At 35.8% G+C, this 72,089-nt stretch overlaps 3 protein-coding genes and 2 long non-coding RNA genes across 5 annotated transcripts; 2 read left to right on the top strand and 3 right to left on the bottom strand.

Annotated features, from left to right (window-relative positions):
• Window positions 1-1,794: 1,794 nt before the first annotated feature.
• On the top strand, window positions 1,795-6,030 carry LOC131012883 (receptor kinase-like protein Xa21). The gene is made up of 3 exons (XM_057940869.1): window positions 1,795-2,728; window positions 2,801-3,019; window positions 3,078-6,030. Exons 1-3 carry the CDS (start codon window positions 1,822-1,824, stop codon window positions 5,507-5,509), a joined length of 3,558 nt encoding a protein of 1,185 aa, XP_057796852.1. The 5' UTR covers window positions 1,795-1,821; the 3' UTR covers window positions 5,510-6,030.
• Window positions 6,031-22,249: 16,219 nt separating this feature from the next.
• LOC131012882 (uncharacterized) lies at window positions 22,250-22,527 on the bottom strand. The gene is made up of 2 exons (XR_009097497.1): window positions 22,479-22,527; window positions 22,250-22,340 (listed from the first exon to the last, which is right to left on the bottom strand). It is a non-coding gene; the product is annotated as an uncharacterized LOC131012882 (long non-coding RNA).
• Window positions 22,528-27,991: 5,464 nt separating this feature from the next.
• On the bottom strand, window positions 27,992-29,255 carry LOC131012881 (pectin acetylesterase 8-like). The gene is made up of 6 exons (XM_057940868.1): window positions 29,040-29,255; window positions 28,855-28,937; window positions 28,599-28,761; window positions 28,440-28,522; window positions 28,273-28,359; window positions 27,992-28,174 (listed from the first exon to the last, which is right to left on the bottom strand). The coding sequence occupies exons 1-6, from the start codon at window positions 29,122-29,124 to the stop codon at window positions 28,046-28,048; spliced, it is 630 nt and encodes a 209-aa protein (XP_057796851.1). The 5' UTR covers window positions 29,125-29,255; the 3' UTR covers window positions 27,992-28,045.
• A 15,222-nt stretch (window positions 29,256-44,477) lies between these two features.
• LOC131012879 (uncharacterized) lies at window positions 44,478-45,307 on the top strand. Its single transcript, XR_009097496.1, has 2 exons — window positions 44,478-44,551; window positions 45,120-45,307. It is a non-coding gene; the product is annotated as an uncharacterized LOC131012879 (long non-coding RNA).
• A 908-nt stretch (window positions 45,308-46,215) lies between these two features.
• LOC131007925 (receptor kinase-like protein Xa21) lies at window positions 46,216-50,583 on the bottom strand. Its single transcript, XM_057934837.1, has 3 exons — window positions 49,416-50,583; window positions 48,648-49,103; window positions 46,216-46,367 (listed from the first exon to the last, which is right to left on the bottom strand). The coding sequence occupies exons 1-3, from the start codon at window positions 50,581-50,583 to the stop codon at window positions 46,216-46,218; spliced, it is 1,776 nt and encodes a 591-aa protein (XP_057790820.1).
• Window positions 50,584-72,089: the final 21,506 nt, after the last annotated feature.

The raw sequence follows: 72,089 nt of genomic DNA, 5'->3' as shown, positions 1-72,089 counted from the left end.
CCAATACTAATTATAACACTTTTTCACCTTTTCACCACTCCCAATACTAATTATAATATATTTTTATCCACTATCAATACACTTTACCATTTTCCTAAAAACCCTTGCCGTCCCCAAAGAGGAACTTATTTTAGGGACGGAGGGAGTATATATGATGGTTATTGGATGTACTTATTAGCTACTTAATTATCATAATACAATCATAATTTGCAGCCATGGAGAAAAAGCTTTATTGCATTTTGCAGTATGCATTCCTAATCACCATAACCTTCCCAATGCTTTCTTCTAAATCCAAACAGCCTATGAGCCTTGCAACTGATCAAACTGCCCTTCTTTCACTCAAACAACATTCTCTTTTACTTGCAACTAATTGGACCAACTCGACCTCCGTCTGCAGCTGGATTGGCGTCACTTGCAGCTTCCGCCACCACAGAGTAGCTAGAATATAGTGGTTTCAATTCTTAGGGAGCACAAATAGCAGTCGGATTTTTCATAGCTGTAAATGAAGAGAGCTACTCGCAAGCTATTCGATATTCAGCTCGAAAAAAGTTCATTTGGAGCTCGATTCGATAGTAAACAAGCCGAGCTCAAGCCTAATTTTGAGCTCGAGATTTTTATTGAGTCGAGCTCGAGCCTGACAGTACTCGGCTCAACGAGCTCGCGAACATGTTCGGACTCGATTGTTCACGAATATGTTTGCGAGCCTGTTCACGAACCTTCAGTCGAGCCTTCAATCGAGCTAATGTACGAGCCTTAAACGAGTCAAACTCAAGCTCGAGTAATATTAATTAAGAAGCTTTTCCTAAATTTATAACGAATTCGATCTCGAACATCACTTATATGAATATCTAACGAGCCGAGCTCAAGCTCAAGCTCGAATTCGACATTATCGAGCATTACTCGAGCCGAGTTCGAACCGAGCTCGAGCTTGGTACGTGGATGACGAGCCGAGCTCGATCAACAAGATCAAAGCTCAAATCGAGCTCGAACACCCGAATATTTAAACGAGCCGAGCTCGAGCCTGCAGCTAGTATTCGGCTCTGCTCGTTTACAGCAACAATATATCCAGGCTCGTTTTAAGAAATCGAGCTCGAGCCTGCTAGTATTATGCTTTTTCATTGTTTTTGTTTTATTTTTGCTTTTTTTATCTTTGTTGAAAGCAACAATATATCCATATATACCCCAAGCCCAAGGTATGAGTTTTGGCAGTGGATAATCTCACCTTCTTCTCCCAAGGAAGCTGCTTTGAATATCTAATTTTAAGTCCATCCATAGCACTCAGCTACTAATTTCCAGTAAAAATTGAAAAGCTAAAAAACAAGTAGTTAGTTAATTTAGTTGCAAGTAGCTCTCAAAAAAGAAAGAAATTAAAGATTAGTTGCTGGTTCAATGAAAAGCTAAAAAACAAGTAGTTAATTAAAGATGTTTTTCAAGGTAATAATATGTAAGTGAATCAACTTAAAGTAAGTCTGCTGCAACCATGAAGGAGGCAACTGCCTCTCAGTTCATGCTGTAGTACACAATTTTTAAGTCTTCGTCTCCGTCTCCGTCTGTGTGGCCAACAATTGTAGTCCACAACCTCAAGTCTTCGTCTTCATCTTCGTCTTCGTCTTAAAAGTGATTGGGGCCGACATTTGTATGGACCACGAGAGAGTAGGGATGGAAATAATTGACTCAAACGGAAAAAGCAAAAAGCAAAAAAGACATCAAAAGCCACACCCATCAAGACTCTCAAGTCTTGTAATATTTGTGTATATATGATGATTATTGTATACAGTTATTATCAACTTAATTATCATAATACAATCACAATTTGCAGCCATGGAGAAAAAGCTTTATTACATTTTGCTGTATTCATTCCTAATTACCATAACCTTCCCAATGCTTTCTTCTGAAGCCAAACAACCTTTGAGCCTTGCAACTGATCAAACTTCCCTTCTTTCACTCAAACATACATCTCTTTTACTTGCAACTAATTGGACCAACTCCACCTCCGGCTGCACCTGGATTGGCGTCACTTGCAGCTTGCGCCACCAACGAGTAGCTGCGTTGAATCTCTCCAACATGGCTCTCTCCGCCACCATTCCACCACAGCTCGGACACCTCTCCTTCCTCGTCTCCCTCGACCTCTCCAACAACCTTTTCCATGGAGATTTGCCTCAAGAGCTTTCTCTCCTTCGCCGTTTGAAGTTCATATCTTTCCGACTCAACAACTTCACCGGAGACATCCCTCCGATGTTGGGTCAGTTACCAAAATTAGAGTACTTGTCTTTACGCAACAACAGCTTCATAGGTTCCATCCCAAAATCGCTCTCAAACCTCACAAACCTACAATTTCTTGACTTATCTTCCAATTCTCTAAGTGGAGAAATTCCAAAAGAGTTTGGGAGACTTCAAAGTCTACAAACTCTGTATGTTCAATTCAATCATCTCTCCGGTGCAATACCATCAGCCATATTCAACATATCGACCCTTGTAGCTATAGGATTGGGAGACAATGAACTGAGTGGAAGTCTTCCAACAGACATGTGCAATAATCTTCCATTTCTTGGTGGGATTTATCTTTCTTTCAATCAGCTGAGTGGCCCGATTCCCACAAATCTATCCCAATGTTCACGGCTTGAGGAGTTGAGCCTCTCTGGAAACTCTTTTAGTGGGGAGATACCTTCAGAAATCGGCTACTTAACATCTCTTCAGGGTTTAGCTCTTGGTTTTAACAATTTGAATGGTATGGCTCTTCATATCACATAAATTTGTGTAAATGAGATTTTATTAGTTTCATGACACTTTTTTTTGCCAGGAATACTACCACATGAGATTGGCCATCTTCAGAGTCTGGTTGCTTTTGGTGCTGAACAGAATGAGATTGGGGGCTCAATTGATTTCAATATTTTCATGAATATGTCTTCTCTGCAAAACATATATCTATGGCGCAACAAATTCACGGGGAACCTTTCAAGGGATGTCGGGAATATTACCATGCTAACAAATTTATTCCTCTCGGAAAACCATTTTACAGGTACAACAGAGTAATTTTCATGTAAATTGGTTTGTTTTTGAAATCTCATGTTTTGCAGGGCTTATTCCCACTGAATTTGGCCAACTTTACCATTTGGAGACATTATCATTAGATTCGAACAGCTTGAGTGGTTCGATTCCACATGAGCTCTTTAACATTTCAACTCTTCGGATTCTTGGACTTGACGACAATGCTCTATCAGGGGTTCTTCCAACCCATTTATGCCATGCCTCTCCCTTTCTTAAAAAACTTTATCTTGGCCCAAATTCTATCACTGGAGCAATACCCAACTCCATCTCTAACTGTTCTCAACTCACAACTCTCTCACTTGGTGAAAACAAATTCAGTGGTTATATACCTACTCATCTCGGCAACCTAAGACTTCTCCAAGTTCTTTCTCTGTCCGGCAACAATCTTACCCAGTCACCATCTTCTTCCTTCATTACTTCATTGACAAATTGCAGGTCTCTAACTGATTTGGAATTTGATAATAATCCTCTAAATGGTGTCATTCCAGCTTCTGTCGGGAACTTATCTTCCTCACTCGAAGCATTCTATGCCTCCAACTGCAAATTCAGTGGCAGCATTCCTGTTGAAATAGGCAATTTAAGCAATTTGATGACATTGGAGTTGTCAGTGAATGAGTTATCTGGTAATATTCCACTAACTATAAGCCATTTGCATGAACTTCAAGGATTATATCTGTCTCATAACATGTTGGGAGGTTCAATACCATATGCTATATGTGATCTATTCCGCCTCGACACTTTAGTTATGAGCCAGAATCAATTTTCAGGCCCAATTCCTAAATGTTTGGAAAATGTCTCTTCTGTAAGAATCCTTCATCTACACTCCAACATGTTGAATTCAAGCATACCTTCAAGCTTATGGGGCCTAAAAGATTTGAACTCTCTAGACTTGTCCTCAAATTCATTAAATGGGTTCTTACCACAAGAGATAAGTAACTTAGGAGCAGCAATACATATAAACCTATCGATGAATCAATTGTCAAAGTCTATTCCTAGCACTATTGGAAAGTTGCAGAATTTGATTAATCTGTCTTTGGCAAATAATAGACTAGAAGGTTCTATTCCTGTGTCTATGGGAAGAATGATCAGTTTGGCAAATCTCGACTTGTCGTACAACAACCTCTCTGGCTCAATTCCAAAGTCTTTAGAAACACTTCAACACCTCGACTACTTTAATGTCTCTTTTAATAGTTTAAGTGGAGAAATTCCTAATGGAGGTTCTTTTAGAAACTTCACTATGGATTGTTTTAAGGGTAATGAGGCATTGTGTGGAATCCCCAAGTTCCATGTCCAAATTTGCTCTTCAATTTCTAATCACAGATCAAAGAGAAAGAAGGTGGAACGAGCTTCATTTATTGTTTTCGGGGTTGTGGCTTTCATCTCAGTTGTTTCTTTGGCCTTTATAATTGTCAAAAACAAAAGGAAAGATAAGACGACTAGCAGAGAAGTTGATAAGTTGATATTCATTGTGCCGGAAAGAATCTCTTATTATGAACTGTTGCAAGCAACGGAAAGATTCGATGAAAGCAATTTACTTGGCACTGGGAGTTCTTGCTCTGTTTATAAAGGAATTCTTAACAATGGGAAGGATATCGTTGTCAAGGTGTTTAATGTGCAGCTAGAAGGTATTTCAAGAATATTTGATGTCGAATGTGAGATACTACGTAGCATTCGACACAGGAATCTGACAAGCGTCATAAGCAGTTGCTCTAATGATGAGTTCAAGGCATTAGTACTTGAATATATGCCAAAGGGAAACCTTGAAAAATGGTTATATTCCCACAACTATTGCTTGAATATGATGGAAAGATTGAATATAATGATTGATGTTGCATCTGCTTTGGAGTATCTTCACCACGGTTATTCAATGCCCATTGTCCACAGCGACTTGAAGCCTAGTAATGTGTTGTTAGATGAAGACATGGTTGCCCATGTAAGCGACTTTGGGATAGCAAAGTTGTTATGCGATGGAGATAGCTTTGTGTTAACCAACACGCTAGCAACATTCGGTTACATCGCTCCAGGTGAAGTTTCTCTAAATATATCGATTGCACTTCACTTTCAATCAATTAATTGTGTCTTCCTTACTGCACATATCATGATTTTTGTTGTTCCAGAGTATGGCTTGGAAGGGCTGGTTTCAACAAGGTGTGATGTGTATAGCTACGGGGTGATGTTGATTGAAACTTTTACGAGAAAAAGGCCTAGTGATGATATGTTTTGCGGAAATATGAGCTTAAAGAGATGGGTAGAACTCTCACTTTCGAAGATCCCAGATGAAGTGATAGATGCCAACTTAGTCATGAATTTGGAGGAAGAAATGATTGACAAGAATATCCAGTGTGTATCATCTATACTTGAATTGGCTCTGAAATGCTCTGCTGACTCTCCCGGGGATAGAATCAACATGAAACAAGCACATGCAAAGTTGCAGAAAATTAAACATCGATTTTCCCAATGAGATTCAAGTAAGCTCTTTCAAAGTTCTAAGATAATATTGTTCTATTACCATTTTATTGATGCTCAAGGTTTTTCTATCCAATTTTCCTCCATTTTTTATGTTCTTGAGTTTACATATTTTATTGTGTCTCTGTTTGTTCCTATGCTTTATCCAGTAGTATTCTATCTTTTCAAGAGCTTTTTTCTTGTGTTTTACTTTCTAGTTATTCCAGAGGCATGTGCAGGTCATATGCTCACTTCATCCGTACTCTTATTAATGATTAATGATAATTTAATTATGTACTCTTATTATTAATTATGTTCATCTTTTTCAAACACTTCGAGTTGATGATTCAACACTTGCTTCAGCAAATAAAAAAACCGATTTTTGCGACAATAATAAAATAGAATCAGTATCTTGTTGTCAAACGATTCTTAAAGGCATATGCAATGAACCTGTTTCAATTTCAGATGATTGTTGTATTTCATATAATGCTCTTGATTATTCAAATGGTTTTTCTGCATTTATTGATGCAGCCAAGGCAGAATATCAATCTTGTGACCTTGACCATGGGAAATTCTTTTTATCGATAACTTGCAATCCTTGAGAATTACTAAACATGTAACAACGGTTGTCACTACCGGATAAGGTGGCAAAGTATTACTCACATATTATTGAGGTCTCAGGTTCAAATCCCGCAAACATGCCTGTTCTCTTTTTCCTCTATTGAGGTTTTAATGAGGATCGGCCCTTATTGAGGTCTCAGGTTCAAATCCCGCAAACATGCCTTTTCTCTTTTTCCTCTATTGAGGTTTTAATGAGGGTCGGCCCTTAGCTTGCTCTTCTGTGCTCCCAAGGGTTTTAGGTTTCCTTTTTTAATAAAATTTAATTTAATTACTAAACATGTAACATCACAATAATAGTTAATAAAATTTCTTTTTCTTCTTTATTTTGTATTTTCAAGCATTATCTTTTTCTTTCATTTTAATGTAATTAATAAAGGAGGTTTTGATGTATCGGAAAATAAGAAACTCATGATTGAATTATGAGAAATTGTCTATAGCATTTTAATAAATGCATAATGAAACATATGTGTTCTAACGTTCATTGGTTTTGACTATGCAACCAACTGTTATATAATTTTATTTTAATGGAATTGCAATATATATGTTGATTAATTATAATTTAATTATGTATCTTATTTATTTGTTGTCTTAATGCGAAAGTGGAATGTAATATAGTAGTACTAAATAATATGGGTTGGACTTGGGCTGTTTCCTGGGTTGGATTTTGAACATGTCGTATATGGGCTGGATTTTATTTGTTGATAATTTGGTAGAATATTAATACAAAGTTTGAATCAAATTTCAAAAAAAAAAAAAAAAAGATAATAATAATAAAAATACTAGTTTGAATTGAATATATATTTTTTTGGGCAAGTTTGAATCGAATAATTGGAACTGCTTGTCGTCAATTTAACTTTTCATCACATATTGTGTTTTTAACGGATAATTATAAATTATTTTTTCTATTCTAATTTATGCTTTTGTTACATGTCATCGACAAGATATAACATGTTGAGTTTTAATACACTATTTAGCAAGTGAATACAAGTATAAAATTTATTTTTTTTGAAAAATATAATTATTTTCGTTTCTGACACTTAATAATTTAAGAGCTTATAGTTGTGAATTTTTTTATAACCGTAACAAACGTTATGCATAATAAATATAGATAACAGTATTTTTTGCTATGTATTCTAAACATCTTAGTGCTTTATTTCGTTCTATAGTTCAAAGACCAAGTGCAGTCATTTTCTTTGCTTGTAATTCATGCTTGTTTTGATAAGTGCAAAACCGAAATCAAATATACGAAGTGAGGCGAGAATGCATCTTGTGATCTCCCATAGAGGCTTGCCGTGCCAAAAATGGAGGGATAATAGTATTTATCCTTGAAGTGAAAATAAGAAAGGAAAAATGATTTTGTGTAAAATGTGGGAAAATGAATGAGACATTTAAAGGCATAAATTTTTATCAGATTGTGATTTCGTATATAAAGTAGAAATTTTGCATATGCGACGGCAAGATGGTATGCTATCAATGCCTCTCTACTAGTGATCTCTAGGGTCAGGGACGGATTCGGAAATTTTTTATTGTGGTGGAACAAAATATAAGCATACTATAAATATAAAATATATTAAAAAAAATTATACTACATAATAATTCAAGTCTATTAAAATTTATAAAAGTTACGAATTTTCATTGGCTGAAATATTTGCATGATTGATCAACAAAAATATCTTTCTCATCCATTTATATATACATTTAAATATACAATCAATCTATCAATTATCCATTTATTTTCTGCAAAATCCTTTCAAACTAAGTATTTGGGGATTGAAGATTTTAAGTTTTTCTTATTTATTATACACTTTTATTAAATATACATACATATATACTATATATATATATAGGGGAAGGCTAAAATAAGAACGCTTATTAAAATATAAATTAAGAACCATTTTCAGCCCTTAGATCATCAAGATCTACGGTTGATTCATCACCTTGTTGGATATATTCATGGTCATGAGTTCGAATCCCAAAGGTAGCAAAAAATTATTTTTTCGATATTCATACCTTTATACAGTTTATTCATGCGTGTTATACATAAAATTCATGCATTTTTGCTGGTTCATAATTCTTAAAATAAGGGTGGTTTATTGAATAACCGCCCCCTATATATATATATATATATATATATATATATATATATATAGGGTGTGGTTATAATGAGAACCACACTTATCGTGAGAACATAAGAACCATTAAAATCAACGCATCTGCTATATAAATTAATGCATTCGCTATTAAATTTAATGCATCCGAAAATAATAAAAATTTTGCTCCCTTCAGGATTCGAACCCAGGATCTGCATTCATCCACCAAGATGATGCATCCACCGTAGATCTTGATGATCGAATGGCTTAAAATGGTTCTCCGTTCTAATTTTATTTAGTGGTTCTTATTTGAACCTCTCCCTATATATATATATATATATATAGGGGCGCGCTCCAGTGAGACCCCCTATTTTTCGTGTAACATGAGTACAATGAATAAGACATATAATACTAATGAACAAGACGTATATCTAACGAACAAGATGTATATACTGATGAAAAATAAAATTTAAAAAATTGGTAATGAATAAGACATATATACTGATGAACAAGGCAGTATATACTGATGAACAATGCAGTATATACTGATGAATAATAAAATTTAAAATATTCTGCTCCCTCCAGGATTCGAACCCTGCGAAAAAAAAATCACCCTCCAGATACAATATCAGCCATAGGATTGATGAAATAAACGCACCAAATCGTGCCTTAGATCTCACTAAAATTAGGAGGTCTCATTGGAGCGGCCCCCTATATATATATATATATATATAATTATTAAAAAATGTGGGGGCACGTGTCCCCATGGAAGGTAGTGTAGATCTGTCTCTATCTAGGGAGTCTTTGCCTCAGCTTTCTAAACAGTTATATAAATTTATAATGGAAATTTTTATTTTAATTTGGAAATAGCACAACAATTTCCTACAACTTCAAATCTCCTTTGGTTGCATATATCATATAAATATCCTCCTTAGTGTCACATTAAAATCCAGTGTTTTATAACAAAGGTGAAGCTATAAATATAATTAATTACACAGAGAAATTTTCTTCATCTACAATACAATATAATTAATTACACAGAGAAAGACATCGTGACAAACATGGTTTTCGTACCTCAATTCCACATGTTTTGTTGTCATTTCCCTTCATGTTTTGCTTGTGAATGCTTGTTTGTGCCCGAATATTTAGTTTTATGAAGATTTGATATCTTGGTGTAGTTTTGGAGTAATTTCAGGAACCATCAATGATTAATTAGAGGATTTTGAAGATATGAGATTGAAGTACGTCTCGAGAGGAATCCGTGAGCGCAAACGGCGACCAAATCCGAGTCCGGACGAGGGAGAACGGAGCAAAACGAGCGGCCTGCGCAATACGCCCAGTACCCCGCGGTCACCACCCGCGGCCGCGGGGTGGGACCGCGGGTCAGCTGCCCCGACTCCAGTAGACACCCGCGGTCACCACCCGCGGCCGCGGGGCGGGACCGCGGGTCCCCTGACTCTCCCCCACGTTTGCCGGCCGCGGGCGCGGGCCAGGACCGCGGGAAAAGGGCGGAGCCTCCCCAAGTGGGCCCCAGTCGGGTTTTTCACCCCTTAAACCCCTTTCTCCCCCTTTTCCTCACATTATTCATCATCCCCTACATTCAATACTCATTTCCTACCTCCATATCCAAGCCCTAACCCCCATTAATACTCATTCCTACCCATTTGAAGAAGGATTGAAGATGAGAGAGGATTGAAGCAAGCTTCTCAATAGGATTTGTTCATTCTTTCTCTCTCTTTCATTTATGTTTCTCTTTTCATTGGGTATGTTATTGTTGAACATGATAGGCTAAATTTCTCTTTGATTTGGGGATTAGGCTAGATGATTATTGTAATGGATTGATTATTTGTGCTCAATATAAATCTTGTTTGTTCCTTTGCACATTATCTTTTCAAACCCTTGCTTTATTCTTGTATGGTTTGTTGGCCACATTCTATACATTTCTAATTTGCACTTTGAATCGGGAGAGGATAATTGCAATAGATAAGGTGTTTGAAACATATCAATTCGATAACCGGGAGGTTGAGAGTTGGGTGAGAGTATGTCGATCTTTGTGTGCTTTTGGGAGTTATAGGTTAGAAGTTGACCGGGGACGGCAACTATGACCCGTAATCTACCGTTTTAGTCGTCCGGGAGGGGGCTAGAACTAGTGGGGAGATCACTCTAGATAAATAGGAATATCAAGACTAATATTGAGCTAATTTGAAGTCCATTGCTAATCCATCGATGCCTAATCCCTAAACCACCTTCATCACTTAATTAATCCACTTTGTTTGATTGTTCTTATTTTGTCTTTGAATTTGTTAGTTAATCAAACCACTCACCTCCTTGTTTAGTCTAAATAGCTCTAGCATAATGAATTAGGATAATCACTAGATTAAACTACTAATCCTTGTGGGATACGACCTTGCTTCCATATATTACAACTACCCGTATACTTGCGGCGTGGTGAAAATATTAGCGAACAAGTTTTTGGCGCCGTTGCCGGGGATTAGTTTAGTTTGATTGTTTGTGATATTTTGAATCATTGTGCTTAACTACTTTAGACATTTTACTTGATTTATTTTTGTTTTCTATCTTAAGATGTTTGTTTTGACTCGTTGTTTTGTTGGTTGGTAGGGTGATGAAAAAGAAAATTGTTACACAACACCAAAAATATTAAATGGATGATGGAAGGAATGAGTTGGTTGAGCAACTCGAACTACAATTGGCGATGATGCAACTTAAGTTGCGAGTTTTAGAAGCAAAAAGAAATTGTAGGCAACCATTTATTCAAGAAGCCTTCCAACCCACACCTTCTTATGGCGAGTATTATGACATGGGGTGCAATGCCATGGAGTGGCAATCACCATTGGAGTATGAGGACCATTTCAATAGTTGGAATTATGAAAATTCTTATTCCACTCAAGAAGGCTTTCAAGGGGGAAATCGGTACTATCAAGAGGAGAAACCGAATGTTAGAGACGATCTTCTACAATGCTTCATAGCTACACAAGCTTGGATAGAAAAAAGTATAGCAAACTCGGATGTTATGCTAGAAGAGCAAAGAAAGTCTTTGGCTACCACTATGGAAAATCAAAAGCGAATTGATGATGTGTGCATGGCCATTAGCCTACAAAATGGAACCTTGTATGAGGAACCAATGCCAATGCTAAGTGAAGAGCCTCAAGAAGTTGAAGAAGATGAGGATCAATTCTCCAAATCCCTTGAAGTCGAGAGCCCAACTTTTCCAATGCAACCTCTACAATTCCAAAAAGATGAAGACTGCACAAGCTTCAAAGAATGCAAAGTCATAAATTTTGTCGATCCTTACCTCGACACGGGCGATTCTACGAAGGCTTGCTTCTTTCACTTTTATTTATGTTCATCTTTTGATTTTTATTTTGATTTGCCTAATAAGGAATTGTTTGAGTGTGGTGATACTCTAGATGGTGAACGAGATTACCATGACGCCCGGGATGTCTCAAGAATTGCAAAGCCACCATATTTTTGGATCGCGGCGGATGGAGCTTGCAAATTTGATGAGAAATGGCCACCGCCTAAGCCTCCACCTCGCTTGTGAGTACGAGACAAGTGACCATTTTCTCCTTCATCCAGACTTATTTCTCCTTTGTGTGAAATAAGTTTGGGGGGAGGGTGAAGATGGGTTACTTATCTCATTTATTCCGTTGTTTATTTATTTAGTTAGTTTAGTTTTCGAATAATGAGATTTTGTCTATTTTCTTGAGCTTTTCCATGTCTCTTGAGTTTGAGCTTGATTGTTGAAAAACATGAGTTGGATGAAATGTGTGTTGGGCTTATGATATGAATTTTGGTTTTGGAAAAATTGTGTATATCACTTGTGGATTATGCATGAAAAGTTTGAACTTGTGACAAGTGAGCTAAATGTTGTACCTCCAAGAACTTGAAAAAGAAAATGAGCTTGTGAGAATTGAGCCTTTGATTGTCATACATTTACAATCTCATTTTGTTCTTGAGTGTAAATCATTTGAGCATGTGTGTTGATCTCTAGAACTTGCCATGAGTCCTCTCTTGAAAATAAAAGTAGATGTGTTGTTAATATTGAAGTGATTTAAGGCCATCCTTGTTAGCCACTTGACTTAAATTGTGTCCAAATTCTCATGCGATCCTAGTTTACCATCTTTGTGCCTTATAGCCTTTCTTTGAATTAACCAATGATGGGTAGAACTTAGATTGTTAGTGGTTACTTTGATGAAAATGTATGAGAAATGATTGAAATTACTTGTCTAACTTTGATTGAGTGAAAATCACTAGTCCCCTATGAGCTCCAAAAGAAAAGAAAAGAAAAAGAAAAGCAAAAAGAAATGTTGAATAAAAGAGCATAAATGGGAGTGATTTGCCTTTTGAATCATATCATGATAAGTATCACTAAGAGTGAAAAGAAGAAATGTGGGGATTTTGGTTTTTGATTGATAAGAACAATGGTGAATATGACATATTCAATTTGGGAATTGTATGGGATATGAGTCACTTTGCCTATAAACACCTCACCTCACCAAAGAGCTCTCATTGCAACCTAAATAGAAGCCCTTTTTGATCTTTATTTGTAACACATTGAAGTATAGAGAGTTAGGACAAATGGCAAGCTTATGGTAGATTGCATATTTGTTTCAATTTGAGTGCAAACACGTCCATTCTAAACACTTGAGAGTTGAGTGCGTCATTGAAACATCCACTTTGTTAGGATTCAAGCTTGGAGGTTATAATATTGAACTCATTATCACTTGTGACTTCTTGGAATGCATTTCTACTTGTGATGCACTTTTGAAAGATTTTTTGTAAAATTTGAAGCCCTTGAAATGACACCAATTCATGCTCACATGTTTGTTTACTTTTATTTCTCTTCTCTTCGTCGTTTGGGGACAAACAACACTTTAAGTTTGGGGGGTTGACAAACATGGTTTTCGTACCTCAATTCCACATGTTTTGTTGTCATTTCCCTTCATGTTTTGCTTGTGAATGCTTGTTTGTGCCCGAATATTTAGTTTTATGAAGATTTGATATCTTGGTGTAGTTTTGGAGTAATTTCAGGAACCATCAATGATTAATTGGAGGATTTTGAAGATATGAGATTGAAGTACGTCTCGAGAGGAATCCGTGAGCGCAAACGGCGACCAAATCCGAGTCCGGACGAGGGAGAACGGAGCAAAACGAGCGGCCTGCGCAATACGCCCAGTACCCCGCGGTCACCACCCGCGGCCGCGGGGTGGGACCGCGGGTCAGCTGCCCCGACTCCAGTAGACACCCGCGGTCACCACCCGCGGCCGCGTGGCGGGACCGCGGGTCCCCTGACTCTCCCCCACGTTTGCCGGCCGCGGGCGCGGGCCAGGACCGCGGGAAAAGGGCGGAGCCTCCCCAAGTGGGCCCCAGTCGGGTTTTTCACCCCTTAAACCCCTTTCTCCCCCTTTTCCTCACATTATTCATCATCCCCTACATTCAATACTCATTTCCTACCTCCATATCCAAGCCCTAACCCCCATTAATACTCATTCCTACCCATTTGAAGAAGGATTGAAGATGAGAGAGGATTGAAGCAAGCTTCTCAATAGGATTTGTTCATTCTTTCTCTCTCTTTCATTTATGTTTCTCTTTTCATTGGGTATGTTATTGTTGAACATGATAGGCTAAATTTCTCTTTGATTTGGGGATTAGGCTAGATGATTATTGTAATGGATTGATTATTTGTGCTCAATATAAATCTTGTTTGTTCCTTTGCACATTATCTTTTCAAACCCTTGCTTTATTCTTGTATGGTTTGTTGGCCACATTCTATACATTTCTAATTTGCACTTTGAATCGGGAGAGGATAATTGCAATAGATAAGGTGTTTGAAACATATCAATTCGATAACCGGGAGGTTGAGAGTTGGGTGAGAGTATGTCGATCTTTGTGTGCTTTTGGGAGTTATAGGTTAGAAGTTGACCGGGGACGGCAACTATGACCCGTAATCTACCGTTTTAGTCGTCCGGGAGGGGGCTAGAACTAGTGGGGAGATCACTCTAGATAAATAGGAATATCAAGACTAATATTGAGCTAATTTGAAGTCCATTGCTAATCCATCGATGCCTAATCCCTAAACCACCTTCATCACTTAATTAATCCACTTTGTTTGATTGTTCTTATTTTGTCTTTGAATTTGTTAGTTAATCAAACCACTCACCTCCTTGTTTAGTCTAAATAGCTCTAGCATAATGAATTAGGATAATCACTAGATTAAACTACTAATCCTTGTGGGATACGACCTTGCTTCCATATATTACAACTACCCGTATACTTGCGGCGTGGTGAAAATATTAGCGAACACATCGTCTATCTTAGATCATTTTAGTCCACATTCATTGGTGTTCGATTCATTTTTTCGGTCATATATCAAAATACAAATTTCAAATATTAATTGGTATTTATTACAAACGTTCGAAAGTGGTGTCAATTAATATTACAAGATGGAGATTTATTTTTGCAATTAGCCAAAAATTTACTAATTATAAACAATAAATGTGATAAGCTACCAACGTTTATATATCAACTCTTATTTCAACCACTTCCATCTCAGCCCTAAATGTTGAGGTAGGGTTTGGGAGGAGTACTCGTGGAAGTACTGCAAGAGATGTTAAACGATTTCACGAGAGAGCAGCCCGACCCGATTCCAAAATGGATATGGAATCAGTACGTTTCCACATCAAGAGAGCAGGCCGACCCAACTCCAAATGGATATGGAATCACTATTATAGTCCTCATCTTGATGTGTTAAATAGGAGTGTAAATGTAAAAAATGAAAGCTTAAATAACATATAGTCCTCATTTTTTGGCGGTCTCACATTTTGGTATCCATTTCTATTCTTAGCATTTTCCCATTTTTAGAAAGCCTTTATGGATGGGTTAAATTAAATACTTAATGAGACATCTAACCAACCCATACGATCAAACATTCAAATCAATTTATTTCTGCTTTCTAGTTATGGGATTTTTTTGGTTAAGTGATTTAAAGAAATAATAATTAGTATATAGTTTGGAAATTCCCTCCACAAACCAAATTTATAACTCAAAGACAGCTAGCAAGCAACTATTGCATGTATACAAAATGCATAAAATCGGGATATTATCCAATTTCGTAACATATAGTTCTCATTTTGATGTGTAAAATAAGAGTGTAAATGTAAAAAATGAAAGCTTTAGCAACATATAGTCCTTATTTTTTGGTTGTCTCACATTTTGGTATCAATTTCTATTTTTAGTAAAAGTAGGTAGAATCCTTGCTCCACTTTAATTATTTTAACACTCACATAAAAGATGATACCCTTATTCACCTCACAATACACCCAACCACGTTACTAAAATCTGTGCCACTCTCAAATAGATACTAAAGTTGGGGCGGACGGAGTAGATTTCGTTTTCAAAAACACTATAAAGTACCGTACTGTTTTAACAATTAATTAGCTCGCCAAATTGCAATAAACTATATCAAACACTACTACACCATAATACATTACGAAACTTTAATCGAATTCTAATATTGCACACCACAAAAGGATTTTACATGAAAATTACTATAATTTTAATTTATTCTAATTTTGTTTTACCACCAAATAAGGGTTTTAGGGTTTTTATGGTTCATGATTTTAAGTTAGTTCGCCGGAATATTGACACGTAGATTAAGTTAGTCCGCCAGAATATGCACGTATTTTGCTTTCATATTGACTAAAAATATGCACGTATTTTGCACGTGCATATTGCTAGTTCCGAAAAAATCAAATAATGCTATTGTGATAGTAATATTTTAAAAGTAATTGACGCAAAGAAAATTGTTTAAACCATAGTAACTTTTGATCAAAAGTTAATTTTTTCTTTTACAATATATGAGAAAACTTGTCTTTTTCTAATTAAATGAATTTAGTTAATAATTAAAATATTGTCTTTTTGTTGTCACCATATGATTGCACGTTTGTTATTTGAATAGAAAATGAACTGAAAATTTATTTGTAACATATCTCATATATATTTATCAAATTTAACCCAAAACATAGAAATATGCACGTATTTTGCACGTGCATATTTCTATTTCTAACAAAATCAAACAATACTATTGTGATCTCAAGTTGAATTGGACTACTTAAAGAAAGTTGTTTTCTATGGGAATTAGGATTTGACTGTTTAATTTAACTTTATTGGATTCGAATTCTTCGATGTCAAAATTCGGTAGTCTTAAGCTTGTTCATTGTTTGCAGATAAAACACAATAAATGAGATTTCTAAATTTAACGGCAACAGCCTATCAGTATAACTTAAGCTACGTGTTAGCGTTTACCTTGACTAAATGTCTACTCTTTGAATCAATAATTTCATATATGTTTGTGAAACAATGAAAGCATGTTTTTCTAGGTTATAAATATTAGAATTTGAGGCTCACACATGTTTCATTGTACATTTATTAAAAAATGTTATAGACAGTTTTTCATAATTCAGTCATGATTTTCTTATTTTCCGATATATCAAAATCCCCCATTTTTAATGAAAGCCGCATTTGTGGACGAGGAGGCCAAGGCGTAGTGTACAAAGGTATGTTATCCGATGGCACAATTGTGGCAATAAAGAAACTAAAGAAGGTTGATGAAAATCAAGTTGAGCAGTTCATAAACGAGGTTGTGATATTATCACAAATCAATCATAAGAATGTGGTGAGATTATTAGGATGTTGTTTGGCCACTGAGAGTCCTCAACTTGTTTACGAGTTTTTACCAAATGGAACCCTCTTTGATTTCATTCATGATCCAAAAATTGAATTTTCATTTACATAGAACATGCGTCTAAAACTAGCTGCAGACGTAGCAGGGGCATTGACTTACTTACACTTTGCGTCTTCAATACCCATCTATCATAGAGACATCAAAACCATATCATATTTCAAAATTTCGGTTTAGATCAGTTTGGTTATTCGGTTTCGATTATTTTGCTCACCCCTACCATGGACCCTAACTATCTCATCTTCACCATCGGAACAACTCAATTCATCTTCAAGGAAATCTTCAGTCAAAGAATTCCCCTCAATCCCATGAACCCTAACTCTCTCATTATTGTTATTGTCATATTTTGAGTGTTGTATACCATTTGGGCCAAGTTGTGGATCCAAATTGGAGTATTAATTTATAGTTATTTGGACTGCTTGGGAGCTTATGAAAAGAGTATCTACATTCTCTCTCTATCTTTTTCTTTTCTTCTCTCTATCTTATTCTCCACGAAATATAATATTGATTGTGAAAAATATTGATTTCTAGTAGTGGCTGGCTACACATGATGCTAGAAAAAGGTTAAGACTAAAATATAGACTACAATAATTATTAACATCTGGTCCATTACTTAATTAACCATATTAGCTATTAAGTGCATGATACTATATCTAGTACTATACCTTTATTTATGTAACTATACTTTATTATGCACTTTTGCTTTCATATTGACTAGAAATATGCACGTATTTTGCACGTGCATATTGCTAGTTCCGAAAAAAAAAATCAAATATTGCTATTGTGATAGTAATATTTTAAAAGTAATTGACGCAAAGAAAATTGTTCAAACCATAGTAACTTTTGATCAAACGTTAATTTTTTCTTTTTCAATATATGAGAAAACTTGTCTTTTTCTAATTAAATGAATTTAGTTTATAATTAAAATATTGTCTTTTTGTTGTCACCATATGATAGCACGTTTGTTATTTGAATAGAAAATGAATTGAAAATTTATTTGTAACATATCTCATATATATTTATCAAATTTAACCCAAAACATAGAAATATGCACGTATTTTGCACGTGCATATTTCTAGTTCTGACAAAATCAAACAATGCTATTGTGATCTCAAGTTGAATTGGACTACTTAAAGAAAGTTGTTTTCTATGGGAATTAGGATTTAACTGTTTTAACTTTATTGGATTCGAATTCTTCGATGTCAAAATTCGGTAGTCTTAAGCTTGTTCATTGTTTGCAGATAAAACACAATAAATGAGATTTCTAAATTTAACGGCAACAACCTATCAGTATAATTTAAGCTACGTGTTAGCGTTTACCTTGACTAAATGTCTACTCTTTGAATCAATAATTTCATATATGTTTGTGAAACAATGAAAGCATGTTTTTCTAGGTTATAAATATTAGAATTTGAGGCTCTGGATTCAACAAGGTCTTAAAGCCAATTTATTATTGTGTTATAGAACTTGATTTTGACATATTCAAGTGCTAAGCAATTTCCCAGAAGAAGAAGGGATAGAATTAAATGGTCATGATCATTATTTAGTTATAAAAATCCAATTAGGGGCATTTAATTTGCATAATTGATTATATGCATGATTGAGTATTTTTATCCTCAAAAATAGGATATCTTCGATCTTTATATCGGATAAAAATCAAGTAAAATTAACTTGAATGATATAAATAATCAATGATCTTTGGATATTCCAAGATTTCAATCCATCAAAGTTAAAAATAACATAAAATTACTATATTTTGTAGACATTTTTAAATAAAAAAATTATTTTTTGTAAACGGACGAAATATTACTCAAAACATGAATGTAACAATGATTTTTAGTCTTTCAATTATTAAAATTTATAGTCTGCAACACATCAATTCAAATTCATCAAAGTCAGAAATTATTTATCTCTCATTTTTTTGGGTGCAATTAATGTCACGAGGAATAAAGTAATTTTATATGTTTAATGCATGATAACCAACTCCTCCGGCAGAGATGTCGTTGACATCTCATATTCAAACCCATTTTCACTAGTAGCTATTTTTAAATAGGAATGCTAATTGGCAATTCATCGAATTTTTATTAGCTTGCGGGCTATTCAGATTAATAATAATTAACAAAATAAGGCTATAAATTCTCAATCCTAACTCTAAACTTCTCAACTCATCGGGCTAATCGGACTCGAAAAAATTTATAAAAATAACTAATATATTTCTTTTGATATTTTATATTTATAACAAATAATACACGCATAAATAGTTGATATTTCAATATCGACTTACTCCCTCCGTCCCACTGACCTTGAGACGTTTCTTTTGAGCACGGGAATTAAGGATTTATTATTTAGTTATTTTAAGTATGTTTGTATATTGTATAGTTAAGTAGTTATAGTATATAATTAGTGATTTTAAATTATTTTTAAATATGGAAAAATACATTGGGCTGCAAACTTGCACATGAGATGCATCACCAAGCACATTACATGGTGGTCATATTAGGTGTAAAAGGAATATATTCATTATTCAAGTACATTAATGGCCATGCTAACCAAAATATTCAATATTGAGTTAATACTGATCATTTTTTGTCTGTTGGAATATAGTGGCGTCATTTTGGATTTTTGAGTTTGGTTTGGTTTCGTTTTGGTTAGATAAAGAATTTTTTATGATTGAATTGTTGGGTGATAGAACGATGCAAATCGGTTTCAAAGAGTTGGAGGCAAATTATTTACGAGTCCACTTTTCTGACTCTCCATTGCCAAAGAACAAATTCACTCTTTGGATATTTTTTCCAAGATGTCAGATTTGTTCAAAAGTATCCCTCGGCATTGGTGTCCTCCACCGCCGCCGCCGCCAGTCCACCATCAAAGGAACTTGGCCGTGCGACGACATGAAGATCCTAGCCTCGTGCGATCAAGGGATTCTTGTCCGCGAGAGACAAACATTGTACAACAAGCGATTCTCGGCTTGCAAGCCCGCCACCAGCCAATGGCAGGCTCTGCCCAATCCCAAGCTCTTGTACAACAACCGATGTTGTCGCCATCGTCGTCGTCGAAGTGCACCCTCTCCGCTTCATCATCACTCGATTGTACAACACTGGGATCATGCAGCATAACTGCGAGATATTCGATTCAGAAACGTGGGCGTGGGAGAAGATCGGGTGCACGGCTCCTTACGACGAGATATTCGATTCGAAAACACTATATCTATCAAACCACTTTGAATTTTTAAGAACGGATTTTTCTGGAAGAAAGTTGACATCCTAAGGTTTCCAAAAAGGTGTATTTCAACCATTGGAGAGGTCTGGTTCAAAAATCGTGAATGCTTAAAGTTGCATCATTGACAATGAACTTTCTAAAAATTTGCTAAGTTAAGTGAATAAGTGTGTTGCACTTGAATATGAGCTTAAAAACATTTTATTTTCTGATGACTTCACCCCCACCCTCACCATACTACACGCCGAGTAGCCCACCTACTGAAGAGTGGAGAGCGGTGTTCACACCAGAGGAGCGCAGGTCTCAACTTCGCCAGATTAGGATGGGAGTATCCGAGGATGTGGGGCAGTTTGTGATGCGCTTTGTCACTATCTGGCATGGTACCAGGCAGGCTGGAGTTCGAGACTATGAGGCCTCTAAGAGGCTAGCACGGGCCCTGTACCCCTGATTGGAGGAGATGGGCGTTTGAGCAGTTGGCGGAGACCACCCGTGAGAACCCTTACACCTTGGAGCCATTGGGAGACTTCCCACCCATGGTCGGTAGATTGATCACGTAGTGGGCTATTGGCGGCTCAGTCTTTCCGCATACTCCACATCCTAGAGGTCCCCCGTGAGGCGATAACACCTTTCACTATGTCACTCCCGTGCCCGCCCTTGCAGCGAGCGGTTTTGCGCAGGTTCTACCTCAGCGCAGATTAAGTTAGTCCACCGGAATATGCACGTACTTTGCACGTAGTTTGCTTTCATATGAACTAGAAATATGCACGTATTTTGCACGTGTATATTCCTAGCTCCGGAAAAATCTAATAATGTTATTGTGATAATATTATTTTAAAAGTAATTGACGCAAAGAAAATTGGTCAAACCATAGTAACTTTTGATCAAAAGTTAATTTTTTCTTTTTCAATATATGAGAAAACTTGTCTTTTTCTAATTAAATGAATTTAGTTTCAAATTAAAATATTGTGTTTTTGTTGTCGCCATATGATTGCACGTTTATTATTTAAATAGAAAATGAATTGAAAATTTCTTTGTAACATATCTCATATATATTTATCAAATTTAACCCAAAACATAGAAATATGCACGTATTTTGCACGTGCATATTTCTAGTTCTGGCAAAATCAAACAATGCTATTGTGATGGCAATATTTTAAAAGTAATTAATGTGAAAATAATTGTTCAAGCTATGGTAACTGAAACCAAATTTATCTTCCATGGTATTCCGGTGAATCAACATAGTAAAATTGTTGAAGCAATTAAGTATTTTACCATACAAGTTGTTTATCGACTTAAAACTACAATAATTGAATTTTATTTTTGAAATTACAGTTTTAGCTATTGTTTTGAAGTGTTTACCAAGCCATTTAGTAGAGCTGTCAAAATGGGCCGAAAATGGCTCGACCCGATGGGCCCGCCCAACCCGCCCGTAGTTTTGGTCGTGCTGGGCTAGGATTTCTAAGGCCCAAAAAAAATCGGGACTCCCTAGCTCGACCCATATGCAGCCCTTCGGATCACGCGGCCCGCGGGCCAAAGAGCCCGCCGGGCCTACGGGCCAAATTGGCCCGTTAGTATATGGGCTGAAAATAGGCTATTTCCCAATAAAATAAGTCTAATAATTATGATTTAAATCATCATTTTGAATTATATATTCCCCAATCAATATTATAATCCTTTCTCACTAATCACACTTCAATTTCATAATCCCTGAATGATTTTTCAATAATCTCACTCCAATGAATCGCCAATTAGCATTCCCATTTAAAAATAGTGCTACTAGTGAAAATGGGTTTGAATATGAGACCTCAACGACAACTCTGCCGGAGGAGTTGGTTATCATGCATTAAACATATAAAATTACTTTATTCCTCGTGACATTAATTGCACCCAAAAAAAATGAGAGAAAAATATTTTCTGACCATGATGAATTTGAATCGATGTGTTGCAGACTATAAATCTTAATAATTGAAAGACTAAAAATCATTGTTACATTCATGTTTTGAGTAATATTTCGTCCGTTTACAAAAAAAAACAATTTATTTTTTACTTTAAAATGTCTACAAAATATAGTAATTTTTCATTTTTCATGTTGTGAATTATTGACATTATTATTTTATTAAAGAAATCAAATTTAAATGTCGAATAATACAATAATACACCTCGATCTATATTAATTAATCCAGGCATTGACATGGTCAGTGGTCACTATGAAGAGTTATTACTGTATGCATGCATATCAATAAATTCATGAACACATGCAATAATAACAATTAAGACTTCCGGTTCCGATTCCGCACCTCTATATTAATTAATCCAAGCATTGACATGGTCAGTGGTCACTATGAATTTTTGCACCGGTACTTCCGGTTCTAATTCTGTGATGACCAGGGACGAAGTGTGGAGTGATCGCCAGTGCAAAATAGGCACGAGCAAGGAGCGGCTTCGATTAAGACTTCCAAGCGGAGGGGCGCAGGAATGAACCGGAACTCACCCGAACGAGAGGGATTCCGAAAATATGTTGGAATGGGACAAAATATTCAAGGAAAACTTAAAGGATTTGAGTAAGCTACTCATATCAACAAGGTGAATCTTCTTTTTTGGTGCCCACATGAAACAAAACTCCAAGGTTAAGCGTTCTTGGCTTGGAGCAATTTCAGGATGGGTGATCATTTGGGAAGTTTCTCAGGGAGCGTGCAAGTGAGGACAAAACACGTTAGAAAAGACTCGTGTTGGTCTGTGGGGACAGTCGTCAAGTCTGGAGTTATTTTTATTTTATGTTTTAAAGTATTGGTTTGAAGTTTATGAAATGTAAACAATGTTGAACTATTTATTTAGGTTGTAAATGATTGAGATTTAGTATGAATTAATTGTGGGAATGAGGGTTGACCATTTTATTTAGATGGTAAATGGTTAAAGTTTACTATAAATTCAATGCGAGAATAAGAATTTGAGATAGATAAAAGTAAAGAATATAAAGTAAGCACATGAATTCATGGTTTTTCAATGCACATACAACCTAAATAAAATGGTTAATCCTCATTTCTCATTCTCACATCTAATTCTTACTAAATTTCAACCATTTATAACCTAAATAAATGGTTCAACATTATTACTATTTCATACAACACTTCAAAGTATAGTATAAATTTAAAAAATAAAAAAAATTGGAAGGTTCCACGGTTCAGAACCGTGAACCGTCGGTTCGAGAAAATTGGAACCGGAACCGGAACCGAACTGTGGAGCCACGGTTCCGATTCCGATTCGAAACTGTTGACCACAGTTCCGATTCCGAAATCGTTGACTGCGGTTTGGTTCCCGATTTTGATTTTTTTGGGCATCTCTAAACTGACTTAACCCAAACACTAGTACTACCTTTTCTCACGTCAATTAATAACTAATATCTTCATAAAGAATCAGTTTTAGAAGTAATTAAGTCTAATTAAATGCTTAATTAGGTTGTTCCTTAATCGGGCGTAAATAAATATGAAAGGAATTAATAATGTTGACCCAGTAATTAATAAGCTCAATTATAAGGCAGCCTAGTAATTCATTAAATAAAAGTGGGCATGAATTAAATAATGGCAGCCCACTTGTATATAATAAACATCTGAAGCCCAAGTGAAATAATTAAATCTGAGCCCAAAGAAGATGGCCCAATTGCTAAATGAATACTTGGGCCTAGATAAATAAATAATAATCCCTCCGCCTCATGAATCTTGAGTCACTTTTTTTCGGCACGAGAATTAAGGAATTGGAAATTAGTGTTTTAAGTGTGTAGGTAATAAAGTAGAAAAGTGATTAGGTAATTAGAAACTCTTTTTTTCTTTCCTAATCCTTACTATATATAGAAATAACCCAAGATTCGTGGGATGACCGAAAAAGAAAATTGACTCAAGATTCGTGGGACGGAGGGAGTATAAAGCACAACTAATTAAATAATTGGGCTCAATAAATAAAAATGATTTTGGGCCCAAAGAAATAATAAAAAGAGTCCAATTAAATAATAAAAAAATGCTGGGCTCGAAATATCAAAATATCATAAGGCCCAATTAAAATAAATAAGCCAATAAAGAGTATGTTAGGAGAAAAAAAATTCCTTTTCTATATTTGCAATGTCCTCTTTCCATTAAAGAGTATGTTAGGAGAAAAAAATTCTCAAAAAAAAATATATAAAAATTGACATAATTAAGACGGACAATTAATTATTTTGTGGGTTTCAGTTGACATAATTAATTAAATTGAACTGAAACACATCTAGCTTCGCCAAATTAGGATAAATATTGAAAGCATTTTTCATTTCAAAAACATCTTAAAAAGGGAATATTTCAAATACTTTGATTCGAATTATAATTGAATATCATGATTCAAATCTTGATTTTCCTCATCATTAGTGGGGTGATAGTAAATAAATCTCAGTCTCATGAAATCGAATTGGGCTCAAAACAAGCTGATTTAAATGGCAAAGTGGTTTTTTGTAATCATAAACAAAGACTAATCCCTCAAGTTTGTTGTTATTTGTTTGTTAATAGCATTTGCGATCCTGATTACCCTCTATATAGGGTTGATGGTTGTTGCAATTTCTATGGAAATCTTAGTACAGAGAGTCAACATGCATTTTTTAATGGAGCTAGGAAATTAATACCTAATTGTCATGGGGCTTATTATTTAAACCTTACTTGCTAGAATTACTACTATACACGTAACGTCACAATAATCGAGAATAAATGTTAAATATGTTTTTTTTCTCTCTCTATTTTAAATATTCAAGCAATGTATTGTGTTGTCTTCTTTTTATTTCGAGTGAGATGTTTAATTAACTTGGATTCTAGCTAAAGGTTATGCAGCAATTGGATATATTCTAAAGAAACGGACCATTATTTTAAACATCCAAAACACTCTTTGCAATTAACTTCATTAAATTAAAGTTCTTAAAATATCAATTACATGCACATTTGGTCATCGCAGTTGCATATGACTTCGCCGGAACTTTCACTTTTCAATCAGGCATTTCGTCGAACATCTTCCTCGCTTCAACCAAATCTCAAAGGTAACGGATGCGTAACAACCGTTATCTCGCTGGGTTTAATTGTACCATTTTTTCGACTATGGGTGGTATTTTGATCCAAGGTCGAGACCTCTACTTCAAGGGTGCATCTGCACCTTAACCCTACAAATATTTTCATCTACATTTGGTCATCGAAGTTGAATATGACTTCGCCGGAACTTTCACTTTTCTCTCAGGCATTTCGTCAAACATCTTCCTCGCTTCAACCAAATCTCAAAGGTAACTGACGCGTTACAGCCGTTATCTAGCTGGATATAATTGTACCATTTTTGGACTATGGTGGGTATTTGATTCAAGGTCGAAACCTCTACTTCAAGGGTGCATCTGCACCTTAATCCTATAAAATATTTTCGTTACTGACACTATTAAGATCCAACCCAAATTATCAACAAATCAGATCCAGCCCATATACATGTTCAAAATCCTGAGTTTCTCATAATTCAATCACGAGTTTCTTGTTTTTCGATACATCAAAATTCCATTTATTAAATACTTCCTCTGTCTCATTTATATTGGCCCCTTACTTTTGAGCACAAAGATTAAGAAAGCCTTTATTTATGAGTTAAGTATGTAGAGTGCTTTACGTTTGTCCACTTAGGAGCCCTTATTTTTGCTATTTTAAGAAAGATGCCAATACAATTGAGACAACCCAAAATGGCAAGGGGTCCAAATACAAATGAGACGGAGGGAGTACATTAATATGAAGGCAAAAGATAGTGCTTGAAAATTCAAAATAAAGATTTTTTTTATTATTAACTGTTATTGTGACGTTACATGTTTAGTAGTAATTCTCAAGGAGTACACCATAGCTGTAAAACTTTTTCCCCATACTTATAGTGTCACAGTAAGGATCATATTCTACCTTGGCTTCCAAATGCATCATAACTATCTTCACTAAGAGCAACATATGAACTACAGCAATCACTTGACAATGAACTCGAAGCACTTTTGTCATTGCATAAGACCTTAAGAATTGCTTGACAACAAGATACAGAACCTATATATTTTGTTATTGTCGCAAAAATAGTTTTATTATTTGCTGAAGCAAGTGTTGATCCAACTCGATCTGACGATGCGCTTGAGGTTCATTCACTATTATTCCACTAACAACGAGAAAAAATAGGATTCGGATGTATTCAACTATAGATCGAATTGAAATATTTGAAGTATTTTCTTTTTAGAATGTTTTGTGAAATGTTGAATGTTGTACGTACTTATCATAATTTGGCGAAACTAGATGGTTTTAATGCGTTTCAATTCAATTTAATTCTATTTCTTATCGAGGTTTTAACTAGGCTCGGCCCTTAGTCTGCTTTTTCTGTGCTTTCAAGGGTTTTAGGTTTCTCTTTTCTCTCTTTTTTCTTTAAATAAAATTTAAGTTAATAATAATTCAATTTAATTCTATTAGTTGAAACCCACGAAACATTTAATTATACACTCTCTTAATATCATATGAGAAAACCCCATGAGAAAAGTCATAACAAGGAAAAAAAGTACTCGTCTACAAACCACAAAAAACATAAGCAAAGCAACCAAACCGGCAACGTGGGGGGGGGGGGGAGAACTTCAGGAACTCCGGCCTAACCATTGCCCCTAAGCAATCCCAGACCCCCCGCACCGCAAAGAAACAAAAAAGAAACGTAAACTTGTGCGACCAACAAGTGACGAAATAAAATAAGTAAATAGGAACAAAACGCCCATCACCAGCTCCACAATGACAGTTCAGCTGATCATCAAACAAACTCGACATCAATGGAGAAGGGATACCATCGTGGAGAAACCAAACGAGCACGATCACCATGACCCCACACATATGTTTCATTGTACATTTATTAAAAAATGTTATAGACAGTTTTTCATAATTCAGTCATGATTTTCTTATTTTCCGATATATCAAAATCCCCCATTTTTAATGAAAGCCGCATTTGTGGACGAGGAGGCCAAGGCGTAGTGTACAAAGGTATGTTGTGGCAATAAAGAAACTAAAGAAGGTTGATGAAAATCAAGTTGAGCAGTTTATAAACGAGGTTGTGATATTATCACAAATCAATCATAAGAATGTGGTGAGATTATTAGGATGTTGTTTGGCCACTGAGAGTCCTCAACTTGTTTACGAGTTTTTACCAAATGGAACCCTCTTTGATTTCATTCATGATCCAAAAATTGAAATTTCATTTACATAGAACATGCGTCTAAAACTAGCTGCAGACGTAGCAGGGGCATTGGCTTACTTACACTTTGCGTCTTCAATACCCATCTATCATAGAGACATCAAGTCCACTAACATACTTTCCATCTGAGAAGGATATTAGTGGAGTTGATGTCTCTATGATAGATGGGTATTGAAGATGCAAAGTGTAAGTAAGCCAATGCTCCTGCTACGTCTGCAATTATTTTTGGCCACATGTTCCATGTAAGTGGAAATTCAATTTTTGGATCATGAATGAAATCAAAGAGAGTTCCATTTGGTTAAAACTCGTAAACAAATTGAGGACTCTCAGTGGCCAAACAACATCCTAATAATCTCACCACATTCTTATGATTGATTTGTGATCACAACCTCGTTTATGAACTTCTCAACTTGATTTTCATCAACCTCCTTTAGTTTCTTTATTACCACACAATTGTGTAATCGGATAACATACCTTTGTACACTACGCCTTGGCCTCCTCGTCCACAAATGCGGCTTTCATTAAAAAAAAATTGACAATTTCCTTTTTTTGGGAGTCTTTCCCAAGAGATATATATATAAATTAAATATTTATATATTTAATTAACCAATAATAAGAATATATATTCTCACGCTCGGATGAAAAATCCGGCATCGGAAAGGCATTTCACCCTGCCGACGTTAGGGAGACGTGCTCGGAAGCTGTCGCAGTGTAGTATCGTTGCCAGCGCTCCTGCCGATCTACCGGAAAGAATAACCTGTAAATAAATAAATAAATATCTTGAAATTTAATTGATTAATTTAAATGTGTTAAGTTGGAAATATTAATAAAAAATCATTATATTAATTGCCCTACATTCTCTCCGGCACCAATTCCTTTAGCCAAAAGGTCCTCCACCAGAGCATCGAAATTCCTCGACCCTCTGAATTGGACTATTGGCCCCTGAATTATTTAATTTAAATTAGTTAAATAAAAATATAGAGATTTAATGAATTAATTTCAAAATTTATACTACAACTTACTTGACCATCATCAACTACAGTGTCTCCGAGGAACGATGCCTGGTCACAGTAGGTCACATAAATCCGGTTCCAATTGTAGAAATCTACAATAATGCATAAAAAAACATTATAAAAGAAAATAGTAACACATTTTAATTAACAAATTAATTAATAAAGTACCCGGATTTATGGCTTGGTTTTGGCTAAGAATGCCAGTGAAATCTTTGGCTATGCTGAGAGTGCCATTTGAATTGGGAATATTGCTAAAGCTGATTCTGCTATTCCCATAATATTGCTTAAAATTATTGCGACAGGTAGTAATGTTTTCACACCACCGGCCTCCCTAAACAAATATGAAATTAATTTATTAATGAAACATATATAATTAAAAAGCTATATATATAATTAAATAAATGAAGAAATTAAGAGGAAAAACATTGATATATATGAGCCAATTTTTGGCTCCGACTCCTAAGCCTGGCACCAGATAGTAGCCCTCTGGTGAGCCGTCGATGCAAACTGAAACCAAATTAATGTTATATATTAATATAAAATTAAAGTAGTAGTAATTAATATAATTAATGCATGCATGTAAAAATTATGAAGGAATTGAATTAATACCTGTTCCTTTTTCAACAGCGTTGGGCAGTGGAGTGAAGGAGACCTTGTCGCATTCCAGCTGGCTGCTCTCGGCGCCTCCGGCCATCACCAAAATCGCAACGCACGCAATTATCCATATCGTCGCAATCACAATAGCAGAGAGAGAGAGAGAGGTGTTTGAGGTGTGAGGAATTGGGAGAGATCGAGAGAGAGTTGTTTGAGGTGTGAAGAATTGTGAAGGGATGAAGCATTTATTTATAAGGAGAAATTTTGAGGTGTAAATTAAGATGTATGGAGTGATATAAAGTAATTACAAAATTCTTCACGCCATGTGACAAGACATGTGGTGAAATTGGATAGTTGAGAATTTTAACTCATATATATTTGAGGAACCATGAGCAGGAATATTTCAAATCTATCTAAACTAAATAAATGATTCCCAAGATACAATTTTTTTTTTTTCACTTATAAAACACTAGTAATGATTTTAGGGTTTAATTAATTAGGGTTTCTGCATTGATGGCCCTACTAGTCAAAATTAATTTCACAAGAAAATGGACAATGATTGCTTTTGCATATCAATAACAAAAATGAGAGAAAAATGAAATTAACCTAATTAACCTGTTCAAGACTGCAGAGGTATGAATGTGGGGTTATAGTTGAATATGACTTGTTTTCAATTCATTGACATTATTACTATCTAAAGTCAATAGATGAATTTTTATTACTAAACTAACACAAATTGAATTTAAGTCTTGATAAATTGTAATATACCATTTCAGAGTTTTGAATAATATTTATGATCATTTGGTACCACTCAAATTATTTTACTTTATTTGTGCTTGTTGGTATACAAATTGTTTAATATATGTAACGTGTGAAATTTAACATAGTAATCATCATATTTTAAAATGTAACTGGTACCAAACTATTCAAGAATTTGATGTTAACTTTTACCATATTCATGATAAAAGTAATTACAAAATTCTTCACGCCATGTGCCAGCAACAATAGGGGTTGTAGGAGAAAGTTACAGTACTAGTAACAATAGCTAGTCACCTGTGGTGAAAATTTTAGGTAGCTAGGTAAACTGAAGTTGTTACTATTTTGGTATGATAAAGATTGCCTTACTTTTAAATTTGGGTTAATTGCCGCTAAATTCAAAAGCTTTTAAAAAATTCGCGATATTCTCACCAACTTCAAAATCGGCGTATGAATACATGAATTGAGAATTCGTTCTTAATGTTCCCAAAATAAGAAAAAATCCCCAAATTGAAGGTGACGTGGACTACCGTAAATACAGCGTGGCATAGCCGGCGGTGCAAGAAAACGACGTCGTTTCTTTTAAAATAATACGACGTCGTTTTGATTTCCAACAATAATTTAAAAAAATAAAAAATTGCAGAAATCCTCAATCTCTCTCTCTCTCACCTTCCTCGCCGGAAAATTTGCAAAATTTTGCAGCTCGCACACCAACAATCGTCAATCATCTCGCACACCAACAAATCGAAATCTCTCGCACAGCAACAATCTATCTCTCATCTCTTGCCTGATTCTAGGTCCTAGGGTTTCGATTTGGGGATGGAGAAAGCCGGCGGCGCAACAGCAGAAAGCCACCCACCGCCGCTCTGCAAATCGCGGGTCCTAGAGTTTCGATTTGGGGGTGGGAGAAAGTCAGCGGCCCACCTGCAAAAAGCGTGGGATGGAATTTTTTTAATTTTTTGATGTAAATCTGGTGGATGCTGCGTCGTTTTCGTGGGATGGAAGGGCGCGGTGGCGGCGAGAGGAGATGAAGAGGGTGACGTAGCACTTGGAGGTAGTGGGTGGTGGGAGGGAATTGCGGTGGTCTTGGAGGTGGAGGAGGGCGGAGTGGTGGTAGTGGTGGCGCGATTTTGGAAATCGTTATTTGGGAGGCGGCGATTTGAGAGAATAGAAAGGAAGAAGAGAGATAGATAGAAGAGTGACCAAGGAGGGAGGCAGCGACCGGAGTGTCGTCGAAGTTTCAGAGCGTGACCGGCGTCCAGAGCTCGACGGCAGTGGGGTGTTCTGGTTTCAGAGGGTGACCGGCGTCCAGAGCTCGGCGACGGGTGTTCTGGTTTCAAAGGGAGCCCCAATTTTTAAAAAACATACCCACCAAACACTGCTGTGTTTGGGGATGGGGGTAGATGGAGAAGGCGAAGGTTTGGGGAAGGAGGTAGGCTGGGGGGTGTCTGCAGGCCGGGCGAGTTTGGGAGGTGGCGCCGGAGGTTTGGGGAGGTGGTGGTCGGGGGGTTGGGGAAGGGGGTAGATGATTTTTATTTTTTTTAAATTAATTATAAATAAATAAAATTATTAAAAAATTAAAACAATGACATGTATAGCTGATTTGGAATGAAATTGACATGTCATAGGTATTTGCCATGTCATCTCGCCGGATTTTTTAATTTTGGGAACATTAAGAACAAATTTTCAATTCATGTATTCATACACCGATTTTGAAGTTGGTGAGAATATCGCGAATTTTTTAAAAGCTTTTGAATTTAGCGGCAATTAACCCTTTAAATTTTAATCACTTTTTGGCTTCACGCCATGTCCTATTGTTACTGTTAAGTGTTAAATATCTAACTAATATTTAAATGTCCTCTTCGGCATTTCTACAAACAGTTGATGGGTGTCACCTTAATTTTGGTTATTTGGCTTAGTAAATTCAACAAGCACTTCTTTTGCAACTATGGCTCCACTCGTATTGGATATCAAACCAACTAATTAGGAATCTTTCAAATCTATCAAAACATATAAAGTGATTGATCCATACCCAACTTAGTTTGAAAATTCCCACCATTGATTAACCATGTGCGAATATTGAGTGCAATTTCAGCTCCCAACTTTCAAAAAAAAAATTACCATTGCGAATTTAACGACAACTTTTACTATAATGATGATAAAGTCCTGTCCCTTTCCCTTTGAAATTCCAATCCTTGCAAATCTCGAAAACAGCAAAGCTAATTCTTCAAATACTCTTTGACGCAATACTCTAATAATGCAGAGGTATGGGGTGTTAGTTGCACGAAGCTATCACATTTACCCAACCTCTGCAACGTAGTAATTCATGCTTAATTTTCAATAATTCAATGCTCATAACTATTTGCCTACCTTTTTTAAGGAAATTTCTTCTTAAGGAGACTGACTTGTTTTCAATTCATGGACATTTTTAAGTATCTAAAGTGAATAGCTGAATTTTTATTTCTAAATCAAGACAGGTTGAATTTAAGTCTCAATAAATAGTCATATACCATTTCAGCGTTTTGAATATTTATGATGGTTTGGTACCAGTCAAATTATTTACTTTATTTATGTTGCTGGCATACATAAGTAAAAGTGAACACAAACCAACAACACTAGTGAAAAGATTTTGCATCGAGGGAATCATTTGTTTAATTTGTTTAGATGAAATCCTGTTTAAGTACTACTCCATTCGTCCCACTAAATGTGGCCTGTATTTTATTTTGGGCCGTCCCACTATAGGTGACCTATTTTCACAAATTGCAAAGTTTAACCCTTAAAAAAATGTGGATCCTACCACTTTTAACACATTTACACCTTTTTTTAATTCCCGTGCCGAAAAGTTTTGAACCACTTATAGTGGGACATGGGGAGTATCTTAATCCATGGAAACGGATGAATAACAATAATTTATGCCTTGAAATGTCTCATTTCTTTTCCAACATTTGACACAAGAGCATTTTTCCTTTCTTATTTTCACTTCAAGGGTGGGTAATATTATCACACCAAAAATGGAGGGATAATATTATCCACCATTGAAGTGAAAATAAGGAAGGAAAAATGCTTTTATGTCAAATGTTGGAAAAGAAAGGAGACATTTCAAGGTATAAATTTTTGTTATCCATCATTTTCCATGGATAAATTTATCCATCAAAGTAAACGCAGCCTAAGTGGAAAAAAAATTACATCTTGGGAAAAAATTTATTTTGTTTTGATAGATTTGAAAAATCCTAATCAATTATAATCAATCACGAGTGGAGCCATACTCGTAAAAGAAGTGATTGTTGAATTTACTAAACGAGTTAAGCTCAGCTCGGTTGAGTAGAAAATTTGTCACACGGTTACATATTTTACAGTGAGAGAGAGAGAGAGTTGTTTGAGGTGTGAAGAATTGTGAAGGGATGAAGCATTATTTATAAGCAGAAATTTAGTGTATCTCTTAATTAAAGATGTATGGAGTGATAGATAGATACCGAACTTTAATTCATTTGAAAAATCTTCACATCATCAATTATTTCACCTCCTAACTTTGAAAATTGTAACCATTTGCTTCCATTTCCAGACACTAAATTTTTGTGTTGCATATGTATCATTTTTCAGAAGAAAGAAAAAATGTTAGGTATCTAATTAATATTTAAATATCCTCTTCCACGTAATTATGTCATGAAAGTAATAATTCAATATTAATTTGGGGGTAAATTGACATTGGTTGCATAATCAGAATCAATTAATGGTGCAATTAATTACAAACCGAATCTTCTATAAAAATTTGATGAAATTTTGATCTATATTTGCAATGTCCTCTTTCCAATAAAGAGTATCTTAGGAGAAAAAATTCTCAAAAAAAAAAAAAAAAAATGAAAGAAAAAATTCTTCAAAAGAAGCAGTAACGAGATCATATTCTTTCAGAATTAAAGGTTATTCTTTTTCTTTCACAATACCAAACCTAACAATTTTTCGTATATTCCACTCTTTAAAGTCATGCTCAATTTTCAATAATTGAATGCCCATAACTTTTTGCCTACATTTTTTATAGAAAATTTCTGCTTAAAGAAAGTGACTTGTTTTCAGTTCATGGACATTATTAAGTATCTAAAGTGAATAGCTGAATTTTTATTACTAAATCAAGACAAGTTGAATTTAAGTCTCAATTAATAAATAGTCATATACTATTTCAGAGAATTTTGAGTATTTATGATCATTTGGTACCAGTCAAATTATTTACTCTATTTATGTTGTTGGCATACTATACGAATTATTTAAGACACATGTAGTGTGTGAATTCTAATAGTAATTCATATTTAAAATAGTAAGTGGTACCAAACTTTATGAATGCAATTTCAATGTCATGACTCGTAAATTTGAAATTCTCACCATTGCAATCCATGTGCAATGACCAGAGTTCCTAATAAGGGATAGAGTTAATTTCTTCAAATCAAAATCCACTAATGCTTTAATTGAATCATATTCGTCATATTAATAAACAATTATTGCCTAATATCAATGTCTGTAAAAATAGAAATCTAAATGCAAGTGTGAAATTCGTCCAAAAAACTTGCATGCTTAAAGTCATGCTGAATTTTCAATAATTGAATGCCCATAACTTTTTGCCTACATTTTTTTAAAGAAAATTTCTACTTAAAGAAAGTGACTTCTTTTTTGAATTTTGAATATTTATGATCATTTGGTACCAGTCAAATTATTTACTCTATTGATGTAGTTGGCATTCGAATTATTTAAGACACATGTAGTGTGTGAATTCTAATAATTCATATTTAAAATAGTAACTTGTACCAAACTTTATGAATGCAATTTTAATGTCATGACTAGTAAATTTGAAATTCTCACCAGAGTTCCTAATAAGTGATAAGAGTTAATTTCTTAAAATCATAATTCACTAATATTAATTCAATTAATGCTTTAATTGAATCATATTCGTCACATTAATAAACTATTATTGCCTAATATCAATGTCTGTAAAAATAGAAATCTAAATGCAAGTGTGAAATTCGTCCAAAAAACTTGCATGCTAATCACGTCTAAATCTGGGCGTTCCAATTTTTTTCCAAAATTAAACTGCAATTGAAAGAACAAAAATATAAGAAAACTTTATTATATTCACACATTTACTAAACCCAAATTAAAAAAATAAATAATAGACAGACTATAATATTTAATGTTTATATTTTTATATTAAGTTGTCGTCTGTAATTCTTCCGTCGTTGGAGTATCCTGTTAGTAAAAAATGGCAGCCACCAAACCATTTCGTGATAGTCAAAAATAGGGAACTACCAAACTTTTTCACTTTTTTTTGCGGCCAACTTTCAACATTTGCTGCTACAGTACTATTCCAGTTTTTGGAGTTTAAAATGATTTAAGGCCATTATCTTAGGGCTATTTGCAAAAATAGGCCATTATTTTTCGGACTTGCAAAAATAGGCCAATTATTTTAATTTTTTGCATTTTTAGGCCACATTTGAGCTCAATTCAGCATTTATAGGCCACTTTTTGAGGTCAAAATATGACCCAAAATAGCCTGATTGGGTACACATGTGGCCTAAAAATACCAAAAACTAAAATAATAGGCCTATTTTTGCAAGTCCGAAAAATAATGGCCTATTTTTGCAAATAGCCCTAAGATAATGGCCTTAAATAATTTTAAACTCCCAATTTTTGGCTATAAATTGTGATATCTCGATTTTTCCCATAAGAAATGTAGAAGACCTTTAATTAGTATATTATTGATACACGCTCAGTATTAAATAAATTTCATAAAGTTGTAGATTAATGATATTATTTTGGGTTGATTAACAAGTGTGTTTATTACTAAATTATAGGAGATATACTAATTCTATATATATACCCCCTATACACATATATATATTATTCTTTTTGCCTGCCCACTTGCCAACAATTATTTGATTTTAGTGCAAATTACCCGTCTCATAATTTTTTTTTTCTTTCAAGATTTTTATTATTGGGCTAAAGGTCCAAAAGTGAATTTTTTTTTTTAGATTTATTTGGGCTTAGGCCCAAAGTGGAAACTCAGAATTGTTTGTGTTGTAACGTGTGGAATGGAGATCACTTATTATTTTAAATTGAGTACTGTGAAACAAAGGAAGCCACGTACATGGCTCGTTTCAAAAAAATTCAATACAACAATTCCTATGCTATTACACCTCCACGTCAACTTTCACCCTCCCATAAAATCCTTTCCTCCTTTTGCTCCCCAACCACCAGCCTTCTTCCAATCATTGAGACGGTAAATCTTTACATCTGCAGCTCTTATTTCCTTGTGTAAATTCCTCAGCCTATTTTAATTTTCTTTTGAACTCCTGCAGGGAGACAAAGAAAGCCATCAGAGCATTAAAAGAAGGTTCCATCCATCAACCTTCATATTTTATTTCTTGAAACAAGAAAAGAATATTGAATCTCCTATCTTCTTGCAGAAATCTACACACACTCAGGACCCACATCTCCAACCTCACCAACATTTAAGGTCGATTTGATTCCCTGAATTCTTTTTTTTTTTTTTTAATGCATAAGCAACCACAACAAGAACTAGACCGCATCAAGAAATAGAGAACTTCCAAAACTTAGTACTCACAGTAGCATAAATTTCTTTAAATCCAATCTGCAGACTTCTAGTCTAAACTCCCTTGTCATAATCGGACCTTTCCAACTCATAAATCAAGAACAAGCACACACACACACGAAGATTCATTTTTTTTTTAAATCTGAAATTCCTTTACTTATCTTGGTTTGGGTTGTTGAGAGTCGAAGGGTGGGGAGGGTTCCTTTTCGTTTCTGGGCTGTATGTCCGACTGGGGAAGACGGCGGCACGAGGCGGCAGATGCCGGAGCAGCAGGGGCAGCAGCTCCTCTTGGGCTGCTGTTGCTGTTGTATTAGAGTATTTATCAATGACAGCAATCTAGTCAGCAACACGTCAGCAATCCAGTCTGCAATAGTTAGCTAAATTGGTTAAACGATAGTTAGTTTGTTAAGCAAGTTTGTTAGCTAGTTTGTTAGCTTATCTGCAGATTATACTTTGTATAAATAGGTTTAGTTTGAGCTCTGTAAATTCAGTTTTGCATATATGAAATACAAAGTTTCTCTCTCAAATACTCAGCTTACAGTATCTTAACATGGTATCGAGCTTGAGTTTTTTTTGAGGAGATTTCTTATCTTCCTCATTGAAGATCCTCCATTTTTTTTCTCGATCTATATCCTATCCATGGAGTCTCCATCGCATTCTTCCGCTTCGTTCAATCTTCCAAATCTTCACCCTATGGTGCTGCGTTTGGATCGTCACAACTATGCCTTTTGGCGAATCCAGATCCTTACAACAATCAGAGCTCATGGATTTGATGATTTTATATCATCAACTGATAAACCTCCTCCTTTTCTCTCTTCTTCATCTGCTACTGCTGTTCGCGAATCCAATCCAGAATATCTTCAATGGCTACGTCGCGATCATTTCCTCATGAGTTGGATGCTTGCTTCAATTGGTGAATCTATGTTAGGGCGTACGTCGTCAGATGCACTACCGCCAAAGACATTTGGACTGTGCTGGAACAGCTGTTCAATTCGCAGTCTCGTGCTCGTGTTTTACAGCTAAAGAAGATGCTGCACACTCAAAAGAAAGGATCAATGTCAGTTGATGATTATTTTCTCCGCATGAGAAGCTATGCCGATCAACTCAATGCTGCTGGTTATTTCATTCCGGATGATGAACTTGGTGACTCTATTCTAAATGGTTTTGGATCTGAGTTTAAGTCAGTTGTGGTTAACCTAATGCACCGATCTGAACCTCCTACTTTGCAGGAAATGCAATATGCATTACAATCACATGAGATTCGATTACAGCAATCCTCTTATCTTTTCACAGATCCAGCTGCTCATTATGCTCAAAGAGGTGGTCGCAGCAATCGAGGCAGAGGCATGATTGGCCGCGGCACCTATAAACTCTCTGGCAAATCTCCGATTGTTTGTCAATTATGTGGAAAAACAGGCCATGTTGCGTTGAAGTGTTACAAACGGTTTGATGTTCATTTCACTGGTTCTGAAAATTCTAATCCTCAAGCCTAACTCACTGATTTTCAACAGATGCCAAAGCTTGAGTATGATGATGATGAAGGAGCATGGTATGTGGACAGTGGAGCCACAAATCATATCACAAACTCTATGGCAAACATGCAGGTTCAAACACCTTACAGTGGAACAGAGAGTCTTACAGTGGGTAATGGTAAGTCTATTCCCATCTCTTCAGTTGGAACCTCTCATATTCAGGCTAGTTCACCTTCCACTTCTTCACTTCTTTTAAACCAAATCTTGTTTGTACCGCAAATTACTAAAAATCTAATCTCCATTTCTCAGTTTACAAAAGATAATAATGTTATCTTTGAATTTCACCATTCTTGTTGTCTTGTGAAGGACAAGAACACACAACAGATACTGCTGAAAGGGAACCTTCACAAGGGCCTCTACAAACTTGATTTGTCTCCACTCTGCAATCGGTCTGCTTCTCCTTCACTCTCTCATGTGTCTAATGCTTCGTGTTACCATGTTTCATCTTCATGTAAACCAGTCTGTTATCATTCTAGTAGTTCTCTAAATCAGCATAGCTCACACATTCCACGTTGTAATAATTCTCCAGTATGTAATTCATCTGTTGTTACTGGAAATAAAATGCAACTTTGGCATCAAAGAATGGGTCATCCAAATGTGAATGTCCTCACTCATCTTCTTAAAATGCAGCATGTATCAACAAATAATCTCTCTCTTGGTTTTTGTAATGCTTGTAGTCTTGGTAAACTTCATCAAAAGCCTCATACTACACAACCCCTTCAAACCACACAACCTTTCCAACTGATACATTCTGATTTATGGGGACCTGCTCACACACCTACATCTCAAGGATTTAGATACTACATTCACTTCATCGATGACTTTACTAGGTATACATGGATATATCCTCTTACTCTCAAATCAGAAGCTTACTCTATAGTCAAACAATTCTTTGCAATGGTCAAGTGTCAGTTTAAAGTCAATATTCGGTGCTTTAACTCAGACTGGGGAGGGGAATACAGAAAACTTACTGTCTTCTTTCAAGAATTAGGTGTCCATCATCAACATCCATGTCCCCACATCCACCCTCAAAATGGTAAGGCTGAAAGGAAGCATCAGCATATTGCTGATATGGGTCTTACTCTCTTAAGTCAGGCCTCTCTTTCTTTAAATTACTGGTGGCATGCTTTTCATACAGCCACATACTTAATAAACAGATTACCCACCCCAGCCTTACAAATGCAGTCTCCATACTTAGCCTTATATGGCAAACAACCTGACTATTCAGTCATTCATGTTTTTGGTTGTGCATGCTTTCCTTATTTGAGACCTTATAACTCACATAAACTCGAATTCAGGTCCAGTAAGTGTCTCTTCCTAGGATATAGCTCTAATCATAAAGGCTACAAGTGTTTAAATTCCAATGGAAGGCTTTATATTGCTGATACTGTTACTTTTAATGAAAATGAGTTTCCTTTTACTGAGCTTTTTCCCTCATCCTCCTCTATCACAGATACTTATGTGTCTCTACCTTCTCTTCCTTCTCTTCCTTCTCTTCCTGCTCCACATATACATCCTCCATCCCCTCTACCTTCACCTGCTCCATCACCTCCACCTGCTCCATCTCCATCTCCATCTCCATCACCTCCACCTGCTCCATCTCCATCACCTTCACCTGCTCCAACTCCATCTCCTGATATTTCACCTCATGCTTCTCCACCTCCACTTATGTCCAATACCCACACTATGGTCACTAGAGCTAAGCATGGTATATTCAAACCCAAAGTTTACATTGCTCTATTAGATGGTCCTCCAGTTCTCTCCACACATCATTCCTGACTTACCTTTAACACTAGAAGAAGCTCTGTCACACAAAGGTTGGTTTGAAGCAATGGAGAAAGAGTTTAATGCCATATTGGGTAAAGGAACCTGGACTCTCATACCCCCTGATCCTAGTCAAAAAGTGATTAGCAATAAGTGGATATTCAGGGTCAAACTCAATCCAGATTATACACTGGATAAGCTCAAAGCAAGACTTGTTGCTCGAGGGTTTGAACAATTGGCTGGGGTCGATTTTGTTGAGACTTTCAGTCCTGTAGTAAAACCACCCTCTACAATCAGATTAATCTTCTCTTTAGCTGCAACAAAAGGGTGGGATATCAGGCAAATTGATGTGAATAATGCATTCTTGAATGGGGAACTAACAGATACAATCTATATGGCACAACCTGCAGGTTTTCAAGACCCTATTCATCCAGAGTATGTATGTAAACTGGAAAAAGCACTATATGGGCTTAAGCAAGCTCCTAGGGCTTGGTATGACACCCTTAGGAAAGAGATACATCAGCTGGGATTTCAGAGATCTAATTCAGATTTTTCTCTTTTCTTTCATAAGAAAGGTTCCTCTCTCACTCTTATATTGGTGTATGTGGATGATATTTTGATAACAGGGGATGATTCTACTTTGATCACTTCAGTCATTGATACATTACATGCCAAATTTTCTGTCAAAGATATGGGTTTGGTTAACTATTTTTTGGGTGTTGAAGTTCACAAATCTGCAGGAGTATTTCAACTTTGTCAGCAAAAGTATATCAGTGAGCTTCTCCTCAAGACCAAAATGATGGATTGTAAACCATGTCCAACTCCAATGACACCAGCAACAAAACTATCAAAAACTGATGGAGTTCTCTTTGATGATCCCACGCTCTATAGAAGCACAATAGGTGCTTTGCAATATCTAACTCTTACAAGGCCTGATATTGTATTCTCAGTTAACAAGCTCATCAGTTTCTCACCTCTCCCTCCACTGTGCACTGGTCATCTTGCAAACGGCTTCTTCGGTATTTGAAAGGCACCATCAATCTTAAGTTACAATTTGTGCCTTCTAGTTCTTCTCAACTTGCAGCATATTCAGATGTAGATTGGGCCAGTTGCCCAGATGATAGGCGTTCCACTGGTGGCCACTGCATATTTTTAGGCTCCAATCTTCTCAACTGGTCTGCCAAAAAAAAAGACGTAGTGTCGAGAAGCAGCACGGAGTCTGAATACAGGAGTATGGCTACAGCAACAACTGATATTGTTTGGCTCAAAGGCCTCTGTTCAGAACTTGGAATTGAGCTTCACACACCACATAAGCTATGGTGTGATAATATTAGCGCACTTGCCTTGGCCAACAATCCGGTGTTCCATGCGCGGACTAAGCATATAGAAGTTGATGTTCACTACATCAGGGAGAAAGTTGCAGATCACGCTATAGAAGTTGGACATGTGCCTTCCTCTGATCAGATAGCTGATGTCTTCACCAAACCGCTGGCTGACACTCGTTTTTACACACTTCGTGATCGCTTGAATCTTGTCTGCAGCGATCCTGGATAGGTTTCTTGGGGGCGTATTAGAGTATTTATCAATGACAGCAATCTAGTCAGCAACACGTCAGCAATCCAGTCTGCAATAGTTAGCTAAATTGGTTAAACGATAGTTAGTTTGTTAAGCAAGTTTGTTAGCTAGTTTGTTAGCTTATCTGTAGATTATACTTTGTATAAATAGGTTTAGTTTGAGCTCTGTAAATTCAGTTTTGCATATATGAAATACAAAGTTTCTCTCTCAAATACTCAGCTTACAGTATCTTAACATGTTGGAAATGTGAGGAGGGAGAGAGAGAGAGCAGGATCTGAGGGACCACCGGTCACAGCAGAGGGCGAGAACGGTAGCGGCGGCGGTCCTCCATGGCCGCTCGTCGTCTGATACCCACGAGAGAGAGAGAGTCAGGTTGAGCGACGAAGGGAGGGGAGCATTCCAGGGGTGTTTTCTGGCGACACTCTCGCCGGAAGGAGGGACGGCGGCGGCTGCATGTGGAAGGAAAAGGGTGGGCGCCGATTGAGAAAGAGAGAGGGAGAGAAGGCGGCTGTGAGAAGTGAGAGAAATGAGAACCGATGGGTTTGGAAGGAAGAGAGAAATTCCTCTTCTCATGTTTTTAAATTGACTTTTATTAGTTATTTTGGGGTTTTCTTTTTAATTGAATTGGGCTTCCTTTTGTGATAAAACCAATTGGTTTAATTCTTTAAAGCTGATGGGCCGAGTTTTTCTCTTAAAAAAAAGGGTGATTCTATCCGTAGCCCCCATTTTACTCTTTATAGCCCTCTTTTTAAGATAATGATAATAATTAATTAAAAATTTACTATTTTATCCTATATTTTATAACCCCTATCAAATCTTATAAAAAGATATGTTTATGCAAAAAATAAACCCCATAGCCCCCACTAACATCATGTTGAGTATAGCGCTCAATATCACGTTCGATTAATCCCATAAATATCTGCTCCTGATATTGCTGCATATATGGACCTCCGCCTTCTGTAGTATCTGTTCTTCTTTTCGCCTCTGCTTCATCTCGTTCAGCCGTTTCTTGATCGAGACTTGTTTAAATGACGTGAGTGTGGAGAGTTGGCCCAATTATCATTAACCCCTCTGGCCCAAATCTGCTACCCGGCCCATTCCCAAACCCTAAGCCCACTGCCCTTCAGATTTACTCCCCTCATCCTCACTTACCTGCGCCGCTTCATCTTTTTCCGCCGCCCGTCTCCTTGATCCCCACCTCCGACTTCAATGCTCCACCCTCCTTCCCAATGACCTCCACTCCTTTTTATCCCTGCTGCAAGTCTTTCAATCGCAAGGAAGTTTTCACACCGTTTTTCTTGGAAGGCTCTGCTATTCCTTCTTGAAGTGTCGCCGGATTCCTGTTCGTGGTTTCCTGATTGGTGACTGTGGGTGTGAACTTCGCTTCGATTGAGTGCTTGTATCACCGGATTCCTGTCCATCGGTTTCCTGGTTTGGTGATACTTTGTGGGTGTGCAAGCCATCGGAATCCTGTCCATCGGATTCCTGCTGGTGGTGGTTGTGCAATCAGGATTGGGGTGCTGATCTGTTTCTCCTGTTCCCTTTGAACCGTGATCATTGAGCTACCGGAAGAAGCCGTTGCCTACTGTGGGAAAAATCTAAGCTAAAGTGTCCCGAGGACACATTTTTCCCACATCGAGTTTCCTCTGATTTCCTTTTCTTTTCTCTCTTCCTTTTGGTCTCCTGTTGTTCCTTTTACTTGCTTGCTTTCTTCCCTGTTTGTGCAGAGCAGTGAAGTGGATACAGAGCAGCAAAGTCGACGAGTGCCAGAGCAGAGAAGCCGAGTCCGACAGAGCAGAGAAGTGAAGAAGGTACAGAGCAGCGAAGTCGAAGATTCTCTGCCGAGCAACGAAGTCGAGTGTTCCAGAGCAGAGAAGCCGAGTCCGACAGAGCAGAGAAGTGAAGAAGCTTCAAAGCAGAGGGATCGAAGCTTCAGAGCAGAGGGATCGAAGCTCCAGAGCAGCGGAGTCGAGGCTCTCCAGAGCAGCGGAGTCGAGGTGTTCCAGAGCAGAGAAGTCGAAGTGACAGAGAAGAAGAAGATGAAGATTCAAGTACTTGAGCACGAGTGGGGAAGACAGGAGGTTCGGGAATCAAGAGGTGTAACCCTGGCTAGGCGAAGATACCCAACAGTGAGTTTCCATGACATTTGCATTCGTGGCTACATGTTGAATCTCAACACAAATCTACATAATAATTAACCATATTAATTTTTTTGTCTTCTCTTTACCTTAACTTCAAGAACTTATGCCCACCCATCGTCTAACTGCGCACTGTTGTTGGTCTTCTGCAAGTTTACACACATATTTTCTATTACATAAACTCACTATGCACACCAACTTCACTATCCCCTTTCACTCTTCTTTTGCGATTCCTCTTCGATCTGGCCTTCATTCACAACACATGGCGGCGGAGGTAGCGGCCCCAACGGCTATGAATTTATACCAGAGGTGTGGTCTTGAAGAAGAGGAAGACACTTTAGCGGCAAGAGAGGGCTAAGTTCATTAAAATATGATGTAATTGAAATGATGAATTAAAAGAAATTATGTAATCGTTGAAAATTGACATGAGATGTCGCAGACTTGTAGTTAAAAAGAAATTGAAATGATGATTAATTATAATGAATTGAATATGAGATAGTTTTTATCGTGATATCAGAGGTTGAAATACCTCTGATCGGTGGTGATGACTGATGAATGGGGGCTATGAACTAATTAGTAAATAGTAAATAACAATTAGTTTCAATTATAATTGGTGATGAATGGGGGCTTCGGTGGTGATGATTGATGAATGTGGGTTATGAATTAATTAGTAAATAGTAGATGACAATTAGTTTAAAATTTATTTAATTTGGGGCTATAGAAAATATAGGGTAGGATAGTAAATTTTTAATTAATTATTATTAATATTTTAAAAAAGATGTTATAAGGAGTAAAATGGGGCTATGAATAGAACCACCCTTAAAAAAAATGCTGGTCAAGATGGACCTTTACTTATTTATGTTATATGGGCCATTTTAATAAACAAGCCTAGTAATTATATTTTCCTAAGGCTCTATTATTTTCAAAAGTGATTTAATTAGTCTAATAAATTTTTGAATTTATTAAGTTAACAATTATTATTATCTTTATTAATGATTTATACTTATTTCTTAATACGGGCAAAGTGTATCAATAATTAGAAATTCCCTATTCTTTAGAGCTTAGAACAATACCTCGAGACCTATTTAAGAATAAATTTCTTGTAGGTTCGAGTGACCAAGGGCATTGAAGTTTCAAGCCAGCCTAGGATCGAATCTCCACTCTGAGGTGGGCTATATTTTGGTAAAATGTATCTTGAGTTATATAAGCTCTGATATTTCATGAAAATATTTGTTTATCCAATATAAATATTTTTATGTGCGTTCTGTAATTGTTTAATGCTCACATAAGCATCGATCGAGATTCTTATTTGGCCTAACACGTTAAATGAGGATTGTGTACACAAGGTTAGTTGCTCGATGGGTTGATTGCCATTTGGGCACTAACGAAGCTAAGCATGCGTTATAAGGGTGCTCCTGGACACGTTCCAAGCACAAATGATGACGTGTTCCATCTGGGTAGCGTCCCGGGTTCACTTAAGCGGCGGTAAGCGATCCGACGGTGGTTAAAGGCCCGGGATCATAAGCAGCGAGTAACAATCGAACGTTACATGGGGCCCTCAACGTGAAAAATGTTTTGTCATACTTAGAAGTGGATTTCTATTTTTAAAACCTTCTGAGTTATGATTATGATATTGGATAAACTGCTCTATTTAATTATTTCATAAAATATCTTGTAAACTCATGTTCACTGAGTACACTAGTACTCAACCCAAATTATTTTCAAATATTTACAGGTTGATCGGTTGGTGCAGACGGAGCTGAGGCTAGGGTTCCACGCTGTCTTTTGCTTCCGCTAAACGACTAGCTTGATATCTTGTCTTTCAATCTCCTAAACTAAGAACTTCTATTATATGGTAAAATATTATCTCGTTGAGCTTAGACTCTTAATTCGTATTTCAATTAATGAAGCCATCGTTGATTATGATCAGAATCACGAAACTAAACTTATGCGCTCCTAGAAAGTTGAATGGTGTTAATCGATTATGTCGCTCAATTTCCATTCATTTATTTTATTTTATCTTTATTTTATTAATCTCTTCGAAACACAGATACCTAATATTTTGGGTAAATCTTCATAATTGATCTGCTCATATCACATTATTTTTTTATTTTTTTTGTTTGGGAAGTTGGGTCGTTAAATAAATTGAAGTGCTTCGCAACAGCTGAAGATCACCACCAAAACACCACCAAGCAGAAGGAAAATTTTGCTAGTGAGAGAAAAATCTTGTGAGAGAAAACTTCAGTGTGGAAGTTATACACGAGTGATAAAAGTGAGTTGAGAGATAGCCTTTGTGTAGGCAGATACAAAATGCAGTGTGGTATTTTTGGTGTACTCCTCCTTTTGAGATTCTCTAAAATATCGGTGTGGGTCCGTGGACGTAGGCAGTTTGGCCGAACCACGTTAAAAATATCGGTGTTATTTTTTCTTCGTTTCATATCAGTCGATATTTAAAATATTGCGTCACACTAGATCCAGGGTGGAATTAGTTGCGTCTAATTTCCCAACAACTGGTATCAGAGCCAGGTTGGTGGCGAAAATATTTTTTCTTCCGCTGGCACTATTCACGTGAGCCAGGTTGGTGGCGAAAATACTTTAGTTATGAGCCAGAATCAATTTTCAGGCCCAATTCCTAAATGTCTGGGAAATGGATTTTCTTTAAGAAATCTTTATCTAGACTCCAACATGTTGAATTCAAGCATACCTTCAAGCTTATGGGGCCTAAAAGATTTGAACTATCTAGACTTGTCCTCAAATTCATTAAATGGGTTTTTACCTCAAGAGATAAGTAACTTAGGAGCAGCAATACATATAAACCTATCGATGATGAATCAGTTGTCAAAGTCTATTCCTAGCACTATTGGGAAGTTGCAAAATTTGATTAATCTGTCTTTGGCAAATAATAGACTAGAAGGTTCTATTCCTGTGTCAATGGGAAGCATGATCAATTTGGCAAATCTCGATTTGTCATACAACAACCTTTCTGGTTCAATTCCAAAGTCTTTAGAAGAACTTCAACACCTCGACTACTTTAATGTCTTTTTCAATAGTTTAAGTGGAGAAAATGACTGCACTTGGTCTTTGAACTACAAACGAAACAAGGCACTAAAGATGTTTAGAATACATAGCGAAAGCGAAAAGTACCGTTATCTATATCTATTATGCAAAACGTTTGTTAATTACGATTATAAAAAAATTCACAACTATAAGCTCTTAAATTATTAAGTGTCAGAATCGAAAATATTTATATTTTTCAAAAAATAAAAATAAATTTTATACTTGTATTCTCTGGCTAAATAGTGTATTAAAACTCAACATGTTATATCTTGCCGATTACATGTAACATAAGCATAAATTAGAAATAGAAAAAATAATTTATAATTATCCATTAAAAACACAATATGTAATGAAAATTTAAATTGGCAACAAGCAGTTCCAATTATTCGATTCAAACTTGCCTAATATATATATAGGGAGAGGTTCAAATAAGAACCACTAAATAAAATTAGAACGGAGAACCATTTTAAGCCATTCGATCATCAAGATCTACGGTGGATGCATCATCTTGGTGGATGAATGCAGATCCTGGGTTCGAATCCTGAAGGGAGCAAATTTTTTATTATTTTCGGATGCATTAAATTTAATAGCGAATGCATTAATTTATATAGCAGATGCATTGATTTTAATGGTTCTTATGTTCTCACGATAAGTGTGGTTCTCATTATAACCACACCATATATATATATATATATATATATATATATATATATATATATATATATATATATAGGGTGCGGTTATAGTGAGAACCACAATTATCGTGAGAACATAAGAACCAATAAAATTACTGCATCTGCTATACAAATTAATGCATCCGCTATTAAATTTAATGCATCCGAAAAAAATAATTTTTTTGCTCCCTTCAGGATTCGAACCCATCACCTGCATCCATCCACCAAGATGATGCATCCACCGTAGATCTTGATGATCGAATGGCTTAAAATGGTTCTCCGTTCTTATTTTATTAGTGGTTCTTATTTGAACCTCTCCCTATATATATATATATATATATATATATATATAGGGGTGGGCTAGGGTGAAAACACCCCTTAGTGTATAAAATAGAAATAACTACTAACCATAGATCTACTTAATTGGACGGTCCAGATTAGATTTTTATTAATTAGTTGATTCAAATTAAATATTCTAATGAATCATGCAGAGTTTTCGATTGAGGCTATTTCGGGGAAATAAAAAATCGGCTAGTTATCTACACCAATCTTCCTCCGAAAATAGTGTTCAATTTATTTGGAAACTAAATTATGATATGATTGCCTGTGAATTAAAAGGATTATAGGGTTTAGTTTCAATTATCTCACTTTACAACTTCCGGCGGCGTGAGCTTCTGGATTCTTTGCAGACACATGACGATTCCAGTTTTTTTTATAAAAAAAATCATACTGGGCTAGAGGTTTATAGATCGAACATGTCGATTATGAAATCAAAAAGAGCGGGTGAGTGCGATTGAGACCCCGTCTATGTAAATAACTATTTTTTGATGTGTTTCTTTTTTTTTTCTCTTGGTTGTAAAATTAGCGATTTTGATTTCAACAATCGAAAAATCGATGGTTTCGATTATGATTCCAACTTCGTGATATATGAATTAGTAGTGAGAATTGAATAGTATGCGATTATTGATTTATAATTTTATGATTTAGACATCGCTCTATGTGTTCAAAAGGAGAAATCAGTGGTTTTCGATTATGGTTCCAACCTCGTATCATATGTTGTTTGCATATGTTGTAATGTTTATATTTATGAATTTGCGTCGATATATATTTATGTTCAAAAGGAAGACAAAATTTCATTGATTGAAAGTGAACTGCAATCAATATATATATATATATATATATATATATATATATATATATATATAGGGTTAGCTTATATTGAGATTTTAAATATTTTGAGATTTTGAGATAAATGAACATATCAATAAATTCTTTGAACATAACCAATATAACTCATGAACATATGAATCTATTTAATTTATTTAAAAAACACGCCACTTGTAGGGATTGAACCCCAGACCAACGCGCGTTCATAAAAATTAATTGACAAGTTCATCAAAATGTACTTATATGTTCATTTATCTCAAAATCTCAAAATATATATAAATCTCAATTGAACCAATTCCTATATATATATATATATATATATATATATATATATATATATATATTTATATGTAGAGAAACTTTACCTGGAGCGATGTAACCCAATGTTGCTATCGTGGTGGTTAACACAAAGCTATCTCCATCGCATAACAACTTTGCTATGCCAAAATCGCTTACATGAGCTACCATGTCTTCATCTAACAATACATTACTAGGCTTCAAGTCGCTGTGGACAATGGGCATTGAATAACCATGGTGAAGATACTCCAAAGCAGATGCAACATCAATCATTATATTCAATCTTTCCTTCAGATTCAAGCAATAGTTGTGGGAATATAACCATTTTTCAAGGTTTCCCTTTGGCATATATTCAAGTACTAATGCCTTGAACTCTTCATTGGAGCAACTACTTATGACGCTTGTCAGATTTCTATGTCGAATGCTACGTAGTATCTCACATTCGACATCAAATATTCTTGAAATACCTTTTAGCTGCATATTAAACACCTTGACAGCGATATCCCTCCCATTGTTAAGAATTCCTTTATAAACAGAGCAAGAACTCCCAGTGCCAAGTAAATTGATTTCATTGAATTATTCTATTGCTTGCACCAATTCATAATAAGAGATTCTTTCCGGCACAAAGGATATCAGTTCATCAACTTCTCTTGTTATCTTTTCTTTTCTTTTGTATCTGACAACTATAAAAGCCAAACAAACAAGCGAGGTAATAGCCACAATCCCAAAAATAATAAATGAAGCTCGTTCCACCTTCTTCCTCTTTGATTTGTGATTAGAAACTGAAGAGCAAATCTGGACATGGACCTTCGAGATTCCGCACAATGCCTCATTACCCTTAACAGAGTCCATAGTGAAGTTTCTAAAAGAACCGCCATTAGGAATTTCTCCAATTAAACTATTGAAAGAAACATTAAAGTAGTCGAGGTGTTGAAGTGCTTCCAAAGACTTCGGGATTGAACCAGAGAGGTTGTTGTAGGATAAGTCAAGAGTTACCAAACTGACCAAACCTCCCATAGACACAGGAATAGAACCTACTAGTCTATTATTTGCCAAAGACAAATTAACCAAATTCTGCAACTTCCCAATAGTGCTAGGAATAGACTTTGACAAGTGATTCATCGATAGGTCTATATATATTGCTGCTCCTAAACTACTTATCTCTTGAGGTAAGAATCCATTCAATGAATTCGAGGACAAGTCTAGTTTGATCAAATCTTTTAAGCCCCATAAGCTTGAAGGTATGCTTGAATTCAACATGTTGGAGTGTAGAAAAATATTTCTTAAAGAAGAAACATTTCCCAGACATTTTGGAATCGGTCCTGAAAATCGATTCTGTCTCATATGTAAAGTATCCAGCTTGAATAAATCACATATAGCATGTGGAATGGAGCCTCCCAACATGTTATCAGACAGATCTAATCCTTGAAGGTCAAGTAGATGTTTGATAGTGAGTGGAATATTACCAGATAACTCATTGGCATCCAAAGCCAATGTCATCAAACTGCTTAGATTGCCTATTTCAACAGGAATACTGCCACTGAATTTGCAGTTATAGGCATAAAATTCTTGAAACGAGGAAGATAAGTTCCCAACAGAATTTGGAATGACACCGTATAGTGGGTTATCACCAATTGACAAACTAGTTAGAGACCTGCAATTTGTCAATGAAGTAATGAAGGAAGAAGATGGTGCCTGGGTAAGATTGTTGTCGAACAGGAAAAGATATTGGAGAAGTCTTAGGTTGCCAAGATGAGTAGGTATATAACCACTGAATTTGTTTCCAGCAAGTGAGAGAATTGTGAGTTGAGAATAGTTAGAGATAGAATTGGGTATTGCACTACTTATGAAATTTACGTCAAGATTCAATTCTTCAAGAAAGGGAGAGGCATGGCATAAATGGGTTAGAAGAACCCCTGACAGAGCATTGTCATTAAGAGAAAGAATCTGAAGAGTTGAAATGTTAAAGAGCTCTTGTGGAATCAAACCACTCAAGTTGTTCATACCTAATGATAATATCTCAAGTCGATTAAGTTTGCCACATTCAGTGGGAATATGACCTGAAAAAAAAAATGAGATTTGGCATAAACGCGGTATTATTTCAAAACTGTAGCTTAAATACTTTGTAGCTGTTCTTGAAGGAATATTAAATTGAATTAACGTTCCGTTTGCCCGATGATCATTTCTTGGAATATTATTAATTTATCATACAACGATTAATCCCTAACATGCTCCTATGAATTTAAGTGCTGCACGTTGGAGTTCAGAAATACCTGAAGAATTCAGAAGAATTCGTCAATTCGCAGCTGAACAGACCAGTCAGCTTCAAGCCTTCGTTTGATGCCTCAAACGTCCTCAAATCGTATTTCTCACATAAATACGACTTCTTCATCTTCGAGAGAGCTTTCCGTGGCCGCCTGTTTCGCCTGAATCGGAGTTCTGTGGTGGAAGTTATGGCTGTTCTCCCGAATCTGCCAGAACTTGATTTCCTGCGAAAAATCTGACTGCAGCTCTGATCTTCTGAACTGTATCCCGCTCAGCTTTCACCGTTGGATGGACAACGAACTGTGAAAGTCCCAAGAGAGAATGCCCACACGATTTCCTGCGCCCCACACAGCTCTCAAAACCCTAATTTTATCAGTGTGTTTTCCTGAGAGCTGACAGCTGTATTTATAATAAAATAAATACGTAGGAGGCGCAGATTAGGTGTAGGAGGCGTGTTCTCTCTCTTCTTGGGCTAGGAGACTTTGGGCCAGTCCAGGGACCAGATACAAGGAATAAAGATGAGCCTCAAATAAATTAATTTATCTATGGTCAGCCCAGACCATAATTAATTTATAAATATCAGTTCATTCCACTAGAGAACCAATATTGACTTACCCCTTTATTGCCGGTGATGAGTCGGGGCTTGTATTTAGACTTATTAAATCCTCGTATTTAAAATATCCGACATCCATTAATTAATTAGAGATCTGACAGCCTTAATTAATTAATCTCTTTGTAATCCTTAAGTAGTACCACTCAAACCTTATTATTGCGCCTGAATTAAATCAACCTGCAGGGTTTAGCGCAATAAACATTATTGAGCTCCTTAAGGGGATGTCATTATCCTATACGGATACGAGTACTAATACACATAATCAAATATCATATATTAACCGCTATCACCCAAGATACAGAGTACTCAAGTTACTATATAACTCTTGCTCATAGTAAATCAAAGTGATAAGCGAATCAACATATATATCTGAAATCTTATTAGCATTAAGATCTTATAAGTTACCGAGATCTTTGATTCTTCACTTAAGTCAGATAGAAGAATGTATCTCACTGTGGTCCTATCAATACGTTATGACGTACCAGTATAGACAAATAGTCAAGACAAACTACTTCCATCTATACCGCAGCCTAAACCGATGACTCGTCCTAAAGTCATCTCGGCTGTGATCATATTATATCTCTTAAGGTTAATCCAATTATATGGTCTTCTGTGATCTACAACACACCATATAATCTACTTGTATAGAGATAGAGAACATATATATGCAATCATGAACACAATCAGATAGGAGATTAGATAGTGAACTTAGGAAACATTGTATACAAGCATAAAACGTTCTTGCTTTCAGTATACAAATCCAGCAATCTCCCACTTATACTAAAGCAAACTTTTAGTATACAATGCGTCTATTTACCAATCACTTAACACTTCTCCCACTTATACTTAAAGTTTCCTAAGTGGGTGGCATGAATCGCATTCCCATCTTCCAATGACCATTTGCGATAAGCCTTTTGTGAAAAGATTAGTAGGTTTCTCCAATATGTGAGAATTTATTCTATGAGCACAAAACCTCGATTTACGAATAATCGTATAACTTGGTACTTACTCTCCATGTGTTTGGCCCCTTGTGGTTCTTGGATTCCCTAGAGTTTGCAACTGCACTTGAGGTATCACGAAGGTGATGCTCTCACGCAAACTAGGAATCACCCTTAGATCCTGGAGGTAGTGGTCAAACCAAAAGGTTTTACCTCCCAAGGAAAACACATAGTTCGAGGTAATTATTCTTTGTTCCGGTCAGCCTGGAAATCCGAAATCGTATAATCCAAAAAGGAACTAAACTGTCTAACTGGTAAACTATCCTTATTCTCTAGTCAGGGACTTGAAAATATAATTTACCACAGTTCAGTGTCCTTAACTAGGACTATACAAATATCTTACAACCATGCTAACTGCATAGCAAATATAAGATCTCGTACATAGCAATCCATACATGAAGCTATCTACTGCGGAAACGTAGAATACTGCCTTCATTTCCTCAACCTTAATAGGCATCTTAAGACATAGTCTTTACATAAAGGAACGCCATATCTAAAAGGTAGCAATCCTTTCTTGGCGGTATTTATACTAAAACGAGCATTCACAGTATCAATGTAAGACACTCGAGATAAGCCCAACATCATTTTCTAGTGATTCCTTATAACTTTGATCACAAAGATGTATACTGTACCTCCTTAGTCTTTCATATGAGACTGTTCGGATAACCATTACTTTATGTCTTGACAATAGCTCCATATTGTCGCCAATTAGGAGGATATTGTCTACATAAAATGCAAGATAAACCACATCACCGATGACACGAGAGCGATTGACACGAGATGCTTCTCTCCCTCCTTCACGTAACCTTCAGGTTGTTGCACATGGTTGTCCTTACCTTTTTCAAGGTAATATATATGACATCCATTTGCCAGACCTCGAAGGTTTAAGTGAGCTGCTATGGGTAAAATGATCCGAATTTTCTGAGCATGGCACTGGCGAAAATATCATCATAACCTATACCCTTACATTGGGCATAACCTTTCGCCACCAGTCTAGCTTCGAAAGCTACGACCTTGCTCATTCGGACCTGTCATTATCTTGTATACTCACTTACAACCTAAGGCTTTGCTGCCTCCTGGTAGAAAAATTTTCTAGTATACACCCATATTCTTAATGGATTGCTCCATTGAGGCGTGCCAGGAATCTACATTCTCGTCTTCCACTAATTCCATGTAGATATCTGGGTCGATTCTCTTATATTCACTACCAGGGACTGAATCCAAAGATCTTCCCAAGAACATAAATCGATCGGGTTGTCCCACAACCCTCCCACTACAATGGATCTGTGATGGCACATGTGTGTCAACAGTGCGTGCAGTGTCTTGTGGTACAAAACTCTTGCACACTTGACTTGGGTGATGGAATCGCCTGTCTAATGTCTTCAATTTCTTGAAGCACACTATCTGACTTGGATTAGTGATTATTCCCATAGTCCACTTCTAAGAATCGTGTGTCATTGCTAATAACCATCTTCTGATTCTTTAAGACTAATTGCAAAGATGCATAACTCATCATCGGACATATTTTTCCAAGAGTGACCTATTTCTTCTCTCCACCACACCATTTTATATAGGGATTACACGGTGTAGTAAACTGGGTTGGAATCCCAAACACTGACAATGAATCAGAAAGATCATTCCTAACACATTATTGGCCCTTTATCCCATTTGCCATGAATGACCTGGTCTCCATCTTTTCCTCTATACAGGATTCGCAGGTTCGAAATAGTACAACCTGGATTGAATCCAATGTACTTATTTAGACGCGAGCCTTTGGATAGATGTGACCTATTTCTAGGGTATCAATATATGTGTAAGATCCTCATGAGAGATTAGCCTTAACTTTTCTCTTTCTTTTCTTCGATGATGTAAATACAATATAATGGTATTTTGTAGACAAGTTATAGTATGAAGAGAGATGTTCAAAAATACCAGAATAGACAACTTTGTCATTTCTTATGATAGAAATACTACTATCAAAAATGACATGTGATCCATCTATTCAAAATTTTGAAACATGATAAGGAACTCTCAAAAACTAAACTATGTCTTTAGAACTTAAAGACAAGTCTCCAATTGCAACAACTGTGACTCTAGTCACGTTGCCTATGAAGACAATCATCTCATCACTTCTCAGCTTCCTTGTCAGCTTATAAAAAGCCATGCAAGGTGTAACAACCATTATCAGTTTCTCTCGTTATCTACTACTCACAACTGAGTAGAAAATGAGCTGATATGTCTCAGTTACTATAGTAAGTGAAGTACCTTAACCCTTTGCCTTGAGTATTGAAAGAAGAATCTCCAATACTCAATCTTATCACACCACTACTCCCACTATTTTCCTTGTCTTTCTTGCCCCTTGGACCCTTCTTCTTCCCGTCATTCGACGAAGAAGATGGCTCTCATTTGGCAATAACAAGTGCTAGCACATCTCTTTCCCACAACTTTCTTAGCCGTAACTAGAGCATTCAACAACTCAAAAGAAGTATTATCTTTCTTGCTCATAACAACATTGAGGCGGAAGTTCTTAATTAAAAGACTTGGGAAGAGAGTTCAGGATGATATCGACTTTTGCCTCACCGTCGATACTCCCACTGAGCAAGTCAAGTCAGTTAAAAAATTGCATGACATGCTCGTGCACTGAGCTGTGCTCACTCATAAAAATAACAAGATTACTCTCATCAAATTTAAATGAGCAGCTCAGTCCGACTCTCCAAACATTTTCTTGAGATTCAGCATGATGCTAATAGCATCGTCCATGCCCTGATATTGAAGCTATAAGGTTTGTGACATTATACTCATAATATAGCATATAGCCACATTATTCGTCTTATGCCACCTTTTATGTAATTCCTTTTTCTCATCAGTTGACTATTGTTCGGACCATAAGAACGTGGAGTAGTAAGCAACACAAAAAATTGTGTTAGTTTGTGATAAAGATAAAATTCCAAAACTGCGTTTCCATTTTATATATGTGGACCGGTTAAAACACTTTGTGCAAGAATAAATAAACAGTAAGAGACATAGACATATCTGAAAGTAACGAACATAAAGCACATAATTCGTAACAATAATATTGTAACCTTTTGATAAAACAATATTAATGAAACCTCCAACGGCTCAAGGAATCCCATGTGCAAGCCACGTTGGGTGGACGTTTACACACGAACTCCTCAACCAGACTATTCACCTAGTCATTTAATTTCCATGTCAACTTAACCTTTTGACAAAAGAAATTAATAGTTGGCACCTTAACTAGACCATATCATCATCAAGAAGGAACTCCTTTGGGAGTTGTACATTGTACTTGATATGATATCTAAGCAATGACCACATTTTAACCTTGAAAATTAAATTCTCGAAATTGACATACTCACTCGGACCATGCCGCTTTCAATTTAATTTTCTTGGTTATCTTATTTAATTCCATTCTCCAAAGTACTTATGAAAATTACGCAAGTAAGCCACGTTGGGTGGACGTTTACTGCATAACTCCCACTACTTTAATGGTTTAAATACTTTTATAGAAACCTCATCTGACAAACTTATGAAAGAACAAATATGAAGTAAGCCACGTTGGGTGGACGTTTACACATATTGTCAATCATTTTGTCTAGAGACCGCATGTGGAGGTCTATAAATTTTAAGAATAAAATTAATTAGAAATAACCACAATTTAACTTTGAAATTAAATTCTTGAATTTTGACATACTCACTCGGACCATGCCGTATTCAATTTAATTTCTTAGTTATCTTATTTAAATCCATCCTATAAAGTATTCGTGAAAAATTATACGAGTAAGCCACGTTGGGTGGACGTTTACTGCATAACTCCCACTACTTTAATGGTTTAAATACTTTTATAGAAACCTCATCTGACAAACTTATGAAAGAACAAATATGAAGTAAGCCACGTTGGGTGGACGTTTACACATATTGTCAATCATTTTGTCTAGAGACCGCTTGTGGAAATCTAAATAATTTTAAATCATCTATAAAATTATAAGCTTAGTCTTTTTTCTTTCAAAAGGTTTGATCATGCTCAACACATAATCCTAAATATGCTCATCTAGAACGCAACATGTAAAACATGCTCACAGAATTCTAAAACATGCTTAAGAAAACGATAAACCTAGCATGCTTGTCTAAGCGCAGTTAATAAAGCATATTAACAAGCAGAGACGAACAAAAGCAGGTAAAGAGCATAAGGGATTAACACCACGGCATGCAAAGAACAAAAATAAAGAATTAAAATTCTTCGTGACCCATTCGTGGAATCCCAACAGCTATTCTATTACATTTAAAAATAGAAAAGAGAACCCAAAAACTAAACATGGCCCGAACACTTTTAGGCCCGTCGTTGGAATTAGGGTTTGGGCCCCCTAGGGTTTGAGACACGCAGCTAGGGTGGAAACCCTAGCTGCCGCCCCCACGCACGGCAGCAGCCCGGTGCCGCAGCAGCCCGACGTGCCAGCCATTAGCACGAGTAGCCACCCGGTCGGCAGCCCACTAGCAGCGTCCGGCAGCAGCAGCAGTCCAGCGCCTCCAGCAGCGGCGGCACCTCCAGCAGCTCCAGCGCACGGCGACAGTAGCAGCAGCAACTTCAGTAGGCGGCAACAGCAGCGGCAACAGCGGCAGCGCGTCGCCCGCCGGGCACGCACCGCCCCTGCCGGCTGCTTCCCCATCGCTCGCCCAGCCCCAGCCCGCCTCGCCTCGGCGCCCACAGCCCCATGTGCCCGGTCCCGTACGCCGCCCGCATGTCTCCTCCTTACACCATTCATCGTCGTTGATTCGTCGTCGTTCTTGTCTCGTTCTCAATTTTACAGATTACATAGGAAAAACAAATACAATTCGAAAAACCTAATCTAACCACGGATTTTCTCGTGGTGAAAAACGATTACAACGTCAAACGACGTATTCCACGAATCAACAGACCACGAAGAACAACAGCAGTAAAACAACGCACATTATTAATCGTACATAAATTAATAATAGAGCCAAGAAAATAATCCTGGGCTCTGATACCAATTGAAGGAATATTAAATTGAATTAACGTTCCATTTGCCCGATGATCGTTTCTTGGAATATTATTAATTTATCATACAACGATTAATCCCTAACATGCTCCTATGAATTTAAGTGCTGCACGTTGGAGTTCAGAAATACCTGAAGAATTCAGAAGAATTCGTCAATTCGCAGCTGAACAGACCAGTCAGCTTCAAGCCTTCGTTTGATGCCTCAAACGTCCTCAAATCGTATTTCTCACAGAAATACGAGTTCTTCATCTTCGAGAGAGCTTTCCGTGGTCGCCTGTTTCGCCTGAATCGGAGTTCTGTGGTGGAAGTTATGGCTGTTCTCCCGAATCTGCCAGAACTTGATTTCCTGCGAAAAATCTGACTCCAGCTTTGATCTTCTGAACTGTATCCCGCTCAGCTTTCACCGTTGGATGGACAACGAACTGTGAAAGTCCCAAGAGAGAATGCCCACACGATTTCCTGTGCCCCACACAGCTCTCAAAACCCTAATTTTATCAGTGTGTTTTCCTGAGAGCTGACAGCTGTATTTATAATAAAATAAATACGTAGAGGCACAGATTAGGTGTAGGAGGCGTGTTCTCTCTCTTCTTGGGCTAGGAGACTTTGGGCCAGTCCAGGGACCAGATACAAGGAATAAAGATGGGCCTCAAATAAATTAATTTATCTATGGTCAGCCCAGACCATAATTAATTTATAAATATCAGTTCATTCCACTAGAGAACCAACTTCTGAACTGTATCCCGCTCAGCTTTCACCGTTGGATGGACAACGAACTGTGAAAGTCTCTAGAGAGAATGCCCACACGATTTCCTACGCCCCACACAACTCTCAAAACCATAATTTTATCAGTGTGTTTTCCTGAGAGCTGACAGCTGTATTTATAATAAAATAAATACGTAGGAGGCGCATATTAGGTGTAGGAGGCGTGTTCTCTCTCTTCTTGGGCTAGGAGACTTTGGGCCAGTCCAGGGACCAGATACAAGGAATAAAGATGGGCCTCAAATAAATTAATTTATCTATGGTCAGCCCAGACCATAATTAATTTATAAATATCAGTTCATTCCACTAGAGAACCAATATTGACTTACCCCTTTATTGCCGGTGATGAGTCGGGGCTTGTATTTAGACTTATTAAATCCTCGTATTTAAAATGTTCGACATCCATTAATTAATTAGAGCTCTGACAGCCTTAATTAATTAATCTCTTTGTAATCCTTAAGCAGTACCACTCAAACCTTATTATTGCGCCTGAATTAAATCAACCTGCAGGGTTTAGCGCAATAAATATTATTGAGCTCCTTAAGAGGATGTCATTATCATATACGGATACGAGTACTAATACAGATAATCAAATATCATATATTAACCGCTATCACCCAAGATACAGAGTACTCAAGTTACTATATAACTCTTGCTCATAGTAAATCAAAGTGATAAGCGAATCAACATATATATCTGAAATCTTATTAGCATTAAGATCTTATAAGTTACCGAGATCTTTGATTCTTCACTTAAGTCAGATAGAAGAATGTATCTCACTGTGGTCCTATCAATACGTTATGACGTACCGGTATAGACAAGTAGTCAAGACAAACTACTTCCATCTATACCGCAGCCTAAACCGATGACTCGTCCTAAAGTCATCTCGGCTGTGATCATATTATATCTCTTAAGGTTAATCCAATTATATGGTCTTCTGTGATCTACAACACACCATATAATCTACTTGTATAGAGATAGAGAACATATATATGCAATCATGAACACAATCAGATAGGAGATTAGATAGTGAACTTAGAAAACATTGTATACAAGCATAAAACGTTCTTGCTTTCAGTATACAAATCCAACAGTTCTCACTCATAATAAAGATAGTGGACAAGCTAAAGATGCATAATTTACATGCACTAGCAGAGAAAGCTTGCACTGCACGCAATTTAACTAATTTATATAAAATTAATTAATATAATTAAATTATTATCATATTATATAATATGAGTAGTCGTACGTACAAATTTACATTTTCATGTATAGGGATGCGCTCCAATGAGACCCCCTAATTTTAGTGAGATCTAAGGCACGATCTGATGCATTTATTTTATCAATCCTATGGCTGATATTGTATCTGGAGGGTGATTTTTTTCGCAGGGTTCGAATCCTGGAGGGAGCAGAATATTTTAAATTTTGTTATTCATCAGTATATACTGCATTGTTCATCAGTATACAATTCATTGTTCATCAGTATATATGTCTTATTCATTACCAATTTTTTAATTTTTATTTTTCATCAGTATATACATCTTGTTCGTTAGATATGCGTCTTGTTCATTAGTATTATACTCCCTTGTTCATTGTCCTCAATGTTACACGAAAAATAGGGAGTCTCACTCATTATTTAACATGAAACTCTCTTATAAATGCTTGGATTAATAATGTTGATGTACAATTTAATCAGTACGAACTATACAATATAAAAGTATACTAATTGTTCAAATAAATTTTGATTTGCTTATTATATTCCTATTACACTCGCATGTAATAACTTCTTAAATATTGATGGTCCTGTCAATTTTATTTTTTATAATAATATTTATTTATTTTAGTACTTTTCTCCGAATCAATAGTGATACAAGTCTTCCAAAGTTTTGTGTTCAACACACTACAAAAAAATGTCGATTAACAACGGAATTTTTTGTCGCTAAACTTGAAAGTAGACAGAATATTTAATCGTAAAGCTTTACATTTTCAATTTATTTTATATTTTTATCTTCTAAAAAGTATAATGATCGCAAATAAAAAAGTATTATAAAAATTGTAGCAAATGAGGTAAACTAATTAAGGTGAATTTAAATTATTTTCTTACAATTCCTAATCAATATAGTAAATAATATATGTATATTGTCCCTTATATATGATTAATTTTATTTCTTTTAGTTATATCTTTTCAGTAATACCTTAGCATATATATTATCAATAACAATAAACTACTTACATATTTGGAAGTATAAGAAATGAGAGGGTGATATTTTTATTCTATAGGTGATATCTCTTAATTACTATAGTACATCATTTCGTATATGATTTTCAAAAGCTTTTTATGAGAAATAATATGATGTTGTTCTATCTGATTTTTTATATGATTAAAAATTAATCGAGTTTAACTTTAATTTACAATTTTAAACAAGGTTGAACTCTTCAAAAAATATTCTTTATAGACATTACATGTTATTTCATTTGTGTGATGATGATCTATATATTACAAAAAATTATCATCGAAACCTAATTAAAAGTATGGACATTGGAGTTCAAAGTTCATGGACATTGGAGCCCAAAGTTCATTAAAAATTTATCTACATTTGAATGGTATAAAATAGTAAGTTGTACACAAAGTAATAATTCAATACGTTATTAATTAGCTAGATAGTTCATAGCCAATTTATTGACATTTTAATGGCAACATCATTTGTTCCAACAAAATGAAAAATCTCTTCAATGAAATTAAAATATATTGAGGAAGTAAATTATAGCTCATTATAAAAGAAAGAAAATAAATTTGTAGCAAAGTATAGAAAATAAAATCACCACAAGATACACTACAAAAATATCGCAATTAATGACGGAATTCTTCTGTCGCTAAAATACTATTTTCTGTCGTTAATTACAGTTAATGACGGATCCGTTCTGAAATTTATCCTTTCGTGATAAATTCAATTAACGAAGGAAATTTCCGTCGTTAAATTTAATGACGGCGTAAGGGCGAAAATTTTCGTCACTAATTCGACGTTTTTTTCCTGTTTTTTTTTTTAAATTATTTTTTATTATTTCAATTGAAGTAATTTATTTTCAATTTTGTAATATATTTTGTACTCAATCGTATACACTTTGGTGTACTTTCCCGCGGGTCACCCATCTTGATAGTGCTCTAGTACAAGAGTGATTAACTTTAAAGTTTCTTTCGATTAATCACTAGTGTAGAAGAGGCAAACAATTGTTTTTATAGTACCTATGAATTCATTTAAATTCACTTTTAATATACAATTTCATTTATGCATAACCTTAAAATATGTCGACATGTATAACTAAAACTTGTTAATTTTTAATAATTATCGATTTTAAAAAAAACTATAAATTTTAAAAAAAAATTAATACAAAGTATTATTAAATTACAAAAAAAGTAATTTTAAATTAAAAAGAAAAATAAAAAGTATTTAAAAAAAATATAAATATAGTAATTAACGACGGATTTACTAAATAATACTCCCTCCGTCCCAATAAAAGTGGCCACCTTTCCATTTTAGTTTGTCCCATTAAAAGTGGTCACTTTCTAAAAGTAGAAATATTAAGTCCACTTAATTAAAATTAGGGCTCTAATTAAATCCTCATTTATCTCTCTTCTAACTGATCCACCTCTCTCTCTCTCTCGCTTCTCTCGCTCAGTTCTCTCTCCAGTCTTCTCACTCATCACTCTCTCTTCTAACCACCACTGTTGTAGGCAATGACTTGGTCCACTTCTCTGTGCAATCGGAAATATCTAACTCTCAATTCTTTGGGGTTCGACATCCCCTGCAACCTCCGGCGGCGGCGGCGGCGACCCTTTCACCTCACCGCGCGATTTTGGGGGCTAGGGCTCTGGTTGGCGACCCTCTCCCTCTCCCTCGCCTCTGCTCTCTCTCTCTCTCGCCACCCCCATGGCCGCCGCCGCCTCTCGCCCCTCTGGATTGGGTGTCTGGAGAAGAATATGGAGATTTGAGAATTTGAGATGCAGTGAGAAGAAGAAGCACCCAAAAACAAGAATGGAGATTTGAGAATTTGAGATTTGAGTGTTTGGATCGGGTGTCTGGATTGGGTGGTTAGTGTTTCAAACAATGGAGATTTGAGAATTTCGCATCGCAAATCCAATAATCCAAGCCAACATCTCTGCAATTTAGATGCGAATTCCGACATCTATGTCTGCCGCCACCTCATGCGTTCCGCCGTCGCCTCGACGGTGGTGCCATCGGTGAGGCCCACGACCACTCCCTCTTCTGCCTTCCGCTGTCGCCTTGATGGCGGCGCCTCCTGCCTTTGGTTTTGGAGTTCGTTTGATTTTGGTTTTGGTTTAGTTTTGATTTTGGGATTTAATTTAGTTTTGATTTTGGGATTTGATTTGGTTTTGGTTTGATTTTGATTCGCCAATTGTACCACTACAAGAAATTGATTTGATTTTGATTTAGGTATTTGGTTTTGGAGTTCGCCGGAGGAAAATGTGAGTTTCTCCAGCGACTGAGAATTGAGGGAGACCAACGGCTCCTGCTGTTGCTCGCCGGAATCGAAGCCGGAATTGAAGGAATGGGGCTGAGCTGTGGAAATTGAGAAGTATAGGTTGATGAAGATAGGTTGGAGAAAGGATTAATTAACTCACTAATTTTTGTGGACCACACTCAATTAAAACATAACACTCAATTTATTAATCTCCGTGCCAAAAAGAAAGTGGCCACTAATATTGGGACGGAGGGAATAAATATATATATTTTTAATTAAAAATAAATATAAAAATAATTATATAAATAAATTAATATTAATTAACGACAGATTTACGACGGGAATAATAAAAATAAAAAAAAATTTGAATTAAAATATTAATTAACGACAGATTTACGATGAAGATAATAAAAATAAAGTTAATTTTAAATTAAAATATCAGTTAACGATGGATTAACAACGAAAATAATTTTTGCCGGCAATCCGTCGTTAACGCCACATTTTTAACTTTGGATCCATTTTCATCGTTAATTTTGTCTTTAATTATGAGTTTTTTTGCAGTGATATAGAACTCATCATTCTAAAAGTTCATTAGTGAAATTTTGATTGTAAAATGAGGTCCAATAAAAGTTAAATTTATTCAAAGTATATAATAGGACAATTATTTAAATACATAAATTAGTTTTTTTGTTTTTTTGTTTTTTTGTTTTTAATTAAAGAAGGATCAATATCATACAACCATATGTAAACGTAATTGATTATAATATCATAATACTCCCTTCATCCCAGCTTTTAGTATCCAACTTTCATTTTTTGGCCGTCCCACATTTTAGTATTTTATTTCTATTTTAAGTAAAAATAGGTGGGACCCTTAATCCACTTTAATTATTTTAGCACTCACATAAAAGGTGGGACCCTTATTCCACTCACAACACACACAATCACTTTATTAAAACTCATGTCACCCTCAATTAAATACTAAAAGCCGGGACGGATGGAGTATCATATAATCAAATATAAACTTGATTGTGGAACCTTATACATATCCCAACAACAATATTGGTGACATAAAGTATGTATGTATGTATTATTATTATTATTATTATTATTATTATTATTATTATTATTATTATTATTATTATTATTATTATTATTATTATTATTATTATTTCTCTCTTATTTGGGATGTGGAGGCCCTAGATGGAGCGAAAGGAGATTCTACCCTCTAATCTAAGGGTGAAATATGCGAATATACAGATCTTGACCTTTCAATTGTAGATAAAGACCTTCTATTATTATCTTCCATATGAAGAAAATTTTGAGGAAAATAAAATTCCTACAAAGGCTAGGCCATGTCAAATGAATTCTGAATATTTAGAATTATGTAAAAAAGAAATAACTTCTTTATTAGAAAAAAAGATTAATAAGTCCTTCACAATCACCTCGGTCTTGTACAACTTTCTATGTTAATAAACATAGCGAACAAGAAAGAGGTGTACCTAGGTTGGTAATAAATTACAAACCCCTTAATAAAGTATTAAAATGGATAAGACATCCAATTCCAAATAAAAAGGATTTATTAGATAGATTATATGATTCAATAATATTTTCAAAATTTGATTTAAAATCAGGATATTGGCAAATACAGATTAATAAATCTGATAGATATAAGACTGCCTTTAATGTTCCTATAGGACATTATAAATGGAATGTCATGCCATTTGGATTAAAAAATGCTCCATCTGAATTTCAAAAAATTATGAATGATATATTTACTCCTTATAGTGAATTTATAATTGTTTATATTGATGATATTTTAGTGTTTTCTAAAGATATAGAAATGCATTTTAAACATCTTAGAATTTTTAATGACACTATTTTTATCTTCGATGATACCGAAGGAAACGCGACAGCGGTGAAAAACATTCTTCTACTTTTCCAGTTCCTCTCAGGCCTTGCGGTGAACTTCAATAAATGCAGTTTGTTTGGGCACAGGATTAAAGATGAAAAGCTGGCAAGGATGGCGGATTTTCTTAAGTGCAAGGTTGGTACTTTCCCTTTCAAATATTTGGGTATTAAAGTGGGGGCTCGCTGCAGACAGGTGGTCGACTGGAATTTCCTGGTGGAAAAAATAAAAAAGAAAGTGACAGGTTGGAGTAATAGAAAGTTCTCTTTGGCGGGGCGTATTACATTGGTGAAGGCAGTGCTGCAAGCCATTCCTATTTTTCAACTCTCTTTCTCCTTCATCCCGAAAGCAACTGTGAAAGCTATCAATTCGATTTGTGGCAACTTTCTTTGGGGGAGCCATGGGAACTCGAGATTTATCTCGTGGGTGAAATGGAGTGATTTGTGCTCCAAAAAAGGGGAGGGAGGACTGGGATTTTTGAATCTTGAGAAGTTCAATTGCGCTTTAGTTTTGAAATGGATTTGGAGATTTCTTGAGGGAATGAGTCTGTTCTGGGCGAGAGTTGTGAGAGCGGTGTACGGGGATTTGGTGTGGGAAGAGAAGGGGATGAGGTGCTCTGGTAAAAGAAATGGTAGAGGAGGGTGGTGGCCGAGTCTTGTTGCCATAGGTGGTGGTTCGGGAGGGGGATGGTTATGGGAGAATGTTACGAGAGAGGTCGGGAACGGACATAATACTCTGTTTTGGAGGGACAGATGGGTAGGGGAGAAACTTTTCGGGATGCCTTTCCGAGATTATTTCAATTGAGTTTGAATCAGGATGTGTCGATTGGGGATTCCGGGAGTTGGGTTGACGGGACGTGGTCTTGGGATGTTAAATGGAGGAGGGAGCCATTCGGTAGGAAACTCGGAGAGGTCGCCTCTCTGTTTGAGACAATCTCTTCTCTTTCTCCTTGTGCAGGTATTGAGGATCGATGGAAATGGAAGGCGACCAAGGACGGGGCTTTCTCAACAAAGTCGGCATACTCTTTTCTGGTGCCTGACACGAATGAGACTATGCCGGCGCCCATGATCCAGAAATCAATCACAAAGGTTTGGAAGACTCCGGCGCCCTACAAGCCAAAAGTCACAGCTTGGAGGGTGATAAAAAACAGGCTTGCCACCTGCGACAACCTACTAAAAAGAAACATACCGATGCATGTCGAGGAGAGTTTTTGCAACGCATGCGTTTTGAGTGTCGAGTCAGCTGACCATCTTTTTCTCCTTTGCCCAAAAACCGAGGAGGTGTGGGATAATCTACAAAACTGGATTGGGATTGCTACAGCTCGCCCCCAAGGTATCACTCAACACTTTCTTGCATTCTCTAATTTGGGGAGAGGAAAGAAGAGCAGTGATTTCCTCAAAGCTCTTTGGATATGCACCACTTGGCTCCTTTGGAAGGTTAGGAATGAAAGCCGTTTTGATGGAAAGGTTTGGGAGATTCAACATTTGGTTCAGGAAATTAAGGGTAGACTCTGGAGCTGGAACAAAATCTTTAGAATTATTGATTCGGACTCTTGTTTCTCAGATTGGTGCTCTTGTGAGACGCTTGCCTTGTAACCCTTCGTTTTTGGTACCTCTGGTACCCTCTTTTCTTATCTATATATTTAGCTTTTTCCGATCAAAAAAAAAAAGAATTTTTAAAGATATTGTAATAAAAAATGGTTTAGTAGTTTCCAAATCAAAAATGTCTATATATCATACTAATGTAAGATCTTTAGGGCATAATATTGAAAAATGAAATATAATTCCTATAAATAGAAGTATTGAATTTGCTAATAAGTTTCCTAATGAAATTATTGATAAAACACAACTTCAAAGATTTTTAGGAAGTTTAAATTATATTTCAGCTTATTATAAAAATTTGACAAAAGATACTGCCATATTATATGAAATATTAAAGAAAACACCAATGCCATGGTCAATACAGCATACTCATGCTGTTATAAAAATAAAAGAAAAGGTTAAAACTTTACCATGCTTAATATAAAGTTCCAAATTAGGAAAGAATTATTGAGACAGATGCTTCTGATATTGGATATGGAGGAATATTAAAACAAATAATAATAAAAAAAAATTGGTAAGATTTTATTAAGGAAAATGGAATAATTCTCAAAAGAATTATGCTACTATAGCAAAAGAAATTCTTTCAATAGTAAAATGTGTTTCAAAATTTCAAGATGATTTATATAATCAAAAATTTATTATTAAAACTGATTGTAAATCAGCTAATTAAGTACATGTTCAATAAAGATTTTAAACATGATGTTTCTAAACAAATGTTTGCTAGATGGCAGGCGCACCTGGCACCATTCGATTTTGAAATAATTTATAAAAAAGGAGAAGATAATAATCTTCCTGATTTTTTAACTAGAGAATATATACAATAATTGCAGGTATGTATTCTCGAGGTAGGGGTTCTTCCTCTTATAGAGGAAGAGGAGGCAGAGGAAAACAACCAGAAATAGTGGTTCAATATGGAAAGCATAAGCTTATAGCTGCAGACTTGACAAGTGACAAGGAATATCAAGAATTTCATGAATATAAGAAACAAAAAGGGGGGTAATAATACAAGCCAAAATTCACAGGGTAATACCCTTACATCTTTTTCCTCTATAGTAGGAAATGAAAATGAAGAAATTACTTCAGGGTAATACCCTTACATCTTTTTCCTCTATAGTAGGAAATGAAAATGAAGAAATTACTTCTGCCTTTATTATGAATAAAAAACAAGAAGTTATATTTCTTCTTGAAGAAAAAGACATGAAATGGAAAGATGATCCATGGACCTTAATGGAAAGATACATGGAAAATTCCTCATTTGCATCCCGGGTTTATAAACCAAGATTATATTATGAGAATATACTCATTAATAATGGGTGTGAAATTTCACATTTTTCTAGTGGGCAACCTGAAGTTTATAACTTTAGTAAGATTGTCACACCCCAATTCTTGAAACAATAACTATAACTGGGGCACGACTCATCATTTAAAGTGAACAAGGGAAAATCCTTGTGAAATCCGAATGAAAGGGATAACAATCGGGCTTAGCCCCTTTTGATGAAGAAAGACAGGTATTCAAGTGATACGAATCAATCAACAATTATAATAACTTCAGGATCACAAGTTTAGTGTCATGCTTCAGATAACCAACATTCACTGATCGAAATACTTGAGTGTCAATAGTCTAGGCTCAACAAAAGATATTGTTTAGCGTCACAACATAATAGGTCTTAAGTTAAGGAATTAAGGAACAAAAGACAGATACTGGCTAGTTCTTCAGCGGAAGTCAAAATAAGGAGTTGAACTCTAGCCTCAGCTCTGCCCCGTCATCACCAGCCATTAACCTGAAAACATTTGAAAGTATTTTTGGGCTAAGTACTAATGTACTTAGTGGGCTGCAACTTTTAAAACATTTCACAATCTATAAGAACAGTTTATCCAATCTTACTGACATAACATAAAAGGTTTTAAAGAGAAATAATGTAATACCCGGGCTTTTGATGACGTGTTTAATTGCTTAAGTTTGAGTAATTAGGGTATAGATCCATTGTTTGATTACTTTGTATAGAGATGAGGAGTTATATGAAGTTTTGTTGTTATATTTTAAAGATGTTGAGATGTTCTTTTGATGATGTGAGGATGATGTGAGATTTTATATCCGTAATTGAGTTTGAGTATTTGAATAATTTGAGATAATTATTTGAATGAGAACGATGAACTCGAAAGTGATATCTGAGTCCGTTAAGACGTTTTTGAAAATTTTGACTTTTTGACGATGAATAGTAAAATACTGCTATTTCGTCTTTTTGTCGACTTTCAAAATCTTACGTGCATGTCGTCGAGAAATATTCTTAGTTTTTCGATACGAGTCCAATAATGAAAGTTTTTATTTTTGGACGATGAGTGAATAGTGAATCGGGATTTCTTGATAAACGTGTAGATCTCGTTTATCAGAATTTCGAGAACGAGCTTGTATTTTCTATATTTATATAGAATTACGAGTGTAATGAAAGTGAGTGGAGGTTGAGAGGGCGAGTAACGAAGAGTACGGGTAGTTAGTCGTTAAAACGAGACGAAACGAGATATTTAACGACTAAATATCTAACCTACCCTACCCTTAACCACCCCCAACTGCCCAAAGCACCTTTACCCTTAAACATCACGTTGATATCAGCCAAACACACTCACTCTCATTATCTCTCACGCACAACACACTAAACACACACCATTCTCACGCAAACACCATTTTAGCTTGAAGTTCAAGCTTTTGAGCTCCGATTTGAGCACCGAGACGAGCGCCGATCATATTTTCGATCACGTATCTAAGTAGGTAAGATCTCTACCTACGTTTTGATGGTTAGATTTTCGAGTTTAGTCGACGTCGAAAAACGTCGATTCTCGACTTTATTTTGAAACGACGTCGGATCGTCGTGAAATTTTAGTATGTTGTTCTTGGGTAGATGTTGAGCATGTTTAATGAAGGAGTTAAGAACGGTTTGAATCCTAGCTATGAAACTCATGAGGGCAGCCCCGTTTTTCGTCCGTTAGCTCGTCTTTCGATTTTTATTTGATCGTTTTGACTTGATATTTGTGCTTAGGGGCATGCTAGGATCGATATATATTAAATTCGTATTTTTCCAAGCACGAAAATTGTATAAGTTTTTAGAGTATGATTATTTAAATTCATGAAGTTTGGGACGTTGCATGATGAATATTATTGCGTATATGTGTTCTACGATATCACATGAGCATGCTAGATTAATTTGGGAATTTTCGAGAAATGTTAGAAACGAGAAGCATGAGGACCGAATGGTTTGATGCCCGGATGTGAATATTTGATTTTTATTCGAATGATTTGAGTTTATATATTGTGTTATATTTATTAAATATTGCACGTATAATTTACTTAGATTAATTTGAACACCGAGGTTCAAATTTGATGAAGGCCGCGAGTCATAAGGCCAGAGACGAGCGATGCTCGATTTTAATTGAGTTAATTTGAGCATGCCAATGTGTTTAGAATAATTAAAAATATTTGTATTTAAATTTTGAAATTTATTTCCATTAAATACAAATTTTCTAATTATTCGATGATTTATTAGGTTGAGATATGTGGAGTATGTGAAGTCATGTAAGTGAACTAGCACTGCATATGAGTTAATGCTATGTTAGTAAGACTATATGAATTATTTGAGTATTTATGAGATGATGATTAGTAAGTTATTGAGCTTTTTGAGTTGCATGAGAAATGCATATAAAATGACCAAGTATGAGAAGATAGCATGAATTAGATATATTGTGTTTCAATGAGATAAATAAATTAGAGAAGTATGTTAATTAATTAAAATTAGAATTTAGTATTTAATTACAAAGTCCGAGATTTAATCGAGAATTATGAGCATGTTAAATTGTTAAGATATAATTTATTATTTGAGTTAATATCGATTATGTGTCTAAATAGAGTGAGTGTGAGAGTTATGATTAACGCACATAAATGTTGGTATCTGACACTCGAACAATTGGTTTCGAGTATAAATGATAGTTTACTGATAAAGAGTTTTGATGATTTTGAATTGTTGGTTTGCGTTGAAGAGATGTCAAGATGTTAAGTTTTGAGTCGAGAGACGAGTTCACGTAGTGAGATTCACGCGTTGAAATCTCGTGGTTGACATTATGTATGAATAGGTCACGCCGAAATTTTTAGTGAATACTTTGATGTATCATCAAATAATCATTATAATTTCTTAGTGAAATTAGGATTTGAGCATAGTCAATTCTTGTTGACCCGTGACTCAAATATCTGCCTATTGGGAAGTTTAACTTTCTAATTGGTTAATTAGACGAGATGAGAGCGAATAGATCTGCTAAGAAAGTGGACTTTTCGATGAGTTAGCTATTTCTTTTAATTGAAGCGTTGATAATTATAACATAAGGATGTTATAATTAATGAGTAATGACAAGAGAGAATAATGGTTTTATTGATTAACAACCTAGAGAGATGAACATTAGAGATACTAATGTTTCATGAAAGAGATTAGATTATTAATCGAGTTATCTTTTATAATGTCTCACCAATTCTTCATAACGATGAAGGTCCGTTTGGGAAGTAACGACTTGAGGGAGAGAGTGACGTTACTCATTGATACAGAGACACAACGAGATGGGCTTTCTTAAACACGTATATAGAGATCCCCTGCATGCAGGCCTCTTATACGAAATGAAATGAATGACATGATATAATTGTTAAGTTTCGATTTTATGAAAATGATCAAATGATGAATGGTTCTTTATGAAATGAAATGAAATGAAGGGAATTATTATATGAAGGATGTTATATTTAAGTTATTGCATTGCCAAATTTTTGATGTTTTGGTATGTTATCTATCTGCTTGAGATGAAGAATTCGGTCCTATGCTAGTGTAGATACTAGTAAGGATTTGTGTACATTGAGGTGGTCGTGAGTCATCGAGCGGGTTGGCCGATCACAGTGCTGCAGAGGGAGGCCTCCCTCTCAGTACTTGATGTTATAACAGATATGATACATACTTGATGAGAAAAGTCTGCGCAGACAACTTTGAGGAAATGAAAATGAGTTTAGCTAATACAGGGCCTTTCTGCAAATTCCTTGTATTATGCATATGAAATGGCAATGACAATATTTATAGCTTTATAAGAATGAGATGTTTGGCATGTGTTCACTGAGTGCTTTTGTACTCAGCCCTGCATATGTTTTCTAAATGTGCAGGTTGAGCTGATGTGATGATGGTGCTGCAATGAGCGGAGTCTCCAGGGTTGTTAATAAACGAAGTTAACCTGTCTAGAATATGTCTTCATACATATGTCTAGCTACTTTCCGCTGCAAAATGTTATGATGTTATAGTATGTTATGTCATACTATGAGTCTTAAGAGAATGGTTTCATATGATGTACAACTTGATTAATAATATTAATTAAGCTTTATGTTGTCTTTCATAGACTGTTTAAATGAGTATTAATGAGAAATTATGACGAGTTTTCTTATGTTGAGTAAGTTTTACTGTTCCAAATGATGCCCCTTTCTTCCCCTTATTCTTTAACCCCATGCCTAGTTGTAGATCACTCGACTTAACTATCCTTAGTTAGGGCGGGCTGCAACAAATAACTTCTATGCATGTTAAAACATTTCGTATATATATATATATATATATATATATATATATATAGGGTGCGGTTATAGTGAGAACCACAATTATCGTGAGAACATAAGAACCAATAAAATTACTGCATCTGCTATACAAATTAATGCATCCGCTATTAAATTTAATGCATCCAAAAAAAATAATTTTTTTGCTCCCTTCAGGATTCGAACCCAGCACTTGCATCCATCCACCAAGATGATGCATCCACCGTAGATCTTGATGATCGAATGACTTA

Source organism: Salvia miltiorrhiza, chromosome 2, assembly GCF_028751815.1.
Source record: "Salvia miltiorrhiza cultivar Shanhuang (shh) chromosome 2, IMPLAD_Smil_shh, whole genome shotgun sequence".
NCBI lineage: Eukaryota > Viridiplantae > Streptophyta > Magnoliopsida > Lamiales > Lamiaceae > Salvia > Salvia miltiorrhiza.
Note: the sequence above shows the minus strand (reverse complement) of the source record. Positions and strands in the feature narration are given on the sequence as shown.

What these genes read in the sequence shown, in the direction of transcription:
- LOC131012883 (XM_057940869.1), top strand. Translation starts at nt 1,822, where the DNA reads ATGGAGAAAAAGCTTTATTACATTTTGCTGTATTCATTCCTAATTACC. An exon ending in TGGTTTTAACAATTTGAATG is followed by an intron (nt 2,729 to 2,800) that starts GTATGGCTCTTC and finishes TTTTTTTGCCAG; the next exon opens with GAATACTACCACATGAGATT. An exon ending in CTCGGAAAACCATTTTACAG is followed by an intron (nt 3,020 to 3,077) that starts GTACAACAGAGT and finishes CATGTTTTGCAG; the next exon opens with GGCTTATTCCCACTGAATTT.
- LOC131012881 (XM_057940868.1), bottom strand. Translation starts at nt 29,124, where the DNA reads ATGGCCGGAGGCGCCGAGAGCAGCCAGCTGGAATGCGACAAGGTCTCC. An exon ending in CTGTAGTTGATGATGGTCAA is followed by an intron (nt 28,360 to 28,439) that starts GTAAGTTGTAGT and finishes TAAATAATTCAG; the next exon opens with GGGCCAATAGTCCAATTCAG. An exon ending in GAATTGGTGCCGGAGAGAAT is followed by an intron (nt 28,175 to 28,272) that starts GTAGGGCAATTA and finishes ATTTATTTACAG; the next exon opens with GTTATTCTTTCCGGTAGATC.
- LOC131007925 (XM_057934837.1), bottom strand. Translation starts at nt 50,583, where the DNA reads ATGAACAACTTGAGTGGTTTGATTCCACAAGAGCTCTTTAACATTTCA. An exon ending in CACTATGGACTCTGTTAAGG is followed by an intron (nt 49,104 to 49,415) that starts GTAATGAGGCAT and finishes CTGTTTATAAAG; the next exon opens with GAATTCTTAACAATGGGAGG. An exon ending in ATTGGGTTACATCGCTCCAG is followed by an intron (nt 46,368 to 48,647) that starts GTAAAGTTTCTC and finishes GAATTGAACCAG; the next exon opens with AAAGGTTGTTGTATGACAAA.